Raw genomic sequence first — 72,089 nt, 5'->3', positions numbered from 1 at the left:
ACTTAACAAGTTTTTGGTTACTCTTAGGTGCTTACATTTCCAAATAATTTCTAATGGTATCTCTTTGTTAATTTCCCCCAAACACTCTTCTGTTATTTTTATCAGGGTGACATTAACTTTGTAGGTCAATTTTAAAAGAATTGATTTCTTGACGTTGAATTTTTTAATTCATGAATCTGATTATGCTTCCAATTTGTTATGGCTTTTTTTCTTTTCTTAGTAATGTTTGGTTTTAAGTGCAGTGACTTGTACATCTGTTAGGTTTTTTCCTTAAGCAAATGATACTTTTGATGTTATTATAAATAGTGTGCATTACAAAATGCCTTCTCATTTCTTTTTTTCTGGTACAAGGAAATATAATTACCTTATTATGTTTATGACCTTATATCTAGCAACTTTGCTAATTTTAGTTATCATTGACAATAATCTTTTTCTTGATGCATTTGTAATTTCTATGTACACAATTCTGTGATCTGATTTAATGTTTATTTCTTATTCTGTAATGGTCATAACTTTAATTTATCTGTATTGCATTATTTCACTGGTAAGGACAGTGTTGAATATAAATCATGATAGTGGGGAGCCTTGTTATATTTCTAATCTCCAGGAGAGAGTGGAGGTTTAGTATCTCACAATTGAAAATGGTGTTTAATGTATAGTTTGGTAAATTTTTTTTATCAGATTTAGGCAATTGTCTCTCTTATTAGTTTAAATTTTTTGGTCACGAATATGTATAATTTGATCAAGTGGATTCCTTTTGTTCAAATTTTATTTCATTTTTAGTTGACAACAATTGTACATATTTATCGGGTATAAAGTGATATTTTGATACAGGTATACATTATAGAATTATCAAATGAGAATGATTATTATATCTATCATCTTAAACATTTATTTCTTTGGGATGAAAACTGTTAAGCTTTTATCTATTTTGAAATAGATATTATTGCTAATTATAGTCACATTTCTGTGCAGTAGAACACTACAACTTATTTCTCCTATCTAACTGTAACTTTGTGGCTATTTGCTGATGACTCCCCTTTCCCTATCCACCCCTTCTCCAAAGACTCTAGTCACCATCATTCTACTCACTATTTCCATGAGTTTGACTTTTTTAGATTCTACCTATATGTGAGATCTTATAGTATCTGCCTCATTGTGTCTGCCTTATTTCACTTAACATAATGTCCTCTAGGTTCATCCATGTTGTCACAAATAACAGAATGTTCTGGATTTTTTAAAGATTGAGTAGCATTCCATTGTGTATATATACCACATGTCTTCATTCATTCATCTGTTGAGGGACACTTAGGTTGTTCCGATATTTTGGCTATTGTGAATAATGCTGCTATGAGCATGAAAGTGCAGATATCACTTTCACATGCTGATTTTATTTTCTTTGGGTATAAACCCAGTAGTGGGATTGGTGGATTATGTGATAATTCTATGTTTAGTTTTCTGAGAAACCTCCATATTGCTTTCAAAAATGGTTGTGCTAATTTACAATACTAACAACAGTGTATGAATTTTCTATTCTTTACATCTTTGCCAATATTTATTTTTCTTTTTTAATCTATTAATATGGCATTTATTTTGACCTGCCTATATATGTGGTATACATAACATATATTAATAGGCATTAATGAAAATACACATAGAGACACAGTTATATTTGATTTGCTATATTTAGTTGAGGATATTTGTATTTATATTTATAAGAAACATTGGTCTGCTAATTTTACTCATCAAAATTTTATTGTCAGTTTTCTGATATTAAGGTAATGTATGCTTAATCATATTAAGGTAAATGTTGCTCTCTTAAAATAATATAGGGAATGCTCCCTAGTGTAAACATATTTTTATTGCCTTTTTTCCTTCTCTATTTTTTCTTATTATTATTATTATTATTATTATACTTTAAGTTTTAGGGTACATGTGCACAATGTGCAGGTTAGTTACATATGTATACATGTGCCATGCTGGTGTGCTGCACCCATTAACTTGTCATTTAGCATTAGGTATATCTCCTAATGCTATCCCTCCCCCCTCCCCCCACCCCACAACAGTACCCAGAGTGTGATGTTCCCCTTCCTGTGTCCATGTGTTCTCATTGTTCAATTCCCATCTATGAGTGAGAACATTCGGTGTTTGGTTTTTTGTCCTTGCGATAGTTTACTGAGAATGATGATTTCCAATTTCATCCATGTCCCTACAAAGGACATGAACTCATCATTTTTTATGGCTGCATAGTATTCCATGGTGTATATGTGCCACATTTTCTTAATCCAGTCTATCATTGTTGGACATTTGGGTTGGTTCCAAGTCTTTGCTATTGTGAATAGTGCCACAATAAACATACGTGTGCATGTGTCTTTATAGCAGCATGATTTATAATCCTTTGGGTATATACCCAGTAATGGGATGGCTGGGTCAAATGGTATTTCTAGTTCTAGATCCCTAAAGAATCGCCACACTGACTTCCACAATGGTTGAAGTAGTTTACAGTCCCACCAACAGTGTAAAAGTGTTCCTATTTCTCCACATTCTCTCCAGCACCTGTTGTTTCCTGACTTTTTAATGATCGCCATTCTAACTGGTGTGAGATGGTATCTCATTGTGGTTTTGATTTGCATTTTTTTTTATTGCCTTTTTTCCTTCTCTATTCTTTATCTGTTCATTTATTTCTATCTTTGGCATGCCTAGTAAGCCTTGGTTAAGTGCCAGTAGTTACATATAAAAAAATGCAGAGTTTCCAGTGAGGTTTATCTTCTTCCAGTAAGGGTTCATCCCTCTCACACTAGGCAGATAGAATTATTTAACACCTCTTGCCTTCACCCAGAATTAGATATGAACAACATCCAACATTGACTGTAGCCATCAGCTGACCTCTGAGGTTCTCCCATCTATGGATCCCTGAGACTAATTTTTAGCTCAAAAGTTCTCCAATCTTCTAACCCACAGTTTCTGTGTTTAATCAGACTTTTAGTTGCTACTCTAATAGCTACTCCATTTCACTTGAAGCCAGCACATATGACTAGTATTATTTTAAAAATGAGATAACGGGGAGGCAGAGGTTGCAGGGAGCAGTGGTTGTGCCACTGCACTCCAGCCTGGGCAACAAAGCAAGACTCCATCTATAAATAGATAAATAAATAAATAAATATAAATTTAAAAAAGATAACTAAAATTCTAGTTTGAAAGAAAAAATGGATTGTGAGTTTGCTGAGGTTGAAATTACTACTGTCATCTTCTGGGTAAGAAGGAATTCTGAATATCTGTGTTGTGCCATATGGAAGCCACTAGCCACAGGTACGTATTAAGTACTACAAATGTGATTAATGCAACTGAACAACTGAATTTAAAACTGCCTTTACTTGTAATTACTTTAAATTTAAATTAAATAACCATGAATCACTATGGCTACTGTGTTGGACAATGCAGATTTAAGTTTTTTTTTCAGTAATGCAGGGTTAGAAATCCTTCATCCTCAATCTGTAATACTAAAATCCTGAAAAATTAAAAGCAAATTAAGTTATTTGTAATTTTATTTGATGGCCAAGACTTTAAGTGAAGTGAAATGAATCCATTTATGTCCCTTACTCATCCACCTTTGTGTAATTACTAATATTTTTCTAAAGAAATATCAAAATGTTTGATTATATTTTATCATCCACATTACTGGAAGTTTCCAAAATCTGTAGAAAATATAACAATATATTTTTAAAGTCAAACCATTCTGAATTAGAAAACATATTGGGCTCCAGGGATTTCAGATAAAGGATGGTGTATTTATACCTCCATGAAGACAAATAATCATATCCCCAGTTAAAGCAGAAAAGTGGGAAGAGGGTATGATTGACTACCATCCCCCACCCACAGATAATTTTGAAATGAATGGTAAAAATAATTTTGAGAAAGGACAATTTCCTCCAAGTTGTAAAATAGTTATGTGGATTTTATGTGCCCAAATTATGCCTCTTCTTAGGTTTTCATGTGATTTTCCTTCCAGGAAAATACATGATCAGAGTCACAGTTGCATGCATAGGGAAGAAGGTTGAAGGAGTGTCATTTATGAACAGAGCATTCTCCCTTTGGCTTTTCTAAATAAGTCAGGTACTGTCTCATGCAAACTGCCCTGAAAATGGAAAATTCAAGTAGGTGTCCCAAAACACAAGTGACCTGTGTTAAGTCAAGTTTAGCCTACAGGTATCTGTTTACACGTTTTAATGTCAGTCCAAAGGTTTCTCTATAGATAGTGGACTCTGACCTGCCTGAACATGTAAACAAACTGTAACCTACTCTTGTACCAGTTACCAAGTTTCGGCTAATCAAAGGCAACCAAATGTTCCAACTATGTTCAAATAAGACAACTGCCAAGCTGTAACCAATCTAGCTATTTCTGCACTTCACTTCCATTTCTTGTACATCACTTCTCTTTTTCTGTCCATAAATCCCCTCTGACTACATGGGAGTACAGAGTTGCTCTGAAGCTATTCTAGCTTAAGCAGCTGCCCAATTTACAAATATTATTTGCCTAGTTAAACTTTGTTAAATATAATTTGCCTGTAGGTTTTAATTTTAACAAATGTTGTCTGAAGTGGGATCCAAAGTAGGTATTTTAGTGACCCCCAAAACATCAAATGACCAAATGAGGTAACTGCCATGTTGATTCATGTCCATTACTTTCTCACAGCTACTGGGGATTGTGGTTAAATTCTCTCTTGGATTACAAAGCTCTACAGATTTGTATTTTGAGCTATCTGTGTTTGAACACATTTTTAATCCAAGCTGGGTTTAACAGTACAACAAAAACTGGATTAAATTAAAATTCAGATTAAATTTAATCCTTAACTGACTTGGATGCATTTAGAGGCCTTAAATGCCTGACTTGGTCTTACAGAAACTGACAGTAAACAGAAATACTGGAAAGGGTGTGAAGTTCAGTTTTCATAAATTGCAGAGTTTTTTTTTGTGTGTGTGTGTCCTATCCCCTTTGTTTCTTCTTCGTGCATAGTTAGGTGGGGAAAAATCATTGGCTAAAGTGATCAAGAGGAATCTGAGAGCCAAAGCTAACATTTAACATAAAAATAAGATTCTTAATATCTAAAGAAATGAGTACTCTACCTTCTGGCTATGCCTACCTATACATGTATAATTATTAGGCTCCTAAAACAATAAATGCTTACAAAACTGACAGTTACTAAAAATATTAAATTACAATAAAATGTTCCAAATGAACAACACTACACTTTAAAAAGTACACTTACAAATGATAGCTTCCAAAGTAGTCTCATCCAGGGATACCTATTGATATGCAAGAGCTTCTAAAGAGTGCAATATGTGTATTGCATCATTTAAAAGGCTTTCTAAAAGATAAATAAAAGGCTTAATTGAATGATTAATAAAAATGTTCCATATGCTGATTCTCTTGGAAAAGGCAGAGCAAAATGGCAGAAGAGAAGGCAAAATTAGTTGAACCCTCATAGTATCCAGTTTTAACTACATATTACTAAAGAGGCACTAAAGAGATAGAAAAAAAACCAAAAACAATCTTGACTCTCCAATCACCCCTTCCCCACTTCTCAACAGTAGCAGCATGGTGCAGAGAACATTTCTGTGTGCTTGTGGAGGGAGAACACAGCAAATCTGAGGCATTGAACTCAGTACTGTCCTGTTAGAGAAGAAAGAAAAACTGGATTAAAACTCAGCTGATGTCCACCCATGGAGGGAGCATTTAAACCATGCACAGCCAGAGAGGAATTGCCAATCCTAGTGGACCAAACTTGAGTTAACACAAACCTCAGCACCAAGGGCTGAAGTACACTGTGTCTGTAAGTAAACTTGAAAGGCAGTCTAGGCCATAAGGACTACAACTCTTAGGTTAGTCCTGGGGCTGGACTGGGTCCAAAACAATAAACTGGGGGTGGGGTGGGCACACAACCTACTGAGATACCAGTTAAGGTGGCAAAGGGAATGCTGGTGTTACCTGTCTCATAATTGCAGGTTGTACAAGTTGTGACTTCAAAAATATCCCTTCCTTCCACTTGAAGAGAAGAGAAGAAAGAGAGGGGAGGACTTTGTCTCACACCTTGAACACCAGCTTAGTCATGCTGGATAGGGCACCAGTCACAGGCATGAGGCCCCCATTCCAGGTCCTACCTCCCAGATGACATTTCCAGACACACCTGATCCAAAAAGAAACCCACTGCCTTGAGGAGAAGAACCCAGTCCTGGAAGCATTTATCACCTGCTAACTGAAGAGTCCTTGGGTCCTGAATAACCAGCAGCCATACCCAGGTACTACATCAAGGGCCTTTGGTAAGCCTCTGAAACTTGCTGGCTTCAGGTGGGATTCAGAACATTACCAGCTATGGTGTCTATGGGTTGAAACTCCTTCCACTTGAGAAAAGCTGAGGGAAAGTAAAGGGTTTTTTTGTCTTGCACCTTAGGTACAAGTGCAGCCATAGGAAGGTGGAACACCAAGCAGGCTCTTGGGGTCCCCAATTCCAAGACTTGACTCTTAAATGGCATCTCTGGACCATCCAAGATGGGGGACGCCCTGAAGGGTGAGTCCCAGGCCAGGTAGCATACATCACAAGCTGACTTAAGAGCCTTCAGCTTCAAAGGAAATATGTACATAAAATATACATATCCATGTATATGTAATGTATATTGTATAAATTTGTGTAGTTACTGTTTTAAATTACTAAAATAATTTATAATTAATATTTAGTTTGTCAAATCCAAAAATCCTAAAAAAATAAAAACTTTAGATATGTTTCTACCATCTAATGATCCATTTTAACATGTTTAGAGATACTTCATTCAATTATTGTTTTCAATACATGTTTTCTAGCTATATAATAACTTTTTCCTATACAAGAAGACACATACTATAACAGTAACTAAAAGGTTATTAAAAATATGTTTTCTTCGTGGGACATTTTGAAAAATATATTTTCTGACAAAGGTACTTATTTTACAAGCTATAAAATATTATAAATATGGTAACACTAGATAAAGATAACTAAATCAATTAGATTGCATTAGTAAAAACTAATACAGATTAATGGCAATCAGATCCACTTCCAGTGGAAAACATAAGTTCACCTCTTATAAAATAGTCACTAAAAGGCCTTTGCCCCTAATAACAAAACTTCATATACATTCACTCCTATATTCTAATATCACTAAATATTATGAGACTCTAATACATTATGCCATAATATATATTTTACCATGTAAAAAAGCTTTTCATAATCTATTGACTAAATACAATCCTACCTATGATAATCTAAAACCTAAACTTTGGGTCTTCTAAAAACAACATAAAAAAAGACTACCCTTGCCACGCAGACAATAACAAAATTTTAAGACCTCAAACCTTATGTTTGTAATCTCACAACTCAAAATGGTCCTCCAGACTCTGAAATCTCTACATCCATTACAGATCTTAAAGTAAACCTTTCTCCCTGAAAACAGATAACATCCTAGACATGGACAACTACCCAAAATAACAAATCAAGACTTCTCTGCCATTATAGAAACTCTTAACTTTCTCAGTTTTTTCCTACTTATGCCTTTATAAAAATTAAAACTAAAATAGCAGTCTTATGTACACTCATAGGATATACTTTTATTTGTAAAAATATTCACAGCCAACTTTATACATAGACAAACTTATGCCTTAATAAATAAAAACCAAAGGGCCAGTGTGGACAAAAAAATTAATGGTACCTTCACTATTCCATAATCAGTCAGAAACAAAACATTGGTTAACTCCTCTCTACAAAGGTTATGACTATATAGCAGACTTCTTTAAATTCCATTATAAGAGTTATATTAAATAATAAAATTATACTAAGTTACTGACTAAACACAAAAATTATCCAATTACTAACACTTCTTGGAACACATAAATATATTGAATATTATAAAAATTTGATTATAAAAATTAACAGGCTATTTGCTTAAAAATAGACTAACTCATTCTTTAATCTATTTGATTTTAATTCATTTGGCTCATGGCTCATAAAAATCCTTACTAAAAAAATACTTCAAACTGTTACCATTATTCTAATAGTCATAATAATAATCCCCTGATATGCTAAATTCTCTCAAAAGCTTTAAATTTTTACATGTAGCCTTCCATAAAATGTCAAATAGTCTGTCTTCAACTAAAAAACCAAAAATTCAAATATAATGTAGTCATAAAAGTACTAAAACCTATAAACAATGCATTAAGACCAAAAAAAGTAAAATGACATTAAAGTTCTAAATGTTAGTCACTCTCGCCTAAATTAAAACCACACCCAAAAAAGTTTTTAAACAGAACTAGGAGGCCAATTTTTCTGCTATTTATTTATTTGTCTATTTGTTTTTATTTCTACTTTTATGTTCAAGATGTACATGTGTGGGTTTGTAGTGTGGGTAAATTGGATGTCACTGAGGTTTGGTGTACAAATGGTCCCATCACACAGGTAGTGAGTATAGTACCAGATGGGAAGCCTTTCAACCCATGCACCCCTCTCACTCTCCCTCTTCAAGCAGTTCCCAGTGTTTATTGTTCCCGTCTTTGTGTCCATGTATATTCAATGTTTGCCTCCCACTTATAAGGATATAGAGTATTTGTTTTTTTTGTTCCTGCATTAATTCACTTAGGCTAACAGCATCCAGCTGCATCCATGTTGCTGCAAAAGATATAATTTCTGTATTTTATGGCTGTGTAGTATTCCACTGTGCATATGCACCACATTTTCTTTATCTAGTCCAGCATTGATGGGCATCTGGGTTGATTGCATGTCTTTGCTATCGTGAATAGTGCTGCAATGCATAAAATGCATGCATGTTTTAGAGAGAACAATTTATTTTCCTTTGGGTATATATCCAGTAATGGAATTCCGGGGTTGAATGGTTGTTCAAAGTTCCTTGGGAAATTTCTACACTGCTTTTCAAACTGGCTGAGCTAGTTTATATTTCCACCAACAGTATATAAACATTCCTTTTTGTCCACATCTTCACCAGCATCCCTTGGTTTTGACTTTTTAGTAGGAGCCATTTTAACTGGTGTGAGATGGTATCTCATTGTAGTTTTGATTTGCATTTCTGTAATAATTAATAATGATGAGGAATTTTTCATATATTTGTTGGCTGTATCTATGTCTTCTCTTGAGAAGTATTTATGTCTTTGCCCATTTTATTTTTAAATTATTTATTTTTAATTAAATAAGAATTAGACACATTTATAGGGTACAACATGTTTTCATATATGCATACAATGCAGAATGATGAAATCAAGCAAATTAGCATCTCCATCACCTCACCTACTTTTCTTTTATTGGTGAGAACATTTAAGATCTTTTCTTTTAGCACTTTCAAAACATACAATACTGTTTGCCCTTAGTTTCCCACTCAGGTTTAGAAAAATTCAGTTGACAGGCTCAGGAGTAAGGCATGAAGATAATAAACGATCACTGTTATTACTCTCTAGTACTGGGCTGAATATCAGGAACCTAGAAATGGTCTAGATTCTGATCCTGATGCTACTGAGTGGCAGATTGAGAATTATACAGCCACCAGCTGCATTGAATGAATTTAGGCAAGTCTCTTAGGCGACCAGCCCCTGTAAAACTTTGAGCATGGAGAGGCAGAGTACAGTGAATGCCCTCTGTAGGCAGAAAGGAGGACAGGGAAGAGAAATTGTGTCAAGATGAACAAGTATCTTCTCTTAGATTCACCAGTAGTTCAGTCCCCTCTCTCTATAGAAGAGCAGAGAAAGACCAGGAATACTGCTTTAATGGACTGTCTCCCCAAATGTCAAACCACATTAGGAGCAATAAATAAGTATTCTTGCTTGACAGTGTCATGAACTAAAAATGCTGTCAGTAATCTGGCCATCACCCAGAAGTTAGAAGATTTAAAATGAGAAATATACCATCTTGAGAAAAGCAAAAACAAAAAAAAAAACAAAACTTTTGCACAAGTAATAATGGCAATAATAGCTATTGGCTTTTGAGTGTTTATTACATGCCAGGCTGTGTTCTAATGAAAGTATTTCATTTAACCCTCACATAACCCTATGATATAGGTATATTTATTATCTCCTTTTTACAGATGGGGATAATGATACAAAGACAGCCTAAGGAACTTGCCCCATGATACATAAGATGGGATGAAATTTGTATCTTTTCTGGCTTGTTTCCATCCAAGAGTAAGAAGTGTATTTTGAGGGATTTATGTAGTTCACATGGATGGATTTGTGTGGTTTGTAGACTTACCCTAGAATGCAATTTGAAACTTCTTCTGTCTGTGATCACTTATTTTTTCTTATTATACAAACACTGACTACCATAAGCTCTATTTTAATTCAGAGATTAGTTCTTTTCTTCCATCTAAGACATTCAATCCAATGCCCTGTTTGATTTTACTGAGATATAGTTTCTAGACAAAAGCTTTCTATTTAACTGTCACTATGGCTCATCCAATCAGTTACATGCTGTTTTACCTATAGGCCCCTTTTCTTTACCCCATTGTAGATAGATAATCAGAACAAAAGCGTGAAAAGTTTGAGGCTACCATTACAGTTTGAAAAATTTGTCAGAAGCAGACTCACCCTAGGATGCAATTTGAAATCTCTTCCTACATTCTGTTGTCAAAACATTGACAACAGAATGTTTTTCTTTTCTTTTCTTTTTTTAATTTATTTTTTATTATACTTTAAGTTCTAGGGTACATGTGCACAACATGCAGATTCGTTACATAGGTACTCATGTGCCATGTTGGTTTGCTGCACCCATCAACTCATCATTTACATTAGGTATTTCTCCTAATGCTATCCCTCTCCCAGCTCCCCACCTCTTGACAAGCTCCAGTGTGTGATGATCCCTGCCCTGTGTCCAAGTGTTCTCATTGTTCAGTTCCCACCTATGAGTGAGAACATGTGGTGTTTGGTTTTCTGTCTTTGTGATAGTTTGCTGAGAATGATGGTTTCCAGCTTCATCCATGTCCCTACAAAGCACATGAACTCATCATTTTTTATAGCTGCATAGTAATCCATGGTGTCTACGTGCCACATTTTCTTAATCCAGTCTATCACTGATGGACATTTGGGTTGGTTCCAAGTCTGCTATTGTGAATAGTGCCACCATAAACATACGTGTGCTTGTGTCTTTATAGCAGCATGATTTACAATCCTTTGGGTATATACCCAGTAATGGGATGGCTGGGTCAAATGGTATTTCTAGTTCTAGATGCTTGAGGAATCACCACACTGTCTTCCACAATGGTTGAACTAGTTTACAGTCCCACCAATAGTGCAAAAGTGTTCCTATTTCTCCACATCCTCTCCAGCACCTGTTGTTTCCTGACTTTTTAATGATCGCTGTTCTGACTGGAGTGAGATGGTTTCTCATTGTGGTTTTCATTTGCATTTCTCTAATGACCAGTGATAATGAGAATTTTTTCATGTGTCTGTTGGCTGCATACATGTCTTCTTTTGAGAAGTGTCTGTTCATCTCCTTTGCCCAGTTTTTGATAGGGTTGATTTTTTTTCTTGTAAATTTGTTTAAGTTCTTTGTAGATTCTGGATATTAGCCCTTTGTCAGATGAGCAGATTGTAAAAATTTTCTCCCATTCTTTAGGTTGCCTGTTCACTCTGATGGTAGCTTCTTTTGCTGTGCAGAAGCTCTTTAGTTTAATTAGATCCCATTGGTCAATTTTGGCTTTTGTTGCCATTGCTTTTGGTGTTTTAGTCATGAAGTCCTTGCCCATGCCTATGTCCTGAATGGTATTGCCTAGGTTTTCTAATAGGCTTGTTATGGTTTTGAGTCTAACATTTAAGTCTTTGATCCATCTTGAATTAATTTTTGTATAAGGTGTAAGGAAGGGATCCAGTGTCAGCTTTCTACATATGGCTAGCCAGTTTTCCCAACACGCTTTATTAAATAGGAAATCTTTTCCCCATTTCTTGTTTTTGTCAGATTTATCAAAGATCAGATGGTTACAGGTGTGTGGTGTTATTTCTGAGGGCTCTGTTCTGTTCCATTCATCTATATATCTGTTTTGGTACCAGTACCATGCTGTTGTGGTTACTGTAGGCTTGTAATATAGTTTGAAGTCAGGTAGCCTGATGCCTCCAGCTTTGTTCTTTTTGCTTAGGATTGTCTTGGCAATGCAGGCTCTTTTTTGGTTCCATATGAATTTTAAAGTAGTTTTTTCCAATTCTGTGAAGAAAGTCATTGGTAGCTTGATGGGGATGGCATTGAATCAATAAATTACCTTGGGCAGTATGGCCATTTTCACAATATTGATTCTTCCTATCCATGAGCATGGAATGTTCTTCCATTTGTTTGTGTCCTCTTTTATTTCATTGAGCAGTGGTTTGTAGTTCTCCTTGAAGAGGTCCTTCACATCCCTTGTAAATTGTATTCCTAGGTATTTAATTCTCTTTGTAGCAATTGTGAATGGGAGTTCACTCATGATTTGGCTCTCTGTTTGTCTGTTATTGGTGTATAGGAATGCTTGTGATTTTTGCCCATTGATTTTGTGTCCTCAGACTTTGCTGAAGTTGCTTATCAGCTTAAGAAGATTTTGGGCTGAGACAATGGGGTTTTCTAAATATACAATCATGTCATCTGCAAACAGGGACAATTTGACTTCCTCTTTTCCTAACTGAATACACTTTATTTCTTTCTCTTTCCTGATTGCCCTGGCCAGAACTTCCAATACTATGCTGAATAGCAGTAGTGAGAGAGGGCATTCTTGTCTTGTGCCAGTTTTCAAATATGGTGATTTGGTTTTTGTTGAATTGTTTAATTTCCTTATAGATTTTGGATAACAGGCTTTGTTACACGCATCTTTTGTGAATATATTCTCCTATTCTCTGGTTGTCTGTTTATACTTAGTTTTGTTTTTTTTGTTTTTTTTTTCCTCTGCAGAAGCTCCTTAATTTATTCCACTTATCAATTTTGGTTTTTGTTACAATTGCTTTCGGGGTCTTAGTCATAATTTCTTCACCAAAATTGATGTCCAACATGGTATTTCCTAAGTTTTCTTATTTTTTTTTAGGTCTACATTTAAGTCTTTAGTCCATCTTGAGTTATTTTTTGTATAGGGTGAAAAGAAGGGTACCAGTTCTAATCTGCTGCATATGGCTAGCCAGTTATTCCAGCATCATTTATTCAACAGGAAATATTTTCCACATTGTTTGTTATTGTTGACTTTGTTGAAGAACATGTGGTTGTACGTGTGTGGCTTTATTTCTGGGTTATATAATACGTTCCATTGGTCTACGTGTCTGTTTTTGTGCGAGTACCATATTATTTTGGTTACTATAGCCTTGTAGCATATTTTAAAGTCAGTTAATATGATGCCTCTAGCTTTGTTCTTTTGCTTAGAGTTCCTTTGGCTATTCATGCCCTTTTTTTGTTCCATATGAATTTTAGAATAATTTTTTTAATTACTGGAAAAATGACATTTTAATTACGGGAAAAATGACATTGGTGGTTTAATAAGAAAAGTAGTGAATCTTTAAATTGTAAGGTCATTTTAATGATATTGATTCTTTTTATCCATGAGAATGGAATGTCTTTCCTTTTGTTTTCATTACCGCTAATTTCTTTCAGCAGTGTTTTGTAATTTTCATTGTAGAGACTTTTCACTTCCTTGGTAAGCTGTATTTCTAGGTATTTTATTTTTTGTGGCTTTTGTAAATGGCATTGTATTCTTGATTTGGCTCTCAGCTTGGAATTTATTGTTATATAGAAAAGCTACTAATATTTGTACACTAATTTTTTATCCTTAAATTTTACTGAAATTGTTAGTCAGTTCTACGAGCCCTCTGACAGAGTCTATGAGGTTTTCTAGGTATAGAATCATATTGTCTGTGAAGAGAGTTAGTTTTACTTCCTGTCTTCTTATTTGGATGCTTTTTATTTCTTTCTCTTGCCTGATTGCTCTGGCTAGGACTTTCAATACTATATTGATTAAGAGTGGTGTGAGTGGGAATCCTTGTCTTGTTCTAGTTCTCAAGAGTGATGGTTCCAGCTTTTGCCTGTTCAGTATAATGTTGGCCATGGATTTTCATATATGGCTTTAATATTTTAAGAAGCCACTATGTTAAACTAAATTCATGCTCTAGGCCTTTACAAAGCAGACAAACCAAAAAGAGTCACTCATACTAATTACAACATAATCAAACTAAAAGTTAAAAGAAAAAAATATCAAAACAGAATAAGTTTTTTTTTCTCTCTCTCTTAAAAATACTGGAGGGAAGGTGGAACAATATGACAACATAGAAGGCTCCAATAATCATCCCCCCTGACAGGACACCAATTTAACAACTATCTGTTAGAAAAAAAAACAGTCTTGAATAAACAATACCATCCCTCCCCCATCTCTTGCCACTACCTCTGCAGCTACTGTGTGCTGCAGAAAGCATTTCCGAGAGCTGGGGGAGAGAACACACAGCAATTGTGAGGCATTGAACTCAGTGCTGTCCTGTTACAGCAGAAAGGAAAGCCAGAACAGACTCAGCTGATACCTGCCCACAAATGGAGCATTTAAACCAGCCCTAGACAGAGAGAATTGTCAATCCAGGAGATGGAACTTGAGTTCCCGCAAGCCTCTCCCCCATGGGCTAACATGCTCTAGAGTATCTAAATACTCTTAAAAGGCAGCCTAGCTCACAAGGACTCCAACTTTTCGGTGAGTCCTAGTGCTGAACTGGGCCCAGAGTCAGTAGACAGGGTGGGTGGGGAACGTGACCTATTGAGACATCAGCTGGTGATGGCTAAGGGAGTGCTGGCACCTCCCCTCCCCAAAACCTCAGGCTGCACAGCTCACAGTTCCAAAAGAGATCCTTTCCTTCCACTTGAGGCAAGGAGAGAGAAGAGTCAAAAAGACTTTGTCTTGCATTTTGGATACCCAGTCACCCACAGCAAGATAGGGCACCAGTCAGAGTCATGAGGCCCTGGTTCTAGTCCCTAGCTCCCTGATGATATTTCTAGACAACTCTGGCCCAGAAAGGCTGAGTTGAAGAGAAGGACCCAGTCCTAGCAGCATCCATCACCTGATGAATAAATAGTCCTTAAGCCCTGAATAATCAACGGTGATACTAAGATACTAAATTGCAAACTTTGAGTGAGACTCTGAGACTTGCAGGCTTCGGGTACCAACTTGGCCACAGAGGTGCAAAGTTCAGGACGAGAGGGGAGCCCACTTCCCTGAATAGTGAGTTATAGGCCAGGCAGCATTAAATACAAGCTGCCTGAGGCCCTTAAGCCTTAATGGACCATCAGTGGTAGTCTTGTAGAACTTCCCAGGGGTCTGTCATGGTGGTGGCCATGGAGTGAGACTCTTCTGCCTTTGGAAAGGGTAGGGAGAGTGGGAAGGACTGCATCTTGTAGTTTGAGTGCCATCTCAGCCACAGTACCACAAAACACCAGGTATACTTCTAAAGATTTTGACTCTAGTCCCTGGCTCCTGACAGGACCTTTGGACTCACCTATGGCCTAGAGGACCTCACCATCCTGGAGGGAGGGACACAAGCCCGGCTGGCGTTGCCACCTGCTGAGTGCAGAGCCTTAGGGTTTTGAGCAAACATATGGTATTGTTTATTCAAGACTGTTTTTTTCTAACAGATAGTTGTTAAACAAAGCATAGTTACAGAAGCCCATGGGTGGGATCAGGTGCTGTGTTGGCTTCAGGTTTGAACCAGTGCAGTCATAGTGGTGGAGGCCACAGGGTTGCTTGTGTCACCCACCTGCAGCTTCAGGTGGCTCAAAAGAGAGAGACTTTGTTTGTTTGAGAGAAAGTTTGAAGAAAGAACAAGAGCATCTGTCTGGTAATGCAGAGAATTCTCCAAAATTTTGTCCGAGAACATCACGATGGTAACTCAATGAATCTGCAAGAACTACAGCATTACTGAGATTTCATTATCACCTAAAGCAGATACAGCTTAGACAACACCCAAATTCTTTCAAATAACTGAAAAACCTACCAAGAAGGACTGGTACATACAAGCTCAGACTGCAAGGACTACAATAAATACCTAATTCATCAATGCCCAGATACAGATGAACAAGTATCAAGAAAATCCAAGAAAACATAACCTCACCAGATACACTAAATAAGGCACCAGAGACCAATCCTAAAGAAACAGAAATATGTAACCTTTAAGACAGAGAATTCAAAATAGCTCTGTTTAGGAAGCTCAAAGAAATTCAAGATAACACAGAAAAAGAATTCAGAATTCTATCAGATAAAGCTAACAAAAAGATTGAAATAATTTTTTAAAAATCAAGAAGACATCTTGGAGTTTAACAATCCAATTGGCATGCTGAAAAATGCATCAAAGTCTTTTAATAACATAACTGATCAAACTAAAGAAGAATTAGTGAGCTTAAAGATATGCTATTTAAAAATACACAGTCAGAGGAGACAAAAATAAAAATAAAAAGCAATGAAGCACTGCTATAAGATCTAAAAAACAACCCCAAAATGGAAAGTCTAAGAGTTACTGGCCTTAAAGAGGAGGTAGAGAAAGAGATAGGATAGAAAGTTTATTCAAAGGAATAAAAACAGAGAACTTCTCAAACCTAGAGAAAGATATTAGTATCTAAGTTTATGGAACATCAAGCAGATTTAATCCAAAGAAGACTACCTCAAGGCATTTAATGATAAAACTCTCGAAGGTTAAGGATTTTTTTAAAAAAAGTATTCTAAAAGCAGCAACAGAAAAGAAAGAAATTATATACCATGGAGCTCCAGTATGTATGGCAGCAGACTTTTCAGTGCATACCTTGCATTCCAGAAGAGAGTGGCATGGCATATTTAAACCGCTGAAGGAAAGAAGATTTTACCCTAGAATAGTGTATCTGGGAAAAAAAATTAATAAAAATAAAAATAAAAATAAATCCTTCAAAAATGGAGAAATAAAGACTTTCTCAGACAAATGGTGAGGGATTTTGTCAACACAAAGCCTGTCCTACAAGAAATGCTAGAGGGAGTACTTTAATCAGAAAGAAAAAGAAATAAATAAGCAATAAGTAAGCACCTCAAGATACAAATTTCACTGGTAACAGTAAGTACACAGGAAAACACAGAATATTACAACACTCTAATTGTTGTGTATAAACTACTCTTTTTTTATGCTATCCCTCCCCCCTCCCCCACCCCACAACAGTACCCAGAGTGTGATGTTCCCCTTCCTGTGTCCATGTGTTCTCATTGTTCAGTTCCCACCTATGAGTGAGAATATGCGGTGTTTGGTTTTTTGTTCTTGCGATAGTTTACTGAGAATGATGATTTCCAATTTCATCCATGTCCCTACAAAGGACATGAACTCATCATTTTTTATGGCTGCATAGTATTCCATGGTGTATATGTGCCACATTTTCTTAATCCAGTCTATCATTGTTGGACATTTGGGTTGGTTCCAAGTCTTTGCTATTGTGAATAGTGCCACAATAAACATACGTGTGCATGTGTCTTTACAGCAGCATGATTTATAATCCTTTGGGTATATACCCAGTAATGGGATGGCTGGACAAATGGTATTTCTAGTTCTAGATCCTTGAGGAATCGCCACACTGACTTCCACAATGGTTGAACTAGTTTACAGTCCATCCAACAGTGTAAACGTGTTCCTATTTCTCCACATCCTCTCCAGAACCCGTTGTTTCATGACTTTTTAATGATTGCCATTCTAACTGGTGTGAAATGGTATCTCACTGTGGTTTTGATTTGCATTTCTCTGATGGCCAGTGATGGTGAGCATTTTTTCATGTGTTTTTTGGCTGCATAAATGTCTTCTTTTGAGAAGTGTCTGTTCATGTCCTTTGCCCACTTTTTCATGGGGCTGTTTGTTTTTTCTTGTAAATTTGTTTGAGTTCTTTGTAGATTCTGGATATTAGCCCTTTGTCAGATGAGTAGGTTGTGAAAATTTTCTCCCATTTTGTAGGTTGCCTGTTCACTCTGATGATAGTTTCTTTTGCTGTGCAGAAGCTCTTTAGTTTAATTAGATCCCATTTGTCAATTTTGGCTTTTGTTGCCATTGCTTTTGGTGTTTTAGTCATGAAGTCCTTGCCCATGCCTATGTCCTGAATGGTATTGCCTAGGTTTTCTTCTAGAGTTTTTATGGTTTTAGGTCTAACGTTTAAGTCTTTAATCCATCTTGAATTGATTTTTGTATAAGGTGTGAGGAAGGGATCCAGTTTCAGCTTTCTACATATGGCTAGCCAGTTTTCCCAGCACCATTTATTAAATAGGGAATCCTTTCCCCATTTCTTGTTTTTCTCAGGTTTGTCAAAGATCAGATAGTTGTAGATATGCGGCATTATTTCTGAGGGCTCTGTTCTGTTCCATTGATCTATATCTCTGTTTTGGTACCAGTACCATGCTGTTTTGGTTACTGTAGCCTTGTAGTATAGTTTGAAGTCAGGTAGTGTGATGCCTCCAGCTTTGTTCTTTTGGCTTAGGATTGACTTGGCGATGCGGGCTCTTTTTTGGTTCCATATGAACTTTAAAGTAGTTTTTTCCAATTCTGTGAAGGAAGTCATTGGTAGCTTGATGGGGATGGCATTGAATCTGTAAATTACCTTGGGCAGTATGGCCATTTTCACGATATTGATTCTTCCTACCCATGAGCATGGAATGTTCTTCTATTTGTTTGTATCCTCTTTTATTTAATTGAGCAGTGGTTTGTAGTTCTCCTTGAAGAGGTCCTTCACATCCCTTGTAAGTTGGATTCCTAGGTATTTTATTCTCTTTGAAGCAATTGTGAATGGGAGTTCACTCATGATTTGGCTCTCTGTTTGTCTGTTGTTGGTGTATAAGAATGCTTGTGATTTTTGTACATTGATTTTGTATCCTGAGACTTTGCTGAAGTTGCTTATCAGCTTAAGGAGATTTTGGGCTGAGACAATGGGGTTTTCTAGATATACAATCATGTTGTCTGCAAACAGGGACAATTTGACTTCCTCTTTTCCTGATTGAATACCCTTTATTTCCTTCTCCTGCCTAATTGCCCTGGCCAGAACTTCCAATACTATGTTGAATAGGAGTGGTGAGAGAGGGCATCCCTGTCTTGTGCCAGTTTTCAAAGGGAATGTTTCCAGTTTTTGCCCATTCAGTATGATATTGGCTGTGGGTTTGTCATAGATAGCTCTTATTATTTTGAGATACGTCCCATCAATACCTAATTTATTGAGAGTTTTTAGCATGAAGGGTTGTTGAGTTTTGTCAAAGTCCTTTTCTGCATCTATTGAGATAATCATGTGGTTTTTGTCTTTGGTTCTGTTTATATGCTGGATTACATTTATTGATTTGCATATATTGAACCAGCCTTGCATCCCAGGGATGAAGCCCACTTGATCATGCGGGATAAGCTTTTTGATGTGCTGCTGTATTTGGTTTGCCAGTATTTCATTGAGGATTTTTGCATCAATGTTCATCAAGGATATTGGTCTAAAATTCTCTTTTTTGGTTGTGTCTCTGCCTGGCTTTGGTATCAGGATGATGCTGGCCTCATCAAATGAGTTAGGGAGGATTCCCTCTTTTTCTATTGATTGGAATAGTTTCAGAAGGAATGGTACCAGTTCCTCCTTTTACCTCTGGTAGAATTCGGCTGTGAATGCATCTGGTCCTGGACTCTTTTTGGTTGGTAAGCTATTGATTATTGCCACAATTTCAGCTCCTGTTATTGGTCTATTCAGAGATTCAACTTCTTCCTGGTTTAGTCTTGGGAGAGTGTATGTGTCGAGGAATTTATCCATTTCTTCTAGATTTTCTAGTTTATTTGCATAGAGGTGTTTGTAGTATTCTCTGATGGTAGTTTGTATTTCTGTGGGATCAGTGGTGATATCCCCTTTATCATTTTTTATTGCATCTATTTGGTTCTTCTCTCTTTTTTTCTTTATTAGTCTTGCTAGCGGTCTATCAATTTTGTTGATCCTTTCAAAAAACCAGCTCCTGGATTCGTTAATTTTTTGAATGGTTTTTTGTGTCTTCTATTTCCTTCAGTTCTGCTCTGATTTTAGTTATTTCTTGCCTTCTGCTAGCTTTTGAATGTGTTTGCTCTTGCTTTACTAGTTCTTTTAATTGTGATGTTAGGGTGTCAATTTTGGATCTTTCCTGCTTTCTCTTGTGGGTATTTAGTGCTATAAATTTCCCTCTACACACTGCTTTGAGTGCGTCCCAGAGATTCTGGTATGTTGTGTCTTTGTTCTCGCTGGTTTCAAAGAACATCTTTATTTCTGCCTTCATTTCGTTATGTACCCAGTAGTCATTCAGGAGCAGGTTGTTCAGCTTCCATGTAGTTGAGCGGTTTTGAGTGAGATTCTTAATCTTGAGTTCTAGTTTGATTGTGCTGTGGTCTGAGAGATAGTTTGTTATAATTTCTGTTCTTTTACATTTGCTGAGGAGAGCTTTACTTCCAACTATGTGGTCAATTTTGCAATAGGTGTGGTGTGGTGCTGAAAAAAATGTATATTCTGTTGATTTTGGGTGGAGAGTTCTGTAGATGTCTATTAGGTCCGCTTGGTGCAGAGCTGAGTTCAATTCCTGGGTATCCTTGTTGACTTTCTGTCTCGTTGATCTGTCTAATGTTGACAGTGGAGTGTTAAAGTCTCCCATTATTATTGTGTGGGAGTCTAAGTCTCTTTGTAGGTCACTCAGGACTTGCTTTATGAATCTGGGTGCTCCTGTATTGGGTGCATGTATATTTAGGATAGTTAGCTCTTCTTGTTGAATTGATCCCTTTACCATTAATTAATGGCCTTCTTTGTCTCTTTTGATCTTTGTTGGTTTAAAGTCTGTTTTATCAGAGACTAGGATTGCAACCCCTGTCTTTTTTTGTTTTCCATTTGCTTGATAGATCTCCCTCCATCCTTTTATTTTGAGCCTATGTGTGTCTCTGTCCATGAGATGGGTTTCCTGAATACAGCACACTGATGGGTCTTGACTCTTTATCCCATTTGCCAGTCTGTGTCTTTTAATTGGAGCATTTAGTCCATTTACATTTAAAGTTAATATTGTTATGTGTGAATTTGATCCTGTCATTATGATGTTAGCTGGTTATTTTGCTCGTTAGTTGATGCAATTTCTTCCTAGTCTTGATGGTCTTTGCATCTTGGCATGATTTTGCAGTGGCTGGTACTGGTTGTTCCTTTCCATGTTTAGTGCTTCCTTCAGGAGCTCTTGTAAGGCAGACCTGGTGGTGACAAAATCTCTCAGCATTGCTTGTCTGTGAAGTATGTTATTTCTCCTTCACTTATGAAGCTTAGTTTGGCTGGATATGAAATTCTGGGTTGAAAATTCTTTTCTTTAAGAATGTTGAATATTGGCCCCCACTCTCTACTGGCTTGTAGAGTTTCTGCCAAGAGATCCGTTGCTAGTCTGGTGCGCTTCCCTTTGAGAGTAACCCGACCTTTCTCTCTGGCTGCCCTTAACATTTTTTCCTTCATTTCAACTTTGGTGAATCTGACAATTATGTGTCTTGGTGTTGCTCTCCTCGAGGAGTATCTTTGTGGCGTTCTCTGTATTTCCTGAATCTGAATGTTGGCCTGACTTGCTAGATTGGGGAAGTTCTCCTGGATAATATCCTGCAGAGTGTTTTCCAATTTGGTTCCATTCTCCCTGTCACTTTCAGGTACACCAGTCAGACGCAGATTTCGTCTTTTCACATAGTCCCATATTTCTTGGAGGCTTTGCTTGTTTCTTTTTATTGTTTTTTCTCTAAACTTCCCTTCTCGCTTCATTTCATCCATTTCATCTTCCATCGCTGATACCCTTTCTTCCAGTTGATCGCATCGGCTCCTGAGGCTTCTGCATTCTTCACGTAGTCCTCGAGCCTTGGTTTTCAGCTCCATCAGCTCCTTTAAGCACTTCTCTGTATTGGTTATTCTAGTTATACATTCTTCTAAATTTTTTTCAAAGTTTTCAACTTCTTTGCCTTTGGTTTGAATGTCCTCCTGTAGCTCGGAGTAATTTGATCATCTGAAGCCTTCTTCTCTCAGCTCGTCAAAGTCATTCTCCATCCAGCTTTGTTCTGTTGCTGGTGAGGAACTGTGTTCCTTTGGAGGAGGGGAGGCACTCTGCTTTTTAGAGTTTCCAGTTTTTCTGCTCTGTTTTTTCCCCATCTTTGTGGTTTTATCTACTTTTGGTCTTTGATGATGGTGATGTACAGATGGGTTTTTGGTGTGGATGTCCTTTCTGTTTGTTAGTTTTCCTTCTAACAGAGAGGACCGTCAGCTGCAGGTCTGTTGGAGTACCCGGCCGTGTGAGGTGTCAGTCTGCCCCTGCTGGGGGGTGCCTCCCAGTTAGGCTGCTCAGGGGTCAGGGATCAGGGACCCACTTGAGGAGGCAGTCTGCGCATTCTCAGATCTCCAGCTGTGTGCTGGGAGAGCCACTGCTCTCTTCAAAGCTGTTAGACAGGGACATTTAAGTCTGCAGAGGTTACTGCTGTCTTTTTGTTTGTCTGTGCCCTGCCCCAAGGTGGAGCATACAGAGGCAGGCAGGCCTCCTTGAGCTGTGGTGGGCTCCACCCAGTTGGAGCTTCCTGGCTGCTTTGTTTACCTAAGCAAGCCTGGGCAATGGTGGGCGCCCCTCCCCCAGCCTCACTGCCGCCTTGCAGTTTGATCTCAGACTGCTGTGCTAGCAGTCAGCAAGACTCCGTGGGCATAGGACCCTCTGAGCCAGGTGCGGGATATAATCTCCTGGTGCGCTGTTTTTTAAGCCCATCGGAAAAGCGCAATATTTGGGTGGGAGTGACCCAATTTTCCAGGTGCCATCTGTCACCACTTTCTTTGACTAGGAAAGGGAACTCCCTGATCCCTTGTGCTTCCCGAGTGAGGCAATGCCTCACCCTGCTTCGGCTCGTGCACGGTGCACGCACCCACTGACCTGCTCCCACTGTCTGGCACTCCCTAGTGAGATGAACCTGGTACCTCAGATGGAAATGCAGAAATCACCCGTCTTCTGCGTCGCTTACACTGGGAGCTGTAGACCGGAGCTGTTCCTATTTGGCCATCTTGGCTCCTCCCCCCGATTTCTCTTTTTTTTTTTTTTTTGAGACAGACTCTCACTCTGTTGCCCAGTCTGGAGTGCAGTGGAGTGATTTCGGCTCACTGCAAGCTCTGCCTCCTGGGTTCATGCCATTCTCCTGCCTTTGCCTCCTGAGTAGCTGGGACTACAGGTGCCTGCCACCATGCCCAGCTAATTTTTTGTATGTTTTAGTAGAGATGGGGTTTCACCGTGTTAGCCAGGATGGTTTCGATCTCCTGACCTCGTGATCCATCTGCCTTGGCCTCCAAAGTGCTGGGATTACAGGCATGAGCCACCGTGCCCAGCCATAAACTACTCTTATCTTATGTAGAAAGGCTGAATGATGAGCCAATCAAAAATAATAACTACAACAACTTTTTCAAGAAATAGGCAGTGCTGTAAGATATAAATAGATACTACAAAGAGTTAAAAAGCAGGTGGAGGAAGTTGAGGTGTAGAACTTTTATTAGTTCATTTTTGCTTGTTTGTTTGTTTATCTAAACAGTGTTACATTTTTATCAGGTTAAAATAGTGGGTATTGAGACAGTATTTGCAAGTCCATGTGGGAATCTCAAGTCAAAATACATAAAATGGATACAAAAAAAATAGAAAGCAAGAAACTAAACTGTATCAACAGAGAAAATCACCTTCACGAGAAGGAAGACAGGAAGGAAAGAAGACCACAAAGCAACCAGAAAACAAATGAGAAAATGGAAGGAGTAAGTCCTTACTTATCAATAATAACATTGAATGTAAATGGAATAAACCATCCAATCAAAACACATAGAGTGGCTGAATGGAGGAAAAAGCAAGATCTATTGACCGGTGCCTGCAAGAAACACACTTCACCTATAGAGACACACATAGACTGAATGTAAAAAAATGGAAAAATATATTCCATGCCATTGGAACCCAAAAAAGAGCAGGTGTAGCCATACTAATATCAGACTAAATAGATTTTAAGACAAAAACTATAAGAAGAAAAAAAACTGTAAGAAGAAACAAATAAGTCAACTTTGATGACCCCATTTAATGATAATGGAGACAATTCAGACAGATGATATGAGAATTTTTAATATATACGCATCCAACACTGGAGCACCCAGATATGTAAAGCAAATATGATTTGAGATATATAGAAAGGTAAACTTTAATACAATAATAGCTGGAGATTTCAACACTTTACTTTCAACATTGGATAGGTCCACTTGACAGACAATAAACAAAGAGGCTGGGTACAGTGGCTCACACTTGTAATCCCAGCACTTTGGGAGGCCAGAGTGAACAGATTACTTGAGCTCAGGAGTTTGAGACCAGCCTGGCAACATACTGAGACAATGTTTCTACCCCCCCCAAAAAAAAAGAAGAAAAGAAAAAGAGGGAAGGGAAGGGAAGGGAAAGGAAGGGGGAGGGAGAGGGAGGGGAGGGCAGGGGAGGGGAGGGGAGGGGAGACATCTGACATAATCTGCACTACACATCAAATGGATATAATAGATATTTACAGAAGGTTTTATATAATCACTCTAGAACACATACTCTTTTCCTCAGCACATGGATTATTCTCAATAATAGACCATATTTTAAGTCACACGACAAGTCTTAAAACATTCAAAAATAACTGAAATAATATAAACCAACTTCTATGGCCACAGTAAAGTAAAACTGGAAGTCAATAACAGAGGAATCTTGGAAAATATACAAATATATGAAAATTAAACAGTGTGCTCCTGAATGACCAGTGGGTCAATGAAGAAATTTAGAAGAAAATTGACAATTTCTTGAAATAAATGATAATAGAAACACAACATAACAAAACCTATGAGATACAGCAAAAGCAGTACTAAGAGGAAGTTTATAGCTGTAAGTGCCTACATCAAAAAAAAGAGGAAAACCTTCCTATAAATAACCATAACAATGCATCTTAAAGAACAAGAAAAGCAAGAGCAAATGAAAGCCAAAACTAGAAGACAAGAAATAATAAAGATCAAAGCAGAAATAAATTAAATTGAAAAGAAAATAATATAGAAGATGAATTAGCAAAACGTTGATTTTGGAAAGTTAAACAAAACTGAAAAACCTCTAGCAAGATTAATTTTAAAAAGAGAAGACCCAAATAAATGAAATCAGAGATGAAAAAAGAGACCTAACAACTGATACTGCAGAAATTTAAAGGATCATTAGTGGTTACTATGAGCAACTATAAGTCAATAAATTGAAAAACTTAGAAGAAGTGGACAAATTCCTAGACATATACAATCTATCAAGATTGAAACATGGAGAAATCTAAAGCCTGACATGCCAATAACAAGTAATGAGATCAAAGTTGTATTAAAAATCTTCCTGTAAAGAGAAGCCCTGGCCCGAAAGCTTCACCACTGCATCCCACCAAACATTTAAAAAACAACTAATACCAATTCTACTCAAACTATGCCAAAAAAAAAAAAAAAAAATAGAGCAGGAGGGAATACTTCCAAGCTCATTCTACAAAGCCAGTGTAACCCTGACAATAAAACCAGGCAAAAACATATCAAAAAGAAAAAACTATAGGCCAATTTTGCTGATGAATATTAATGCAAAAATTCTCAACAAAATGCTAGCAAGCTGAATTCAGCAATATTTTAAAAGGACCATTCATCGTGATCAAGTGGGATTTATCCCTGGGATGGAAAGATAGTTTAACTTATGCAAGTCAATTAATGTGATACATCCTGTCAACAGAATGAAAACTATGTGATCATTTCAATTGATGCTGGAAAATCATTTGATAAAGTTCAACATCCTTTCATGATAAAAACCCTCAAAAAATGGGGAATAAAGGAAATAAAACTCAACATAGTAAAACTCATATATGATGGAACTATTAATTACGGTAGCTTATTATCTTACTTAAAGAGGAAAAATTGATAGGTTTTTCTCTAAGATCTAGGGTTTAAAAACAATGCCCATTTTTATTTTCACCACTGTTATTCAACATAATATTGGAAGTCCTAGCTAGAGTAATCAGACAAATGAAAGAAATAAAGGGCATTTGAATGGAAAAGGACAAATTCAAATTACCCTTGTTGCAGATGGTATAATCTTATAGTTGGAAATACCAAAAGATTCCACCAAAAAAAGCTATTAGAACTGATTTAGAAATTTAGTAAAGTTGCATGATACAAAATCAACATACAAAAATAAGTAGTATTTTTATATGTCAACAGTGAACAACCTGAAAAAAAATTAAAAAGTAACCTCATTTACAATAGTCACAAACAAAATTAAAGATCTAGGAATTAACTTAATAGTATGAGAGAAAGATCTCTATAAAAAAACTGTAAAACTCTAATTTAAAAAATTGAAGAGAACAGGGAAAAAATGAAAAGATATTTCATGTTCATGGAATGGAAGAATCAATATTGTTAAAATATTCTTGCTACCCAAAGAAATCTACAGATTCAATGCTATCACTACCAAAAAAAATGTCATTCTTCACAGAAATAGACAAAAAAACTATCCTAAAGTTTATAAGGAATTACAAAAGACCTAGAATAGCAAAAGCTATTCTAAACAAAAATAATAAAATCAGAAGAACCACATTACCTGACTTCAAATTTTACTACAAGGTTAGAGTAATCCAAACAACATGGTACCGGCATAAAAAAAGGACACATAAACCAATAGAACAGAATAGAGAATCCAGAGACAAATTTACACAACTACAGTGAAGTCACTTTTGACAAATGTGCTAAGAACATACACTGGGGAAGAGACAGTTTTTTCAATAAATGGTGCTAGGAAAACTGGATATCCATATGCAGAAGAATGAAACTAGACCTCTATCTATAATCATATACAAATATCAAATCTAAATGGATTAAAGACTTAAATCTAAGACCTCGAACTATGAAAATACTACAAGAGAACAATGAGGAAAATCTCCAACACATTGGTCTGGGCAAAGATTTCTTGAGCTATACCCCACAAGCACAGACAACCAAAGCAAAAATGGACAATTTAGATCACATCAAGTTAAAACACTTTTGCATAATAAATAAAACAATCAACAAAGTGAAGACACAGCCCACAGAATGGGAGAAAATATTTGCAAACTACCCACCTGACACAAGATTAGTAACCAGAATATATAAGGAGCTCAAACATTTCTGTAGAAAAATATTTAATAATCTGATCAAAAAATGGGCAAAACACTCGAATAGATATTTCTCAAAAGAAGATGTATGAATGGCAAATAGGCATATAAAAATGTGCTTAACATTGATCATCAGAGAAATGTGAATTAAAACTACAATGAGATATCATCTCACTTCAGTGAAAATGGCTTATATCCAAATGACAGGCAATAACAAATAAAGAGAATGTGGAGAAAAGGGAGCCCTCATACACTGTTGGTGGGAAGGTAAATTACTACAACCACTATGAGAGAACAGTTTAGAGGTTTCTTGGAAACTAAAAATAGAGCTACCATATGATCCAGCAATCCCATTGCTGGGTGTATACCCTAAAGAAAGGGAATCAGTGTGTCAAAGAGATAACTGCATTCCTATGTTTGTCACAGTACTGCTCACAATAGCCGAGATTTGGAATCAACCTAAGTGTCCGTCAACAGATGAATGGATAAAGAAAATGTGGCATATATACACAAAGAAGTTCTATTCAGCCATAAAAAAAGAATGAGATCCAGTCATTTGCAACAACTTAGATGCAACTGGAGATCACTATGTTAAGTGAAATAAGCCAGACACAGAAAGACGAACATTGCTTTTTTTCACTTATTTGTGGGTTCTAAAAATCAAAGAAATTTAACTCATTTCATACCCCCCATTCTCCCACTACCCTTCCCATCCTCTGGTAACTCTACTGTCTATTAGAGAAGTTACTCTCTCATAGTTACAAAAGGCTGGGAAGGGTAGTGGGAGGGTGGGGGGTATCTGGGGTGCTTAATGAATGCAAAAAAATAGTTAAAATAAAAGACCTACTATTTGATAGAAAACCAGAGTGATTATAGTCATTAATAATTGAATTGTACATTTTAAAATAACTAAAAGAGCATAATTATATTGTAACTCAAAGGATAAATGCTTGAGGGGATGGATATTCTATTTTTCGTGATGTGATTTTTACACATTACATGCCTGTATCAACACATCTCATATACTCCATAAATAAGTACACCTACTATGTACCCACAGAAATTAAAAATTAAAGAAAAAAATTAAATGAATTCAAAAACAAAGAGAGTCTCTCTACTGTAAACCTTACAAAAAATAATGTGAAATCCTTACTCCTATATTAGAACAGAATAGAAAACCCATAGATAAAGCCACATACCTATGGCCAACAGATCTTTGGCAAAGTTAACAAAGATATACACTGTGGAAAGGACACCCTATTCAATAAATGGTGCTGGGAAAATTAGCTCGCCATAAACAGAAGAATGAAATTGGGCCCCTAATTCTTACTACATATCAAAATTAACTTAAGATGGATTAAAGACAAATATGAGACCTAAAACCATAAAAATCATAGAAGAAAACCTAGGAAAAATTCTGACATTGGCCTAGGCAAATAATTCATAACTAAGACCTCTAAAACAAATGCAACAATATCCTGTGACAATTGGAACTTTGCCCAGTTTTTAATGGGGTTATTTGTTTTGTCTTATTGACAAAACAACTTGTTTGAGTTCCTTATAAATTCTGGATATTAGCTCTTTTTTGAATGCACAGTTTGCAAATATTTTACTCTATTTTGTAGGTTGTCTGTTTACTCTGTTAATTATTTCTTTGCTGTGCAGAAGCTTTTTAGTTTAATTAAGTCCCATTTGTCTTAAGATGTTTTAGCAAAAATAAGAATCTAGATGTAAATCTTACACTATTCACAAAAGTTAACTCCAAATTGTTTATAGAACTAAATGTGAAACACAAAACTATAAAACTCTGAGAAGATAACATAGGAGAAAATATAGAAGACCTTGGCAATGGTTTTTCAAATACAACAACAAGTGCACAATCCATGAAAGAACAAATCAATAATCCGAACTTTGTTAAAACAAAAAATTTTTACTCTGTAAAAGACACTATCAAGGGAGGGAGAAGTCCAGCTAAAAGAGGAATAATAGTTCCAAAAGATACAAGAATATATCTTTATAAGAATAAAACACTGTCATCCAAAATACCCAAAGAACTCTTAAAGCTCAGCAACAAAAAAGTGGACACCCTCAATAGAAACATGGGCAAAAGATTTGAACAGACACCCCACCCACGAAGATAAACAGATGTCAAATAAGCATGAAAACTGTTCAACATTACACATAATTAGGGGCCTGCAAACGAAGACAACAATGACACATACCTTTATAATAATGAACATCTAAGGCATTGATAAAACCAAATGTTGGCAAGGATTTGAAGCAATGGGAACTATTAGTTATTGCTGATATGAATGCAAAATGTCACAGACACTCTGGAAGAGAGTTTGGTGGCTTTTACAAAACTAAAATATGCTTACCATATGATCCAGCAGTTGTGCTCCTTGATATTTGCCAAATGAGTTGAAAACATATGTCCACACAAAACTTGCACAAGGACATTTATAGCATCTTTATTCATTATTGCCAAAATTGGAAGCAACCAAGATATCCTTCACTAGATGAATAGATAAACTGTGGTACATCAATGCAAGGGAATATTATTATATTACTATTTGGTGGTAAGAAGAAATGAGCTTTCAAGCCATGAGAAGACATGGAGAAACCTTCTGCATATTAATAAGTGATGGAAACCTGCTTGAAAAGGCTACATACTGTGTGATTCCAACTATATAACAATCTCTTATAGTAAAGGCAAAACCATGGCAACACTAAAGTGAACTGTGGTTCACTTGTTACCAAGGACTTGCATGGAAGGGAGAGAATACGCAGAGCACGGAGGGTTTTTAGGACAGCAAATCTATTCTGTATGATGCTACGATGGTGGATATGTGGCATTATACATCAGTCAAATTTATAGAATGTACAACACAAACAGTAAACCCTATGTGAACTTCGAATTTTGGTTGATGATTATGTCTTATTGTTGGTTCACTGACTGTAACTAATGAACCCCACTGATGGGGGTTGTTGATTGTGGGAAAGACTATTTGTAGGTGCGGTGAAGGGGTTTGTGGGAACTGTTGCTCGGAGCCTAAAATTGCTATAAAAATAAATTCTATTAATTAAAAAAAAACCCCGCTGTAATTCACAACCTTATCCAAGCTGAGGCGGGTGTCAATCTCTGACTGTAGAGGACTTAATTAATGCTAATACACTCTTGATCATTTGGACTTAGGTGGGAATTCTATGGGATAGGGTATTTCACTGAACCACCAAGCAGGAAAACTGGGATTCTAATACAAAATCTTTTACTGGTGCATTGATAATGCTCTAACTCCCTGAGTCACCAATTGCTCATTCCTGAAAAACAAAGCAAAATTAAATTAGTAGATCTCAGAGATCCCGTCTGTCTTTAAATTATCTATGTTCCTTTTATTCTATAAAAAGAAAGGTCAAGGCAGGAGCCTCAGCTCAGGAGAAGAAACAAGGAGCAGAGCATGGACAACTGTTTCTCAAGGAATAAAATTATTGCTCTAAAGAGAGAAAGTGAACTTATTCTATCCAAATAAACTAGCTTATACCTACGTGAGTGAGGCAGCAAATTACTACTTCCCTTTGCCCTGGATAAAGCGTTCACCAGGACCTGGACTCACTCACCTTTTAAAGGTTATAAAACCAAACACGTCTGACCCACATTTTACTCAACTGGTGCTAGAATTATTAACTAAATTAATGTTTATTTTGAAAGTCACTGATTAGATTAATCCACAAGTATTGAATTTTAGTCAACCTTGGTGGCCCGGTTTAACTGGATGTTTTGCTTAAAAGGAAGGCAGCAAGATGCAGGGGTTATGGTTTCCAGCCCCAGCTTGGTCACTTGCATTCTGTGTGTCCTTAGCTAAAGTACTGAATCTCCATGGTCTAACTTTCTCCTCTCTAAACTGGGAATAATTTTACAGTGGGCAAAGATAATTGAGAGAATAAAAAGAGATGTGATGAGTGTGAAAATTCTCTGTAAATTTGTCATAATGTCTATAAACATAATCGATAAAACATTGTATAACTGGGTCTTAATATTTTCTTAATGAAAGAGCTGGAAATAACTGTACTGGTCAATTTAGAATAAAGGTAATCTTTTCAGAGCATGCCTTTGTATACACACTTTGTTATTAGTGATCTAGTAATGTTCATAAATCCAGTCGTATTTAGATCTTCATGACCATTGACTATCAGTTCCCATTTCAGGTCTGCCCATTGCAGTGGTTCTGTGCCCTGGGTCCATTCAGTGATTTCCCTGTGTTCCATCTTCTGTTGAATCCACAACTGTTGTTCTGTGTATAATTTCTCTTCCTTGCTGTGTATGATTACATTCTATTATTTGTAACAATAACAGACCAAAAACAATAGAAGCAGCCATGTCTGGAGGTGACTGGAAGGTGGAGAAGCCATAGATTTTCAAGCCCTGTGCCATAAATTATGTGAGATTGGCCCTTTGCTTAATAGTGCTGAACAACTTTCACTTGTGAGGTGATGCAGAGGGGAGAACTCTAATTTTTATTTCTTCTTTTGAGCGTCTCCGGTCCTCTTATCCTTATAAACAAATAACGGACTTCTATTTAATGTGAAGCCTGTTGCTTTCTGAACAGAGTCAAGGTGGCGTATCTCCAGAGTAACTAATGTCTGGGGTTTGTTTTGTTTTTCTAAAATTGTTCTTGAGCCAGCTGTGGTGTAAGTGGTAATGTACTCCAATGGGTATCAGAAGATCTCTGCTCAAATCCCGGTTTTACCGGCAATGAGCTGTGTGGCACTGACAGGTGTCCTGTTCTCCCAGAGTTTCTTTCCCAATTTGAAAAATAAAAAATGATAATCTTTATATTCCAGTCTCTTTTAATGATGAATATACATTTATATATATACTTTTATATATTTAATATAATATTTAATAGTATAAATATGTATTTGTTATTATTATGTAATAATGTATGTAACACTCCCTGCTAATTCAGTTTGTCTCTTTGACATGTAAAGTAAATAATCACCTATTATTATAATAATGTAATAATAACATAAATATTATTATGTAATAACATATATATTTATGTATATTGTTTATATACATTTAAATATATATAAATATACATTTATTAGCTAATAATTTGATATATGTATGGTAATTCAACATGTATGAGTTATATTCACTATTTCATGTTTAGGCAGCTGTATTTTAAGTGAAGTATACTAAATATTTGAAAGGCTTTTGTTATCAAGGGCTAAGTCTCCTATTTTTTGATATAGCATTATAATGTATATTTTTTATATACAAAATATAGAATACACTGATTTCCCTCAAGGTCATAAATTCCCAACTGGTCATTAATCTTCGAATATTGAATTTTGAGTATATTCTAACATAGAATCATTTACTTCAGTGTTTCTCCATCATCACAGCACATTGGAACAACCAGGGACTTTTAATTAAAAATACCTGGGCTCCAATCCAATACAATTAAACCAGAATCTCCTAGATTGGAACTGGAAAGAAGGAGTAGGACAAAAGAACATTTTATTTCTATCCATGGGCCAAAGTCCACTCAGAAAAAAAGTATAAATTGGATCTAGGTGATTGTTTACTTTACATGTCAAAGAGACACACACTAAATTAGGAGGGAGTGTTATAAAAGCTTTGGAGTGCAAGCTCACAGCTGTCTTAATAAGAAGAGAAGGCTTCAATGGAACCTTTTGTGGTCCTGGTGCTGTGTCTCTCTTTTATGCTTCTCTTTTCACTCTGGAGACAGAGCTCTGGGAGAAGGAAGCTCCCTCCTGGCCCCACTCCTCTTCCTTTTATTGGAAATATGCTACAGATAGATGTTAAGGACATCTGCAAATCTTTCAGCAATGTAAGTATGCCTTATGTTCCTCCAGCCAATTGCAAAGGGTAAGTTATTTGACTGCTATTTTTAGACAAAATATATTCCTGGAAGCACACTATTATAATAGATCATTGTAAAGCAAAATACTCCCTCTGAACTTCTTTGATGTTTCTTTTGTCTTCCTATTTTTTTTTTTTGAGATGGAGTCTCGCTCTATTGCCCAGGCTGGAGTGCAGTGGCACTGTCTCCACTCACTGCAAGCTCTGCCTCCCAGGTTCACACCATTCTCCTGCCTCAGCCTCCCCCGAGTAACTGGGACTACACGTGCCCTCCACCACACCCGGCTAATTTTTTGTATGTTTTAGTAGAGACAGGGTTTCACCGTGTTAGCCAGAATGGTCTCAGTCTCCTGACCTCATGATCTGCCTGCCTTGGCCTCCCAAAGTGCTGGGATTACAGGTGTGAGCCACCGTACCTGGCCTCTTTTGTCTTTCTAAGTCTGTCATTGTCAGAAATAGCGGAGTGAGTTGATGCATTTTGTGAATACAGAAACATTGGGGTCATTGTATTATATAATCATTTAATACAGTGGCAAAAGTTTAAAGTGCTGTTTCTCCTCTTTGTTTCACAGTGTTTTGCTATGATTTTTGACTGAAGGTGAAGGGAAGTGTGTGTGATTAGAAATTTCATCCAATAAGTTCTCTACTATAGTAGTCATGTGTTTTATTCAGAATGGTCATGAAAATTGAACTTCTCTGAAGATTCATTTGATGGCTGATGTGAAATAAATATCTGTGGGTTCAGGGCAAACATAAGTGCATGAAAGAAAGAAGTAATCAGTCAGGGCCCAATTGGTGGTTAATAGAATTCTTTTGGATTCTGAAGAAAGCCACCGTCTGTGGCCAAGGTTGCTGGAGAATGGAAGAAATTGTTCTTCCAGGAGGTGCTGAATGTCCTGATTCTAACTTTGTGGTGCTTCATCGTTCCATATTGGTAATACCAGCAGTTACAAACTGGACTGGGCATTAGAATCACCTGGGGTGACACTGAAAATACAGATTTCTAGGGTTCATCACAGGACTGCTGTATCAGAATCCTCATGTTAAGAGCTTTACAAGTGACCCTGAAGTCCTTAGCTGGGTAGTGGCCTCAAGGTGGACATGGGGGATTGATAAATTGCTCAAGCATCAGTTTAAATTAGCAGAGATTCCAGTTTGGAGCTTCTACATATTACCTGTGGGACTCTGAGAATGAATCTGCAATTCTCTGGCCTCAGTTTCTTCATTTTTAAAACAGGGCAAATGAATGTGCTGAATGTGTTGAAGTGAGGATGAACTGTGTGATTTGTGTACCAATTGCCTGGGTCATTGCGTGGCACATCACAGGCCATCTATAAGTGGCAGCTATAACAATCATCATCACATTTATGTACAAAATTCAGAAATATCGAATCTATGTGTGGCAAATATGAACATTAAAAAATACAATGAAAATGTCAGTCTGAATCATACATAATATTTGGAGCAAATAGCGACTTATTTTGCTGCTATTTGCATTTCCTTTCCCAGTTCTCAAAAGTCTATGGTCCTGTGTTCACCGTGTATTTTGGCATGAATCCCATAGTGGTGTTGCATGGATATGAGGCAGTGAAGGAAGCCCTGATTGATAATGGAGAGGAGTTTTCTGGAAGAGGCAGTTCCCCAATATCTCAAAGAATTACTAAAGGACTTGGTAGGTGCACATATTTCTGTGTCAGCTTTGGTAATTGGGGTGAGGGGGATGGAAAACAGAGCCCTAAAAAGCTTCTCAGCAGAGCTTAGCCTATCTGCATGGCTGCCGAGTGTTGCAGCACTTTCTTCCTTGGCTGTGAATTCTCCCAGTTTCTGCCCCTTTTTTTTTATTAGGAATCGTTTCCAGCAACGGAAAGAGATGGAAGGAGATCCGGCGTTTCTCCCTCACAACCTTGCGGAATTTTGGGATGGGGAAGAGGAGCATTGAGGACCGTGTTCAAGAGGAAGCTCACTGCCTTGTGGAGGAGTTGAGAAAAACCAAGGGTGGGTGACTCTACTCTGCGTCACTGACCTTAACAGTTACCTGTCTTCACTAGTGACGTCCTTGGAAACATTTCAGGGGTGGCCAGGTCTTCATTGTGCATCCTGGTTGTCAGCCCTCAGGTGGTGGAGGGAGATTTGAAGCACAGAGACAAAGGAGGTTTTGTGTATCTGTGCTTTGCCTGTATAAATGTGTTGGTTCATAGGGTGTAGGAATAAAAGGTCATTTAATCCTATTTTCTGCTCAATTTTGTTTCCTTGTTTTCGAATCAGAAATCATAAATAAGGGTCTTGAGTTCATTTTTGAAGGGTTAAAGAAGGTTTCCCCCATAGCATAAATCTGCATTACCTCCACCAGAACATTTCACCAGAGAACACTTGGAAAGTGGACATGGTGAAAGTGACCTCATTACACTTCATGAAATATGAACTAAGTTATGTGTGCTTTCATTTAATTCGAGTTTTTTCATATGGTCATACTCACATGTCTGGAAATTCCTTCCAGGTCCATGCCTACAGCTCTGGCCAGCAATGACACTATGTGTGGTTTTACTTGCTTAGGTATATCTCAGTACAGTTTTCATCAGTTCTTATTTCTCAGGAAACACAGTACTATTTGAAAACTGTCAGGATTAATTATTTCTTGTTAACCACTACTTACTGTAGCAATTAATATATTTTAAGTAAATATAATCTATAGTATAACTCAGCAAATACACAAATACTAATTTGTAAATAATCTGTTTAACTAGATTTTAACTATTATGAAAAACTCTTTATCCTGTCTTCTTTAAATGTAATTTGGGTATGTTTTCTGTTTTGTCATCTTTTTCCCCCTGTATTGGTTCTTAGCTTTGAAATTTGTGCTAATCATTTTTCTCCCACTGCCAATTTACTCACCTATGAAGTGCTTGTTATAATCAATCTGATTATCAGCTGGGATATAAAATTACCTTTTTAAATTCAGTCTCCCAAATGCAGTAAAAAAAAAAAAAACCTGGATATCAGATTGTACCTGAGAAACACACACACACACACACACTCTCTCTCTCTCTCTCTCTCTCTCACCAAGGCTTCCCAAATTACCTTTCACCCCTTTGGCTAAAACAACAGTTTTTCTGAAACTTTAGAGCCCTGTAATGTTTAAAGGAGTCTGGCATAGAAGCAGCTAACTCAGCAGGTTTCTTGTTGTTCAATGTTCCAACTTTATTCGCAACCCTTTCATTTCGTGTCACTCTTATTTAGGACCTATAGATGTGAATTTGGGCACCCTTTCCATTTATGTTCACTAGTCACTTGGTTACAGCAATTTCATTTTAGAGATTCCTTCACCGAATAAAAGCCTTTTTAATAATTTCTTTACCTGTAAAATTACAGATTTGGCCTAACTTATGGTCAAATTTAAAACTTTATTAAAACATACTTATCTTGATGACTATACTGAATAATATCCCAGAATCCACAAGAGTAGTTTTGCCCAAATGAATTAAATTTGGAAGATGATTGGAAATGATAAACATTATTTCCAAAGGGAGGAAATTCATTTTTTACAAATTGAAAAAATAAATAAAAAGATTCCATTTATCAATTTACTTTTTGGTTAGCTTTACTGGGATTTAGATTTGAAATAAAAAGTTAACATTTTACTTATTTAGATAAACAAATCTGTTATACTTAATGCTCATTTATATTAGTTTTTCTTCTCATATCATATGGATGTACTTGCTTTTCACATTTGTTCCCTCAAACACATGCATTCACCCACAATCTCCCTAACTTTATTCCCATTGGTTCAGCACATTATACTTTCAGCTATTCATTATACATAAGACATTTCTAGGTCCCCAACTTTTCTCTTCCTATCTCTGTGTTTTATTGTCCAGAGGCTTTGCAAACAGACATGATTCTGCTCTAAAAACTTGAATTATTAGGATTTCGAAAAAGTCTTATTTTTCCTTCCAAAATAAAAGACACTTGGGGTTAAAAGAGTTTAAATAAAGGCAGTGGATGTGAATAACCACATGCGAAATGACATTGTTTAGCTAGCCTGTAATGCTCAACTCATATTTAAGGTAAAAGTAATGTGTTTATTTCATCCATGCTGATTTTTTTTGGACACATGGGGAATTTGTAAGATATTGTTTAAAATTTCTAAATTTCCTTTATGTCTTAACAAATGCAAATCTTTTAAATATTTATTTTTTAATAATTTTTAAAAAAAATTTTAAATCTTTAGCCTCACCCTGTGATCCCACTTTCATCCTGGGCTGTGCTCCCTGCAATGTGATCTGCTCCGTTGTTTTCCAGAAACGATTTGATTATAAAGATCAGAATTTTCTCACCCTGATGAAAAGATTCAATGAAAACTTCAGGATTCTGAACTCCCCATGGATCCAGGTAAGGCCAAGATTTTATTTTCCTTGGAAACCATTTATGCTCTTTTTTTATGATAAGTCCAAAATTCTATATGGACCAAGCCATGAAGTGCATGTTTGAACACCACAGTCCTGCTCAGAAATTTATGAAGTGAACATCTGGGAAAGATGACCAAGCCTTTTATTTTACACACAGAAAATGAATGTCCAAATAAAGGGGTGGCTTTCAAGCCCAATGGCTTCCTGACCAGTGGTTTATCCACTAAATCCCAAAGCCTGTTTCAAAAAGCCCAAAAGCATGTCCATATCACCCCATGGACATCCGGGCCCTTTCTGAAGGCTTCCATTACTCAGTAGGCTTATCCTCCAATCAATGCTTACTGACCATTTCATCACATTACTTGGCAGAAAATATTCTAATTTAGGGAAAGATTATCTCCATCAAGGAGGGAGAATATTTGTGATCATAGAAGGTGCCAGGAAACACTGAGTAGGGCAGGTGTGTTTGATGCTGCTGCTGAGAACCTGGCTGATGAGGCAGCTAGGTTAGGAATGACAAAAATGATTGGTTTTATGGTATATGAACCATAAACAAACATCCAAATTTTACCCTGTGCTGAATTGGCATGCCCTACACTCTGCCTAAATAATAACTGTGTGATCTTAGAGAAATCACTTAACTGCTCAGGTGCATGGCTGGGTTTTAAGATATCTTTGAGCCGCTCCCACTTCTAAAATACTGATTCCATTTTTGAAGCTACTTGACAGAAATAAAAACAGTGGGTTCTAGCTTTGTACTCTCTATCAGGTTGTCCAAAACCAGTTAACCTCTAGTGTCATCAACTAAATATAAATCATAGTAATTCATGCCATCTTATATTTCAAGGTTGTAGGGAAGCCTTGGTTTAAAAATGAGAAAATTGATATTAAAATGCTTTTATACAATAAAAATGATGTATGAGTGAAGAAAATAATTACCACCTTTGATTTCCTGTTCAAAATTTTCAGCCTCCAATCTTTAGGTACAGAAAATTGCTATACGTGCACAATAAAAATTTCCCCATCAGAAGCGCAAGGGGTCAGGGAATTCCCTTTCCTAGCCAAGCAAAGCTGTGAACAGATGGCACCTGGAAAATTGGGTCACTCCCACCCTAATACTGTGCTTTTCCAGTGGTCTTAGCAAATGGCACACCAGGAGATTATATCCTGCACCTGGCTTGGAGGGTCCCATGCCCACGAAGCCTCACTCATTGCCAGCACAGCAGTCTGAGATCCAACTGCAAGGCAGCAGCGAGGCTGGGGGAGGGGTGTCCACCATTGCTGAGGCTTGAGTAGGTAAACAAAACCACCAGGAAGCTTGATCTGGGTGGAGCCTACTGCAGCTCAAGGAGGCCTGCCTGCCTCTGTAGAATCCACCTCTCGGGGCAGGGCATAGCTGAACAAAAGGCAGCAGAAACCTCTGCACACTTAAATGTCCCTGTCTGACAGCTTTGAAGAGAGTAGTGGTTCTCCCAGCATGGAGTATGAGATCTGAGAATGGACAGACTGTCTCCTCAAGTGGGTCCCTGACCCCTGCATAGCCTAACTGGGAGGCACCCCCCAGTAGGGGCAGACTGACACCTCACAGGGCTGGGTACCCCTCTGAGACAAAACTTCCAGAGGAACGATTGGGCAGCAACATTTGCTGTTCAGCAATATTCGCTGTTCTGCAGCCTCTGCTGCTGATACCCAGGCAAACAGTGTCTGGAGTGGACCTCCAGCAGACTCCAGCAGACTTGCGGATGAGGATCCTGACTGTTAGAAGGAAATCTAACAAACAGAAAGGACATCCACACCAAAACCCCATCTGTACATCACCGTCATCAAAGACCAAAGGTAGATAAAAGCACAAAGATGGGGGAAAAACAGAACAGAAAAACTGAAAATTCTAAAAATCAGAGTGCCTCTCCTCCTCCAAAGGAACGCAGCTCCTCACCAGCAATGGAACAAAGCTGGATGGGGAATGACTTTGACGAGCTGAGAGAAGAAGGCTTCAGATGATCAAATTTCTCCAACCTAAAGGAGGAAGCTCAAACCCATCGCAAAGAAGTTAAAAACCTTGAAAAAAGATTAGATGAATGGCTAACTAGAATAACCAATGCAGAGAAGTCCTTAAAGGACCTGATGGAGCTGAAAACCATGGCAGGAGAACTATGTGACACATGCACAAGCTTCAGTAGTTGATTCGATCAAATGGAAGAAAGGGTATCAGTGATTGAAGATCAAACAAATGAAATGAAGCGAGAAGAGAAGTTTGGAGAAAAAAGAATAAAAAGAAATGAACAAAGCCTCCAAGAAATATGGGACTATGTGAAAAGACCAAATCTACGTCTGATTGGTGTATCTGAAAGTGACGGGGAGAATGGAACCGAGTTTGGAAAACACTCTGCAGGGTATTATCCAGGAGAACTTCCCCAACCTAGGAAGGCAGGCTAACATTCAAATTCAGGAAATACAGAGAACGCCACAAAGATACTCCTCGAGAAGAGCAACTCCAAGACACATAATTGTCAGATTCACCAAAGTTGAAATGAAGGAAAAAATGTTAAGGGTAGCCAATGAGAAAGGTCGGGTTACCCACAAAGGGAAGCCCATCAGACTAACAGCGGATCTCTCGGCAGAAACTCTACAAGCCAGAAGAGAGTGGGGGCCAATATTCAACATTCTTAAAGAAAAGAATTTTCAACCCAGAATTTCATATCCAGCCAAACTAAGCTTCATAAGTGAAGGAGAAATAAAATCCTTTACAGACAAGCAAATGCTGAGAGATTTTGTCACTACCAGGCCTGCCCTAAAAGAGCTCCTGAAGGAAGCACTAAACATGGAAAGGAGCAACCAGTACCAGCCACTGCAAAAACGTCAGATTGTAAAGACCATCAAGGCTAGGAAGAAACTGCATCAACTAACGAGCAAAATAACCAGCTAACATCATAATGATAGGATCAAATTCAAGCATAACAATATTAACCTTAAATGTAAATGGGTTAAACGCTCCAATTAAAAGACACAGACTGGGAAACTGGATAAAGAGTCAAGACCCATCAGTGTGCTGTATTGAGGAAACCCATCTCATGTGCAGAGACGCACATAGGCTCAAAATAAAGGGAAGGAGGAAGATCTACCAAGCAAATGGAAAACAAAAAAAGGCAGGGGTTGCAATCCTAATCTCTGATAAAACAGACTTTAAACCAACAAAGATCAAAAGAGACAAAGAAGGCCATTACATAATGGTAAAGGGATCAATTCAATAAGAAGAGCTAACTATCCTAAATATATATGCACCCAATACAGGAGCACCCAGACTCATCAAGCAAGTCCTTAGACACCTATAAAGAGACTTAGACTCCCACACAATAATAATGGGAGACTTTAACACCCCACTGTCAACATTAGACAGATCAACGAGACAGAAAGTTAACAAGGATATCCAGGAATTGAACTCAGCTCTGCACCAAGCGGACCTAATAGACATCTACAGAACTCTCCACCCCAATCAACAGAATATACATTCTTCTCAGCACCACACCGCACTTATTCCAAAATTGACCACATAGTTGGAAGTAAAGCACTCCTCAGCAGATGTAAAAGAACAGAAATTACAACAAATTGTCTCTTAGACCACAGCACAATCAAACTAGAACTCAGGATTAAGAAACTCACACAAAACCACTGAACTACATGGACACTGAACAACCTGCTCCTGAATGACTACTGGGTACATAAAGAAATGAAGGCAGAAATAAAGATGTTCTTTGAAACCAATGAGAACAAAGACACAACATACCAGAATCTCTGGGACACATTTAATGCAGTGTGTAGAGGGAAATTTATAGCACTAAATACCCACAAGAGAAAGCAGGAAAGATCTAAAATTGACACCCTAACATCACAATTGAAAGAACTAGAGAAGCAAGAACAAACACATTCAAAAGCTAGCAGAAGGCAAGAAATAACTAAGATCAGAGCAGAACTGAAGGAAATAGAGACACAAAAAACCCTTCAAAAAATCAATGAATCCGGGAGCTGGTTTTTTGAAGATCAACAAAATCGATAGACCATTAGCAAGACTAATAAAGAAGAAAAGAGAGAAAACTCAAATAGATACAATAAAAAATGATAAAGGGGATATCACAACCGATCCCACAGAAATACAAATTACCATCAGAGCATACTATAAACACCTCTACACAAGTAAATTAGAAAATCTAGAAGAAATGGATAAATTTCTCCACACATACACCCTCCCAAGACTAAACCAGGAAGAAGTTGAATCTCTGAATAGACCAATAACAGGAGCTGAAATTGAAGCAATAATTAATAGCTTACCAACCAAAAAAAGTCCAGGACCAGGTGGATTCACAGCCAAATTCTATCAGAGGTACAAGGCGGAGCTGGTACCATTACTTCTGAAATTATTCCAATCAATAGAAAAAGAGGGAATCCTCCCTAACTCATTTTATGAGGCCAGCATCATCCTGATAACAAAGCCTGGCAGAGACACAACAAAAAACGAGAATTTTAGACCAATATCCCTGATGAACATCGATGCAAAAATCCTCAATAAAATACGGCAAACTGAATCCAGCAGCACAGAAAAAGCTTATCCACCACGATCAAGTGGGCTTCATCCCTGGGATGCAAGGCTGGTTCAATATATGCAAATCAGTAAATGTAATCCAGCATATAAACAGAACCAAGACAAAAACCACATGATTATCTCAATAGATGCAGAAAAGGCCTTTGAAAAAATTCAACAGCACTTCAGGCTAAAAACTCTCAATAAATTAGATATTGATGGGATGTATCTAAAAATAATAAGAGCTATTTATGACAAACCCACAGCCAATATCATACTGAATGGGCAAAAACTGGAAGCATTCCCTTTGAAAACTGGCACAAGACAGGGATGCCCTCTCTCACCACTCCTATTCAACATAGTGTTGGAGGTTCTGGCCAAGGCAATCAGGCAGGGGAAAGAAATAAAACGTATTCAGTTAGAAAAAGAGGAACTCAAATTGTCCCTGTTTGCAGATGACATGACTGTATATCTAGAAAACCCCATCATCTCAGCCCAAAATCTCCTTAAGCTGATAAGCAACTTCAGCAATGTCTCGGGATACAAAATCAATGTGCAAAAATCACAAACATTCCTCTATACCAATAACAGACAAACAGAGAGCCAAATCATGAGTGAACTCCCATTCACAATTGCTTCAAAGAGAATAAAATACCTAGGAATCCAACTTACAAGGGATGTGAAGGACCTCTTCAAGGAGAACTACAAACCACTGCTCAACAAAATAAAAGAGGCTACAAACAAATGGAAGAACATTCCATGCTCATGGGTAGGAAAAATCAATATCGTGAAAATGGCCATACTGCCCAAGGTAATTTATAGATTCAATGCCATCCCCATCAAGCTACCAATGACTTTCTTCACAGAATTGGAAAAAACTACTTTAAATTTCATATGGAATGAAAAAAGAGCCCGCATTGTCAAGTCAATCCTAAGTCAAAAGAACAAAGCTGGAGGCATCAGGCTACCTGACTTCAAACTATTCTACAAGGCTGCATTAACCAAAACAGCTTGGTACTGGTACCAAAACAGAGATATAGACCAATGGAACAAAACAGAGCCCTCAGAAATAATACCACAGATCTACAACTATCTGATCTTTGACAAACCTGAGAAAAACAAGAAATGGGGAAAGGATTCCCTATTCAACAAATGTTGCTGGGAAAACTGGCTAGCCATATGTAGAAAGCTGAAACTGGATCCCTTCCTTACACCTTATAAAAAAATTAATTCAAGATGGATCAAAGACTTAAATGTTAGACCTAAAACCATAAAAACTCTAGAAGAAAACCTAGGCAATACCATTCAGGACATAGGCATGGGCAAGGACTTCATGTCTAAAACACCAAAAGCAATGGCAACGAAAGCCAGAATTGACAAATGGGACCTAATAAAACTAAAGAGCTTCTGCAAAGCAAAAGAAACTACCATCAGAGTGAATAGGCATCCTACAGAATGGGAGAAAAATTTTGCAATCTACTCATCTGACAAAGGGCTAATATCCAGAATCTACAAAGAACTCAAACAAATTTACAAGAAAAAAACCAAACAACCCCATCAACAAGTGGGCAAAGGATACGAACAGACACTTCTCAAAAGAAGACATTTATGCAGCCAAAAGACACATGCAAAAATACTCATCATCACTGGCCATCAGAGAAATGCAAATCAAAACCACAATGAGATACCATCTCACACCAGTTAGAATGGCAATCATTAAAAAGTCAGGAAACAACAGGTTCTGGAGAGGATGTGGAGAAATAGGAGCACTTTTACACTGTTGGTGGGACTGTAAACTAGTTCAACCATTGTGAAAGACAGTGTGGCGATTCCTCAGGGATCTAGAATTAGAAATACCATTTGACCCAGCCATCCCATTACTGGGTATATACCCAAAGGATTATAAGTCATGCTGCTTTAAAGACACATGCACACGTATGTTTATTGTGGCACTATTCACAATAGCAAAGACTTGGAACCAACCCAAATGTGCAACAATGATAGACTGGATTAAGAAAATGTGGCACATAGACACCATGGAATACTATGCAGCCATTAAAAAGGATGAGTTCATGTTCTTTGTAGGGACATGGATGAAGCTAGAAACCATCGTTCTCAGCATACTATCACAAGGACAAAAAACCAAACACTGCATATTCTCATTCATAGGTGGGAATTGAACAATGAGAACACTTGAACACAGGAAGGGGAACATCACACACACTGGGGTCTGTTGTGTGGTGGGGGGAGGGGGAAGGGATAGCATTAGGAGATATACCTAATGTATATGACGAGTTATTGGGTGCAGTACACCAACCTGGCACATGTATACATATGTGACAAACCTGCACTTTGTGCACATATACCCTAGAACTTAAAGTATAATAAAAAATGTATATATGTATAAAAATTTCCCATGAAAATGGACATGATATCTTATTCATATTTATAGTTATAATTTCAATCAGGGCTTGGTGTAAGATACATATATCTTATGACATGTTTATATTTAATATTCTTTTCTCTTTTAGGTCTGCAATAATTTCCCTCTACTCATTGATTGTTTCCCAGGAACTCACAACAAAGTGCTTAAAAATGTTGCTCTTACACAAAGTTACATTAGGGAGAAAGTAAAAGAACACCAAGCATCACTGGATGTTAACAATCCTCGGGACTTTATCGATTGCTTCCTGATCAAAATGGAGCAGGTAAGATATTAGCAACAGATCAGTATTTTGATTTCTTGTCCATTTTGTGATTCATCGAATCCTTCTGTAATTTACTAAGGATGTTTAAATGATCAGGCCAGTAATGCTTGACAAGCATCTTAATTACTTATTGTATTTATGGGCCTGCACTAAACATCATGGAAAATACAAAATTGTCCAATGGCTAGAATGCATAGACCCTCTTCTTGAAATAAAAATAATCTACATGAGTAGAATAATATAGACACTGCAGTCAAATGGAAACAATTATAAATAAGTAGAAAATACAAAATATCCTACCACAAACTGAAGATGGATATCAATATTGCACATAGATTATGTGACAATGGAAAAGAATGGCTTATCATAAATGGGCTTCCTGTATGCCCTGCACATTGACATAGCCCTTAATATATTTGCCGTGTGGAACAGAAGAAAGGTTTCAGATGGAATGAGTAGTCTGTGGAGAGGTGAGTGGTGGGAAAGAGTTGGTGGATGGAAGAGAGAAGGTTTAATTTAGTGTAACCTAAAATGAATTTGCACAAAGGAGTTGGAGGTTGATGTTTATCAGGTAACCTGTGAGAGTGAATCCTGTTTTCATTGAACTATTTATTGAAAAAGTATATTTTTTCCTATTGAATTGTCTTGACAACCTCATTAAAAACCAGTTGAGTATAAATGTGAGGATTTGTTTGTGGGCTCTCAATTCTACTCCATTGGTCTGTCTGTCCTTATGTCAGTAGTACCTCATTTTGAAGTCTTAATTACTGTAGTTTTGTGTCAAGTTTTCAAATCAAAAAGTATGAGTCCTCAAAGCTTTTTTCAAGACTATTTGGGCTTTTTTTGTGTTCATTCAGTCGCAACAAAAATTTAAGAATAAACTTGTCAATTTCTGCAAACAAGCCCATAGGAATTTTAAGATTGCATTAACTCTATAGATTAATTCAGAAAATTATGACATTTTAAATATTGAGATGAAATTCATGTACCATATATCACCCAATTTAAAGTGTACACTTTAATGGTATTTTGTTTAATTACAATACTGTGCAACTGAGGTAGGAGGTGGGAGTCAACTCCAGAGGTGGGTCTTGGACATGGGACCAGATTGATGGCTAGCTAAAACAGGGCCAGGATGAAAGCAGCTTTCAATCATTCCTGCCCACCAGTATGCCGTGTCAATTTACTATTCCCATGGCAACACCCAGGAGTTACCTCCCCTTTCCATGGCACCCAATGATCCAAAAGATAGGACCCCTTCCTTGCACAAACTGTCCCTTAATATGCATGCAATTAAAAGTGGGTATAAAAATGACCACAAAACTGCCCTGAGCTGCTACTCTCTGCCTATATCATAGCCCTGCTCTGCAGGAGCCCTCGCAGAGCTGTACCACTGCCTGTTCAACAAAGCTGTTTTCTTCTACCTCTGAGTTGCCTTTGAATTCTTTTCTGGGCAAAGCCAGGAACCCTCCCAGGCTAAGCTCCACATTGGGACTTGCCTGCCCTGCATCACAACTACCATTCCTCTCTACTTTCAAAACTTTTTTTATCACTCCACAGAAACATACTATATCATTAAATAGTTACACCTCATTCCCAACTCCATCATGTAGTAAACATTAATCAACTATCTTTATGGATTTGCCTATAATGAGTATAACATATAAAAAGACCCATGGCATATGTGATCTTTTTTCCTGGCTTCTTTCACTTAGCATAATGATATGGAGGGTCAACTAAGTTTTAGCATGTGATAGTACTTTGTTGTTTTGTGTGGTTCAATAATATTCCATTTTCATGTACACATATGACAATTTGCTTATCATTCATCTGTTGATGATCATTTGTGTTATTTTCACCTTTTGGCTCTTATAAATAATGTTGCTATGAACATTTGTATACAAGTTACTTCATGAATATATTTTCATTTTTCCAGGGTATAGTCCTAGGAGTGTTATTTCTGGGTCATATGGTAATTTTATGTTTAACTTTTTGAGAAACAACTAAACATTTCTACAGTAAATGCACCATTTTAAAATCCCATCAGCAATGTTTGAGGGTTCCTCTTTTCCGTATTATAGCCAATATTTGTAATTTTCTGTTTTTTGTGTCAGTGCAAAGTGGTATTTCATTGTGGTTTTGACTTGACCAATGATATTAATTAGCTTTTTACCATTTTTACATGTTCTTTAGAGAAATGTTATTCAAGGCCCTTGTTCAGTTTTATTTTATTTTATTTATTTATTTTGGAGACAAGGCCTCTCTTTGTTGCTCAGGTTGGAGTACAGTGCTGTCATCCTGGCTCACTGCAACCTCTGACTCTTGGGCTCAAGTGATTCTCCTACCTCAGCCTCCCAAGTAGCTAGGAGCACAGGCACAAGCCCCCAAACCCAGCTAATTTTTGTATTTTTTTTGTACAAACTTGGTTTCACCATGTTTCCTAGGCTGGTCTCAAACTCCTGAGCTCAAGCAGTCCACCCATGTTGTCCCTCCCAAAGCACTGGGATTGCAGTTGTGAGGCACCACACCTGGCCCTTTGCTTATTTCTATACTGGGTTGCTTGTCATTTGTTGTTGAACTGTAGGTAATTGTTTATGGATTCTGGGCATTAAACCTTACTAAATACGTATGAAATGCAAATATTTTCTCCCATTCTACAGGTTGTCATTTCACATTTTTAATTTTGTCCTTTGATGAACAAACATTTTAATTTGGTGAGGCCCAGTTTATCTCTCTTTAGTTGCTTTGGTGTCAAATCTATGCATCCACTTCCAATTCTGAAGGCATTAAGATTTAACCCGATGTTTTATTCTAAGAATTGTATAGTTTTAGTTCACATTTAAGTTTTTCGTTCACTTTCAGTTATATTTTGCATAAGAGTGAGATAGGGCTTCAACTTCATTCTTTTGTATGTGGCTACCCAGTTGTCCCAGCACTGTTTGTTGAAGAAACGCTTCCTTTATTTATTTATTTATTTTGAAACTCTTCCTTTAGATTAAATGATCTTGGTACATTTGTTGAAAATGAACTGGGCATAGATGATTAGGTTTATGTTTGGATTTCAATTTTATTCCACTGGTCTTTATTTCTTTCCTTTTGCCAGTACCATGCTGTTTTGACTACTATAGTTTTGTTTTGAAGTCTGGAAATTTGGAAATTGAGTCCTCTCCCTGTAGTTGCATATAAATTCAGGATGGGCTTTTCCATTTTTGCACAAATAAAAATTTTAAAAAGGACATTGGAATTGTGACAGTGATTACATTCAGTCTTTAGATTACTTTTGGAAGCATTGCCATCTTAACAATTTTAAGTCTTTCATTATTATTATTATACTTTAAGTTTTAGGGTACATGTGCACAATGTGCACATTTGTTACATATGTATACGTGTGCCATTTCAATCCTTTAAAATGACATGGTTTGCCATTTATTTAGGTACTCCTTATTTTTCTAAGCAACATTTCATAGTTTTCAGTTTTTTATCTTCTTGATTATAGGTTCTCAGGGCTTTTGGCCCTTTTGATGCTATTGCAAATGTAACTATTTCCTTGATTTTATTTTCATATTGCTCATTGCTGATATAAACAGACACAACTGATATCTGGACCAATCTTACATCCTAAAATTAAGCTGAAAACATTTATCAGCTCTAGTTGTTTTTTGTGGGTTATATGGACTTTTCTTTATATATAATTGTGTTATCTTAAAATAGAAATAGTTTTACGTCTTCCTTTCTTACCTAAATGCCTTTTATTTCTCTTTCTTGTCTAATTGTTTTGGCTAGGACCTTAAGTGCTATGCTGAATAGCAGTAGTGAAATTGGATATACTTGGATCTTTTCCCCCTGATTTTGGGGTATAAGCTTTTAGATTTTCACAATTTGATATAAAATACCTTTGGAATTTTTATAAATACATTTTATTATAAGAAATTTCCCTTCTATTCATATCTTTGAGTGATTTTATCAGGAAGAGTATTGAATTTTGTCTTATGCTTTCTCAGCTTCTATTCAGATGGTCTATTTTGTTAGATTTTTCCTTTATTTCTAATATGGTGGTGTATTACATTGATTGATTTTCTTATTGAAGCACTCTTGCACTCCTCATATAGATCCCATTTAGTTATGGCACATAATCCTTAATTTTTTTAAAAAAATCCATAATATACAAGTTGCTACATTATTTCTCTTTCTTGTCTAATTGTTTTGGCCGGGACCTTAAGAACGATGCTAAATAGCAGTAGTAAAAGTAGATATACTTGGGTTTTTTTACCCCCTGATTTTAGGGCATAAGCTTTTAGATTTTCACAATTTGATATAAAACATCTTTGGAATTTTTATAAATACATTTTATTATGATAAGGAATTTTCCCTTCTATTCATATTTTTGAGTGATTTTTTATATTATACTTTAGGTTCTGGGATACATGTGCAGAATGTGCAGGTTTGTTACATAGGTATACATGTGCTATGGTGGTTTGCTGAACCCATCAACCTGTCATCTAGGTTTTAAGCCCCGCATGAATTAGGTATTTGTCCCAGTGCTCTCCCTCCCCTTGCTCCCCACCCCCCAACAGGCCCTGGTGTGTCATGTTTCCCTCCCTGTGTCCATGTGTTCTCATTTTTCAACTCCCACTTTTGAGTGAGAACATGCAGTGTTTGGTTTTCTGTTCCTGTGTTAGTTTGCTGAGAACGACGTTTCCAGCTTCATCCATGTCCCTGAAAACGACATGAATTCATTCTTTTTTATGGCTGCATAGTACTCCATGGTGCATATGTGCCATATTTTCTTTATCTAGTCTATCACTGATGGGCATTTGGGTTGGTTTCAAGTCTTTGCTATTGTAAATAGTGCTGCAATAAACACACTTGTACATGTGTCTTTAGAGTAGAATGATTTATAATCCTTTGAGTATATACCCAGTAATGGGATTGCTGGGTCAAATGGTATTTCTGGTTTTAGATTCTTGAGGAATTGCCACACTCTCTTCCACAATGACTGAAGTAATTTACACTCCCACCAACAGTGTAAAAGTGTTTCTATTTCTCTGCATCCTCGCCAGCATCTGTTGTTTCCTGACTTTTTAATGATCACCATTCTAACTGGTGTGAGATGGTATCTCATTGTTAATTTTATGTGTGGATATTGTAAATGGGATTACTTTTTAAAATTATTTTTTAAATTGTTCGCTGTAGGAATATAGAAATACTACCGATTTTTGTATGTTATTTTGTATCTTGCAACTTTACGGAATTTGTTTATTATTTCTCATAGTTTTTTAGTGGAGTCTTTAGGTTTTTTTAAATATAAGATTATATTCTCTGCAAATGAGTATAATTTGACTTCTTCCATTCTAATTGGGATCCCCTTTATATCTTTCTCTGATTGCTCTAGCTAGGTATTCCAGTACAATGTTGAATAACAGTGGTGAAAGTAAGCATCCTTGTTGTTTTCCAGACCTTAGAGGAAAGGCTTTTAGTTTTTCCCTATTTAGTATGTTACTAGCTGTTGGTCTTTTGTAGATAGCTTTTACTATGGTGAGGTATGTTCCTTCTATACCCTGTTTTTTTTAGGGCTCTTACCATGAAGGGATGTTGAATTTTATCGAATAATTTTTCAGTATCAATTGAAATGACCATATGCTTTCGAATTAATTGGCATATGTTAAAGCACCCTTGCATACAGGGATAAATCCCACTTGGTTGTGATGAGTGAGCTCTTTAATGTATTCATTAATTTGGTTTGCAGCTATTTTCTTGAGGATTTTTGCATGAATATTCCTCAGAGACATTGGCCTATAACTTTTTTTTTTCATGTGTCTTTGGTTTTGTTATCAGAGTAATACTGGCCTTATAGAATTAATTTGGAAGTATTCCCTCCTTTACTATTTTGTGGAATAGTTTGAGTAGGATTGGTATTAGTTCTTTAAATATTTGCTAGAATTCATCATTGAAGTCATTGGGTCTTGAGCTTTTCTCTACTAGGATGCTTTCTCTTGAGTTCAATCTGATTATTTGCTATAATTTTGTTCAGGTTTTGGATTTCTTCATGGTTCAATTTCAGTAGGTTGTATGTATCTAGGAATTTGTTCATTACTTCTAAGTTTTCCAATTTATTGGTATATAGTTGTTCATGGTAGCCACCAATGATCCTTTGAATACCTGTGATATCAGTTGTAATGTCTTCTTTTTCATCTCTGACTTATTTGGATCATGTCACATTTTTCCTTAGTCTGGCTAAAGGTTTGTCAGCTTTCTTTAATGCTTCTAAAGAACAACTTTTTGCTTTGTTAATATTTTGTATTGTTTTCTTTATTTCAATTTATTTCTGCTCTGAGTTTATTATTTCTTTTCTCCTACTAATTTTGGGTTTGGTTTGCTCCAGCTTTCATAGTTTTTTAAAGTATATTGTTAGGTTGTTTATTTGATGTTTTTCTTCTATTTTGATAGTTGACACTTACAGCTATTAACTTTATTCTTAGTACCACTTTTGCTGAATCCCATAGGTTTTGATATGCTGTGTTTTCTCATCATTTGTTTCAAGAAATTTTTCAATTTTCTTCTTAATTTCTTCATTGTCCCACTGTTCACTCAGGAGCATATTGTTTAATTTTCATGTATTTGAACTTATACAAAATTGACTCAAGCTGGATTAATGACTTAAATGTAAGCTCCAAAACTATAAAAACCCTAGCAGAAAATCTGGGCAATACAATTCAGGACATCTTTGGGAGTTTTATTATTAAATGCCTGGAAGTAGTCTTCATTGGGTTTAATCTGCTTGGTGTTCTATCAGCTTCTTGTACTTAGATAGTGATACCTTTCTCTAGTTTTGGAAAGTTCTCTGTTATTTTCCCTTAAATAAATTTTCTACTCCCTTCTCTTTCTCTACCTCCTCTTTAAGACCAATAACTCTTAGATTTGCATTTTGAGACTATTTTCTAGATCCTGTAGGTGTGCTTCATTGTTTTTTATTCTTTTTTCTTTTGTCTCTTCTAACAGTATTTTCAAATAGCTTGTGTTAAAGCTCACTAATTCTTTCTTCTGCTGGATCAATTCTATTCTATTATTCTACTAAAGACTCCAATGCATTCTTCAGTATGCCAATTGCATGTTTCAGCTCCACAATCTCTGCTTGACTCTTGTAAATTATTTCAGCCTCTTTGTTATGTTTATCTGATAGAATTGTGAATTTCTTCTCTGTGTTAGTTTGAATATCTTTAGGTTTCCTCAAAACAACTATCTTATATTCTCTGGCTGAAAGATCACACATCTCTGTTTCTCCAGGATTGGTCCCTGGTGCCTTATTTAGTTCATGTGGTGAGGTCATGTTTTCCTGGATTTTCTTTATACTTGTAGATATTCATCGGGGGCTGGGCATTCTAGAGTTAGGTATTTTTGTCGTCTTTGTAGTCTGGGATTTTTTTTGTACACATCCTTCTTGTTAGGCTTTCCAGATATTAAAAAGGACTTAACCTATTTTCGATTTGCCCCTAGAATACTGCACCGGCAGTGAACTGCACTTTTTTTAATAAATGGGAAATGAGTTAAGTGTTGTGATCTAAGCTGTATCTGCTTTAGGGGCACTCCAAGCCCAATAATGCAGTGGTTCTTGAAGACTTGTAGAGGTACTGCCTTGATGGTCTTGGACAAGATCCAAGAGAATTCTCTGGATTACCAGACGGAAACTCTTGTTCCCTTCCCTTAATTTCTCCCAAATAAACAAAGTCTCTCTCTCTGTTCTGAGTCAATTGAAACTGGGGATGGAATGACACAAGCATTCATGTATCCACCACCACTGTGACTGCACTGGGTGAGACTTAAAACAAGCAGAGCACTGGGTCTTGCCCAAAGCTTGCTGCAACCATTCCCTGGCTACTGCCTATGTTTCCAAGGATCTGGGGCCCTACAATCAGTTGGTGGTGAATCCAGCCAGGCCTGTGTCCTTCCCTTCAGTGAAGAAAATTCCTCCAGTACCCAGGCATGTCCAGAGGTACCACCCAGAAGCCAGGGACTAGAGTCAAAAACCTTAGAAGTCTATTTGGTGTTCTATTGTACTGCAGCTGAGCTGACACTCAAACCACAAAATGCAGTCCTTCTCACTCTTCCCTTTCCTTTCCAAAGGCAGTGGAATCTCACCCCTTGAGCAGTGCTACCACAGGCCCATGCAGAATACAGACCCTGTACAAGAGCCAAGTCCTGGTTTTGGAGAGTCCAGGAGTGCACTTGGTGCTCTGCCCTCCTGTGATCAAGCTAGTACCTAGTTGCAAGACAAAGTCGACTTTATATTTCACTCTGATTTCTCAAGTAGAAGGAGTCTTTCCTGATAGCCAGCTAGCTGGGAATGTATTGAGTCTTACCTGAAGCCGGTAAGCCTCAGAGACTTACCCAAAGCCCTCAACATAGTACCTGGGTATTGCTGCTAGCTATTCAAGCCCCCCACTCCTCAAGCAGAAGAAAGCAGTTTCTTTTGGAAGTGAAAACTGTGCAGCTTGGGATTAGGAGAGGGGGGATGTCAGCACTCCCTTACCCATCCCCAGCTGCTGTCTCAGTAGGTTGCACCTCCCACCCCAGTCTACTGTCTCTGGGCCCAGTTCAGCACCAGGACTCACATAAAAGTTACAGTACTTGTAGCCAAGACTGCCTTTCAGGTTTATTTACCATCCCAGAGCCCTATAGTCCACAGTGATGAGGCTTGTAGAAACTCGGTTCCAACCACTGGTATCAGAGATTCACCTCTGGCCAGGGCTGGTTTAAATGCTCCCTCTGTGAGTGGGCATCAGCTGATTTTGGGCCTGTTTTCCTTTCTGCCTTAACAGAACTGCACTAATTTTATGCTCTATAATTGCTGTGCTCTCCCTCCCTCAGTACTCAGAAATACTCTCTGAACCATGCCACTGCTGCCAGGGGAAGAGAGGATGTCAGTAATTCAATAGTATTTTTTCTATCTCTTCAGTTCCTCTTTCAGTGATATATATTTAAATCAAGGTGCATGCTCATCTGATTTTGGTTCTTATGAAGGTACATTTTATGTAGATAGCTGTTAAACTGATGTCTTTGCTTGGGGAATAATCAATGAAGCATTCAATTCTGTCATCTTGCTCCACTCTCCCATTTGTATATCTTCTTTTGAGAAATTTCTGTTCATGTTGTTTGCCCACTTTCTAATGGGATTATTCGGATTTTTTTCTTGCTGTTTTGAGTTTCTTGTAGACTCTGGAAAATACTCCTTTGTTGAAGGTATATTTTGCAAATATTTTCTCTCATTCTGTAGGTTGTATGTTTACTCTGCTTGTCATTTCTTTTACTGTGCAGAAGCTCTTTAGTTTAATTAGGTCCCATTGTCAACTGTTTTTGTTGAAATTGCTTTTAAACACTGAGTCATAAATCCTTAGCCTACACCAATGCTCAGAAGAGTTTTTTATAGGTTTTTTCTAGAATTTTTATGATTTCAAGTCTCATATTTAAGTCTTTAGTCCATCTTGAGTTAATTTTTGTATGTGGTGAGATATAAGAATCATATTTCATTCTTCTACATGATCCCCTGGGTAATATCAGCCAAGCACAAATCCCACAGCTACCAGCGTAGGTGGCTCTTTCCTGCAAGAACCACCTCCTAGCTGGAAGCCAATAGGCACGGCCTATTACAACATCTGCTGGCAAAATAACATAGCATTTGGGAAGGAGAAAACTTTTATCATTTGGGAAGGAGAAAACTTTTATCATTTGGGAAGGAGAAAACTTTTATCGTATCTCAGCTAACACCATACCCACATCACCCCAGCTAATCGGAAGGTCTTCAGTGTGTTCACAAACCCAATACATTGCTAGTACAGCTGGCATTTGAGAAAATTACCACACTAAACCTATTTATAACCAAGTAAATCTTACAAAGTCTATGTCACTCTCTTGCCACCTCCATCAGAGGTGGTGCTTGCACCTGCTGCTAGGAGACCAGAGGACAGTTAGGCCCAGTTAAGCCCCATTCAACATTGCCCTCCTTTGTAGCAAAGAGTGGAACCCAAGCACTGTACATCTCTCAGACCTTTCCACAGCCTGAGGCATCAGAGATTTCCAGTTGGCTGACAAAGATGTCAATGTTCAATTATCTTCAGAAGGAAGAGCCAATATTACAGGTGAATAATCATAAGCCAAATGGACTGTTAAAGAGAGAGCAATGGAGCTTATTGGTCAATTCATAAGAAGAATCTACAACTCACAAACACGCACACACACATACACACAAATAAAGTAAAAAGAAGCTGGCAGAGGTGAAACCCTGAGAGACTTACTAATCCATGGAAAGGGCAGGTAGGAGTGTTCTCAGCCTCCCTACCCAATTTGGCAGACTGCTGGGATCTGAACTCAAGGTGACCTTCCTTGCCTTCATGAGCACAAGTACTGGAGTAGGCTGTGGTTTTGAGACTTCTCAAGGATATTACCTTGTTCACACAAGGTCCCTTTCCTTTTCCTTGGATCTGAGCTGTTTTTAACTATTTTGGTAGAATTCACTAGTGAAGTAATCTTGAGCTGGAACTTTTTTTGAGGGGGGTGGAGTTCTTGATTACTAATTCAAATACTTTTCTTATTGTAGGTGTATTCACACTTTCAATTTATGAGAACTTTATTCGATTAGTCCCTTGGCCTTGGCATTTGCATTGCCCCTACTCTTCTTTATCCAATATAGGTAGTTAATGCCTCAAGTTTTTGTATTAATAATTGCCATTTCTCTTCACTTTGTATTTTCCTATTTATTCCTGAACTTATTCCTAAGAATAAGCTGCCTGTTGCCTATCTGGATTACAACTTTGTTAAACCTGTCTTGTCTTTGTGAACTCATTCTCTTTCACTATATTTCATTCTTGGTTTCGTTGACATATTTGTTTTACACATTTCAGCTTTGTAATGAATATGTAGCTGATACTGAGTCTTTGTAAATTTTTGACAGAAGAAAATTGCAAACTCTTGATTCAAGAGTGTAACGCTTTTCATGATATAGCCCTAATTTACCTATATCTATAAACTAAAATTGTGTTCACTTACAAATAATAAAAAAACATAAAAATGAATGTGTTAGGCTGTTCTTGCATTGCTATAAAGAAATATCTGAGGCCAGATAATTTATAAGAACATGAGGCCCAATTGGCTCACAGTTCTGCAGGCTGTACAAGCATGACGCTCGCATCTGCTCAGCTTTTGGAGAGTCCTCAGGGAGTATTTGCTCATAGCAGAAGGCAAAGCAGGAACAGGCACGTCACATGGCAAGAGGAGAAGCAAGTTGGGGAAACAGTTTTAAAAAACCAGATCTTATGTGAACTCACTTATTATCAGGATAACATCAAGGGAAATAATGCTCATGAGAAATCTACCCCCATGACCCAATCACCTCTCACCAGATTCCACCTATAACAATGGGGATTAAGTTTCAACAAAAGATTTGGGTGAGATAAATATTTATTATCCAAACTATATCAAGAGCTTAATCAAATAGTTGGCTTATATATCTCAAATACAAGAAGTCTTATAGTGGGCTAGACTAGAAATAATATGGTAGCCCTGAAGCATGAGAGAGTCAAGTGCCTTTTTTTTTTTTTTTTTTTTTTTTTTTACCATATTTAGTATAGAAGTCTTCATTACTATGATCAAATGCTCATGTCCCAAGATGATGTCAATCCTACCTCCCCCTTCACATTTGTGTTTTGAGTAATGAGGAGAAAAGAGAAGAAGATTCATGTTCTGGTTTGAATGTGTCCTCTACAGTTCATGTGCTAAAAGTGAATGCCCAATGCAACAGTGTTTGTGGGTGCAGCCTAACAAAACATGACTAGGTCATCAGTGTTCTGACCTCATAAATATACTCATGTTGTTATTGCAAGAGTGGGGTAGTTCTTGATAGCTTGTTATAAATGTGAGTGTGCCCCCCCAATTGCTCTCACTCTTACCCTTTCTTGCCCTTCTACTTTTTGCCATGCAATGACATAGGATGAAGGCCATTGCCAGAAGCCAGTGCCATGCTCTTGGACTTCCCAGCCTTCAGAATCATCAGAAATAAATTTCTTTTCTTTATGAATTACCAAGTCTATAGTATTCTGTTTTATAACACAAATTGAACTAAGACAGGGCATCAGTATACTTCTGCTTTTATTTCTGGGTAAAGAAATATTCTGTGTGACTAACCTAAGCAGCGAATGATTTCATGAATGGAACTTGTAGGTCAGTCAGGAAATAAAGTTTCAGTCAACTGATCTGCAGTTTCTGCCATACCACACAGTTGCTTTTTCTAATACTGTACTGTCCAGTATCTCTTTTGGCTAACTTTAAAAAATAGTATGTTTTTTAAAATTTAGTGTATTTAGATATACTGGCACATAATTTGTCAGATAATTGCATGAAATCACTTCTAGGAAAAGGACAACCAAAAGTCAGAATTCAATATTGAAAACTTGGTTGGCACTGTAGCTGATCTATTTGTTGCTGGAACAGAGACAACAAGCACCACTCTGAGATATGGACTCCTGCTCCTGCTGAAGCACCCAGAGGTCACAGGTAGGACCACAGATGATGAACAAAGTGAATTTCAGAACAATGCTGAGAAGATGGTGCCAGTATCCTCCACCTTGTTTCTCTCAGAGAAGCCTCATTCTTTAAATTTGTGTCATCAGCTGTAATCTGTCTAAATTTGATGACACGATTTAAAATGACATCTTTGCACAATGGAGGAGGATGACAGAGATCAGTAAAAACAGTATGGCAGTAGCAAAATAAATAAAGCCCTGATGAAGTGTCTGGATTTCAGCAGAGGTAATTTGTGGTAAGGAGAGCCAGCATAAATTGCCCTAGTATCGAATGTTGGTTTTATTATGAAAAGTCCACTTTGAACAGTAGGTTCACTTCTCATTTTAAAAATTCCATGCTCTAATGCTGGGGTGGGGAGATGAAAACAATCTTTATTGAAGCATAAGTGGAAATTCTAGAATTGTACTGAGGCATCCTGACATAAATTCCAGTCTGGGAAGTAATCTAAAAGTCTCTTACAAAGGTGTTTCTATTTAAGCAGAGGCCATTCCTAAAGGAATTTTATTATTCTAGGAGTGTGTTTCATAAAAATGCTATTTGACCAAATAGGGATATTTGGAAGGGGGTTTAATAATTGCATCTTTCACATACAACTTTTCTTTAGAATTTACAATTTACCTTTAGAGTAAACTCTACATTTCCTTAGAATTTACATTTAAATAGTTCCTGCTTTGCAGCAGATAACATACCTTTTTCCCTGTGTCAGGATCCCACAGAAATTTCAATAACTAAATTACAAATTAAAATTAGCCTGCTGAAGTGAAAAGAGAGGAGAATAGAAAATAGCCAATAAGTCTTTGGCAAATTTCTAAAACATGGAGAGACAATGGAGGGCTGACAATTGACACAGCACAGAGGATGGAGTTGTAAGTATTAGCAGAGGAAGATTTATCAAGAGGAGAAGCTAATCTGTGTCACTGTGATTCTCATAAGGTTCAGTATTTGGAGGCACCAAGAGCCAAAGACAGTAGGGAATGAGACTGAAAAGGGAGGCTCTCCTGCCCAAGTTTCCTCCATAACTCCTTTTATCAGGTACCTGATTTTTTCCCACTGGGAAAGGGAAGCATACTCTCCAGAGAAACTGAGCCTAAGAACCCCTGTACTCGGGGACACTTTACAGGGCCAGGAAACTGTGAGATGTGAAGACAGAAAAAAAAAGGTTTGGGAAAGATCTATTCCTCAGATTCAAAGACTCAGCATTTTTCTTCATCTTGCTTCCTGACATTCAGCAGCCAGCTAGATACTCTCCAGAGAAGAAACAAGTATGGAGAAAAGACCTCTGTATTTTGCCAACTTAATAGAAAGTTATCTATAAGTGTCCAGCAGAGTGAATGAAATTAAAACATCCATCACAGGACACAAAGTCATGGAATTTCAGAGCACCAGAAGTAAAGGGAAAATTAAAATCTTTCAGAGAGTTATATCAGGTCATATATAAAATATCAGCATTCAAACAGCATCAGAATTCTCAAGCATATTATCTTGTGTATTCACAGAAAAAAAGTATTTGGGACCTACGTGCTTGCTACAAATTTCACCCTCTTTACTAACTTTCTCCAATACTGGGGGTTGTGCTCCATCTCATGTCTGAAACTAAGTCAGAAGAAATAATGGGTGCCAGGAATCAGGAGACCTCATGTAAGAGAATGAGAGTGTCAGAGAGGCTGCTGTGCTCCTAGGAAACAACCACTTCAGAAGGGACCAGGTGAATAATACATGTAGAGGAGACTTCAAGAACCAAAGAGATGTGATTGATAGTCTGAGATTTCCCTATAATTGGGAAATTATTACTAGGAGTTTCAAACATGTGCAAATACTCTAACTTGAAGAATAGAAAAATTGTGATTTAACTAAAGAACCAAGGAAGAATGTGTATGTGTGTATATATGTGTGTGTGTGTGTGTGTGCTTCTGTGAGTATATTTAGAATGATGTAAACAATGAATAGTGATATAACCAGAAACTGTGGTCTAAATATATTCTGGTAAGTAGAAGGAGGAGAATTGTGTGTGTGTACGTGTGTGGGTGTGTCTGTGTGTACACATATAACTTTGTGGGCGTGTGTCTATATATGGAATAGAGATGGAGATGAAAATTCTCATCTCTCATACCAGAAAATCATTAAATATTGTCTAAAAATTGTTAAGTAAAAAATAGAAAGAAATGGTGGTTATTTAGAAATACAAATATAAATTTCAGAAGAAACTGCTAGCATGCTCAAAGTGGCCACAATTGGAAATGGAAGAATGAAGACAGTACCATTGCTAATTGCATCACTGCCCCTGCTCCACCACCACCACACACAAATATATTTATAAAACCATTACAATTTAACATTATACCCCATATATTATTTTGATAATACATATAATATTTGATTCTTGTTTTTATGTTTGCAAGCACTGTAATTTATTGACTTATTATGTTCTGTTTATTTTTTAAATAATGTATTACTTAAATTTGTATTAGTTGTCATATATGCTAATTTATAGAAATGTACTTATGCACTATAATGACTAGTTTGTAGGAGAGTGGTATGTATCTATATTATGGTAATTCTTTTTATATGGCTGGTTGTACTTCTGGACATGTAACTCATGTTTGTAATGTTGCTGGGATTTTTATATCATGTTTAATGTGGCCCTGAATTGCTATGACAAATGTTCCATATATCTGCGTTTCCATCAGTTCTTTCTTGTGTCTTGTCAGCTAAAGTCCAGGAAGAGATTGATCATGTAATTGGCAGACACAGGAGCCCCTGCATGCAGGATAGGAGCCACATGCCTTACACTGATGCTGTAGTGCACGAGATCCAGAGATACAGTGACCTTGTCCCCACCGGTGTGCCCCATGCAGTGACCACTGATACTAAGTTCAGAAACTACCTCATCCCCAAGGTAAGCTTGTTTCTCTTACACTATATTTCTGTACTTCTGAAATTTCCAAAGTGCTAGTTTGGTTCCAACCCTCTAACAACACAAGATGAGAGAAGTGCAAAACTCATACATGTGGCAGCTTGATGGACTTTCTGCTATTTTATTTGGGGCTATAAAGATTTATAAAGCTAGGTCTCATTAATAGGCTGCTCTTAGGTGTTACACTTTCAAATAATTGTTGAAAATATCAGTGTGTCAATTTCCCAAAACACTCTTCTGAGATTTTTATCAAAGTGACATTCATTGTGTAGTTCGATATGGAAAGACTTAACATGTTCATGCATTGAATTTTTAAATTCATGAATATGGTTATGCTCCCAACTTATTGAGCTTTATTCTATTTTCTCAGTAAAGTCTTATTTTCAATGCAGTGGTTTACAACTCTTTTATTAGGTTTTTCCTAGATAATTAATATTTTGTTGTTGTTATAATTTTTTAATTTTTTAATTTCTTTGTAATTGGTATAAGTAATTGTATTCAATTATACTATTCTGATGACCTTATATCTAACAACTTTCCTAAATTTACTGATCATTGCTGATAATTTATCTGTAGATATACTTGGAATTTCTATGTACATTATTTTGCTATCTGGGTTAATATGTATTTTATATCTTATTTTCCAATGATTTTGTCTTCAATTTATCTTTATTGCATTATTGTGCTGGCTAGGATTTCCAGGATAGCACTGAACAGAATTGGTGGTAGAGGACATCCTTATTTCATTTCTGATCTGCTGGGGGTAGAGTATAAGAATATTAATATTTCACTACTGAGAATGATGTTTTAAGTATTTTTTTAAATAATTGACTTTTATTTAACTTCATTTATAAAAGAATTTTCATGACTATAGTTTGAAATGATACTCTACATTTGTTATGAAACAGATAGTTGATATTTTCATAAATCCCCAGCCCCCAGAAGGCTCATGTCATTCCAAGTGATCAGACTCCAGTACCTTCCCCAAATAAGGCTAGCAAACTGGGGATGGCAGGGAGCAGAGCCCAGAGCACCTTGGTAGTTTTGCACAGATTTTTAAAAAGCCAGTAACTTCCTTCTGGCCGTTCTAAAAGACAAACACTTTGGAGAAAAGTTGTGCAGTAAGGGAAACTATCAAAAATCATTCTCATAGAACAGTAAGGCAGTGAGGCAAACACGATCTCCCTCATGATTTTAAAGTCTGTAATAGAAATTAACAGTGTAATCTGCAGCCCAATTATGGACTTTAAGATCCCCAAAAATTGCTGCTGTTTTAAGTATTTTAGTAGATATTCTTTATCAGAAATCTTTAAGATTTTAGTAGATATTCTTTATCAGATTAGGGAAGTTTTTTCTCTTCTCTCATTTTTATATAAATTTTTGTCATGAATGTGTGTGCAATTTTATCAAATTGATTCTCTGCATCTATTTATATGATTGTATATACTGGCCTCACATCCATCACTAAATATACATAAGTATACACAAACATCTGGATTTGTTCTGTTACTTATTGTTCAGGACTTCTGTATTCATATTCATAAGATATTTTGGTCTGCAATTTTTCTTCCTCAAAATTTTCTTTTCAGAGTTTTGATAACAATATAATGCTGGCTGCATAAAACTAGGTGAGAAATGTTCCCTAATGTGGGTCTGTTTTTATTGCTTTCCCTTCCTTCCACTTTTCTTCGTGTGACTGCTTAGTTGTATCCTTGAAATGCCTAAAAACCTATGTCTCAGTACCAGATATTATATATGAAAAAATGCAGAATTTCAGAGAACATTTATCTTTTTCCAGAATGTATTCATTCCCCTCTCATAGGCAGTTATAATGACAACACCTCCTGTCCTGATTCAGAATTGAATATGACATGAACACAGTCAAAAATTGACTGTAGGTATGGGCTTACCTCTCTGAAGTTCTTCCGTCACTGGGGCCAATTATTGTCTTTGTAATCTGGAGGCCAATTTTGGTCTTTGCAGCTTTACAATGCTGTCTATCACATGGTTTCTGTATTCATCCAGATGTTTTAGTTGCTATGCTATAAACTACACAATTCCTGGGTCAAATGGTATTTCTAGTTCTAGATCCTTGAGGAATCGCCACACTGACTTCTACAATGGTTGAACTAGTTTACAGTCCCACCAACAGTGTAAAAGTGTTCCTATTTCCCCACATCCTCTCCAGCACCTGTTGTTTCCTGACTTTTTAATGATTGCCATTCTAACTGGTGTGAGATGGTATCTCACTGTGGTTTTGATTTGCATTTCTCTGATGGCCAGTGATGGTGAGCATTTTTTCATGTGTTTTTTGGCTGCATAAATGTCTTCTTTTGAGAAGTGTCTGTTCATGTCCTTTGCCCACTTTTTGATGGGGTTGTTTGTTTTTTTTCTTATAAATTTGTTTGAGTTCATTGTAGATTCTGGATATTAGCCCTTTGTCAGATGAGTAGGTTGTGAAAATTTTCTCCCATTTTGTAGGTTGCCTGTTCACTCTGATGGTAGTTTCTTTCGCTGTGCAGAAGCACTTTAGTTTAATTAGATCCCATTTGTCAATTTTGTCTTTTGTTGCCATTGCTTTTGGTGTTTTAGACATGAAGTCCTTGCCCATGCCTATGTCCTGAATGGTAACGCCTAGGTTTTCTTCTAGGGTTTTTATGGTTTTAGGTCTAACGTTTAAGTCTTTAATCCATCTTGAATTGAGTTTTGTATAAGGTGTGAGGAAGGGATCCAGTTTCAGCTTTCTACATAGGGCTAGCCAGTTTTCCCAGCACCATTTATTAAATAGGGAATCCTTTCCCCATTGCTTGTTTTTCTCAGGTTTGTCAAAGATGAGATAGTTGTAGATATGCGGCATTATTTCTGAGGGCTCTGTTCTGTCCCATTGATCTATATCTCTGTTTTGGTACCAGTACCATGCTGTTTTGGTTACTGTAGCCTTGTAGTATAGTTTGAAGTCAGGTAGTGTGATGCCTCCAGCTTTGTTCTTTTGGCTTAGGATTGACTTGGCGATGCGGGCTCTTTTTTGGTTCCATATGAACTTTAAAGTAGTTTTTTCCAATTCTGTGAAGAAAGTCATTGGTAGCTTGATGGGGATGGCATTGAATCTGTAAATTACCTTGGGCAGTATGGCCATTTTCACGATATTGATTCTTCCTACCCATGAGCATGGAATGTTCTTCCATTTGTTTGTATCCTCTTTTATTTCCTTGAGCAGCGGTTTGTAGTTCTCCTTGAAGAGGTCCTTCACATCCCTTGTAAGTTGGATTCCTAGGTATTTTATTCTCTTTGACCCAGCCATCCCATTACTGGGTATATACCCAAAGGACTATAAATCATGCTGCTATGAAGACACATGCACACGTATGTTTATTGCGGCATTATTCACAATAGCAAAGACTTGGAACCAACCCAAATGTCCAACAATGATAGACTGGATTAAGAAAATGTGGCACATATACACCATGGAATACTATCCAGCCATAAAAAATGATGAGTTCATGTCCTTTGTAGGGACATGGATGAAATTGGAAACCATCATTCTCAGTAAACTATCGCAAGAACAAAAAACCAAACACCGCATATTCTCACTCATAGGTGGGAATTGAACAATGAGATCACATGGACACAGGAAGGGGAACATCACACTCTGGGGACTGTGGTGGGGTGGGGGGAGGGGGGAGGGATAGCATTGGGAGATATACCTAATGCTATATGACGAGTCAGTGGGTGCAGCACACCAGCATGGCACATGTATACGTATGTAACTAACCTGCACAATATGCACATGTACCCTAAAACTTAAAGTATAATAATAAAAAATAAATAAATAAATAAAAGGTTAAAAGAAAAAAAAACTACACAATTCCACTTACTATTTTTCAATTAAAAATAATAAAAGTTATATCTTCATGAAGGAAACCAATGAGACTGATAAGGTTTCAATTACTAATGTCATCCTCTGGAGAAGACAGAATTGATAACTTATCAAGATGTGATGGGGTTTTCCCTAATTGTCACTGATTTTTTACAAGGATTAGGACTTCAATCCACAGTTTTTATCAAAGCACACAACCAGAAGAGGTTTTTCTTTCTCAATACAAGGGTCTATCTACACGTCAATACTGCAGTATGTAATGCCCCAAAACAAAGATTTTTCTTTTACACAATAATAGTCACACTCAGTAGCTATTGTTCAAATAATAATACAGCCTAAATTTAAATTTTCACAATTTTTCTAGAATATTTTTATGGCTTTTTTCTCCTGCAGTTTACTATCCCGGCAAGGAACAAGCATATAGTTCATTTATGTTGACCTTTTCACCTCCTGTAATCAAGGAAAGTTCCTTTCCTGGTTTGTTTCTTTTCAATCAGTTGACTTTTTTTGAGACCAGCAGTCATTTAAAATGTTCCTCAGGCTGGTTTTGTATGACTGTTTTCTAGAGGCAGATTCCAGCTACAATTTTGGCAAGAAAACTAATAGGTGCTTTAAATATCCTGCTGAATCACATTGATGAGGTGGGAGCATAAAATGTCACATATGTCATTATTGGTCATGCTAAGTTCCCCACATAATAAGGTTGTATCCTCCAGATCTTACCATTGTAGGGGTTCTGCTTTTTATATGCAACTAGTAAAAATCTATGGGAGTGCATTAAAACTATCTGAAACTCCTGCTTCCAGAATCACACACCCAACGGTTCTAGCTTTAATTGATGATCCTTACCTGACCTGATGATCCTGACTTGAATTGTTGCAAAGTGATAATCTTTGTAATTTCATCATCTTTTCAGTGTTTTAAGCTAAAATTAATCTGTAGCATGGCAATAATAAACACACAATAGTTTTTACTTATTGCACCTGTGATTATCATCCCAGATGACATCATATTAAAATAGATTACGTGTTTATTTACAAAAGTTCTATGAACAGATACTCTGGACATTTCAAGTGTCAACAGAGACTTCCATTTTAAACCATAATCTACATAATCAAAATACAAGATGTGTCAAATTTGAAGTGATGAAATAGAGCAGCAAATGAGGCCAGAAAAGGGCATCCAAACTTGATGATCTGGAGAACACATTCAGAAGGTTGCACACAAGTATCCAAGATGTAAGACTTCAAATGTGATTGGAAAGCTCTTTAGCAAGCTTCCACCACTGGCCTTAAGCTCATCCATGTAAATTACTGTGTCTGGCTGGACCTGAGTTTCCTCATCTATAGATCAACGTTATGAGGCTACGTGATGTCCACTACTTCTCTTCACTTCTGGACTTCTTTATAAATCAGATTATCTGTTTTGTTACTTCCAGGGCACAACCATAATGGCATTACTGACTTCCGTGCTACACGATGACAAAGAATTTCCTAATCCAAATATCTTTGACCCTGGCCACTTTCTAGATAAGAATGGCAACTTTAAGAAAAGTGACTACTTCATGCCTTTCTCAGCAGGTAATAGAAACTCGTTTCCATTTGTATTTAAAGGAAAGAGAGAACTTTTTGGAATTAGTTGGAATTTACATGGCACCTCCTCTGGGGCTGGTAGAATTGCTATTTGTCCATGATCAAGAGCATCACTCTTAACACCCATGCACTCCACCCTCACAATACACCGTCATTATTGGGCCAGATAGTGGTGCTTGCAGGAGTTAACTCTGTTGTTCCCAATTGAGAAAACTAACATCTTGGTTTGACTGAACTCTGCCACTAGATACATCACTAAGGCACCCAAGAGCTCCTCCTAGAAGGTAAAATTCATCTGATCTTTCCTTACCTGCCTTGACAAATGTATCTAAGTCCACAACTGCATTGAGTGTCTTCTACATGGTGTCTATCACCTCCCAGGCTGAGCTCCAAGGGCACAACTTTCAATGAGAACAGAGGCTCACTCTTGAGTTAGGGAAGAAGAGTAAACAGGTCATTGTAATTTAGTCAGACCAGGACTGTGAGAGAGGAAAGCACAGGCCCCTGGGTAGCGGCTAGAGGGGGACTCTACATGCTTCTTGCTCTCTCATATAACACAGTGAGGCATAAAATGGAGTAAGCAACTCAGAGGATGTTTCATGTGCTTCAAAGGAGGTGATAAAATTTAACGGAAGCTAAGAGGTTACATAAGCTAAGAGGTTATTTTGCAGTGATTCCAGAGCACCCTGTCTTCTTCCAATCATGATCATATATCCTGGATACTTGCTTTTCACACCTGTGTTTTGTGTGCTAAGTCTCTGGCCATGGAATCTCCTTCCTTTATTCTTTGATCTTTCATGTCTGCTTTATATTTGGCACTGTAGATACCAACATGACAAGGACAGAGACCTTCCTTCAAGAATTCACATTTTACCACAATAGATAAATAAATACAGAATTACGATTCCTGGTAATCTGTACTTTAATGAAAACATGAGTATGCTGTTGAGGAAAACCAGAGAGCATAGGATTTGATTACTTGAGGGGATTGTAAAGAGTGTGAAGATGAAATGAAATTGAACCTATGTCCTGAATGTATCCTAATAAAGACGTATCCTAGCCAAAATGAACACCAGGATATGAAACTTGAAACTTCATGGTGTGTTCAAGATTGATGAAGAGAGTGTATGACTAGAGCTGAGAACAGATTATGTGAAAAGTGGAAGGAAAAATCATGGAATATCAGGCTTGGAACAGGAAACAAGAATGTGCATGTATTTCTATAATGACAGATGGAAACTCAAAATGGCAAAAGAGCTGTTTTAATGTGGGAATAAATAAAGAAACGACTGTTATGGAGCTGATAATCAATGAATATTTGTTGAATGAAGGGTGCCTACTGAGATTAGATGTTAGACAGATAGCAAATATGTCTCTTTTTGTACATTTGTTTGTCCCACCATCCATTAATCCATCCATCATTTCATCCATCCATTCATCCACATGTTCATTCATCTACCCAATCATTAATCAATTATTTACTGCATATTCTGTTTGTGCAAGTCACAAACGACTGTTTGTCACAGTCACAGTTAAACACAAGGAGTAACTACTTTCTTTCTTTGTTGTCTTCAGGAAAACGAATTTGTGCAGGAGAAGGACTTGCCCGCATGGAGCTATTTTTATTTCTAACCACAATTTTACAGAACTTTAACCTGAAATCTGTTGATGATTTAAAGAACCTCAATACTACTGCAGTTACCAAAGGGATTGTTTCTCTGCCACCCTCGTACCAGATCTGCTTCATCCCTGTCTGAAGAATGCTAGCCCATCTGGCTGCCGATCTGCTATCACCTGCAACTCTTTTTTTATCAAGGACATTCCCACTATTATGTCTTCTCTGACCTCTCATCAAATCTTCCCATTCACTCAATATCCCATAAGCATCCAACCTCCATTAAGGAGAGTTGTTCAGGTCACTGCACAAATATATCTGCAATTATTCATACTGTGTAACACTTGTATTAATTGCCACATATGCTAATACTTTTCTAATGCTGACTTTTTAATATGTTATCACTGTAAAACACAGAAAAGTGATTAATGAATGATAATTTAGATCCATTTCTTTTGTGAATGTGCTAAATAAAAAGTGTTATTAATTGCTGATTCAGTTCTCAGACTTTCCCTCTTTTGTGCATAATGCAAGAAATAAAGAAAAGAGTGCCAGGAGGCCAGGCTTGTCCTCATAATAATAAGCAGATAGTGACAAAGGAGAAGAGGGTGAGGAAGGTCTCTGGATGTTTGTCATCTAGAGTTACTGAAGGCTTGGCTTTATAACAGAGAAAGTCTGTCCAAGGGAAGAAACAACCTTCAGGGAAATATTGAGAAAATCAGTTCAGTTGTGTATTATTTGGAGATAAAATGAGGCTAATTACTTCAGGGCCATAGAATCAAATTACCAATGCATTTATGTTAAGTGTAAAACAAGAAATATAAATTAGAAAAATAATGTAATCTGTTGAGACTTTCCAAGGATTTTGTTCTTGTTTGGAGACAGAAGAATAAAACCCAGAACATATGATTAGCAATATGAAAGTATATATTCATACTTGACTCTAAGTTGAAAACATAAAGCAAAAAAAATTCAAATATTTATTAGTGTTCACAATAATACCAAAACAGAGGCATGAATTTAGACACTTAATCTCCATTTCTACTTCACTGATCCACTCATCTTTAACCCCATAGGCAAAAAAATGGAGCAGGGACATGAGGGCACTCAAGCACAAAGCCTCTATAAACAGTCAGAACCAGTACAGCAGGTTCAGTGGTCCTCTTATCAGAATAAGATTACTGAAATCAGTCTCTTGTCCAATGAAAGCTGTAGCTATGGCTTGTGGAACAGTGGGAAGGGGTGAGCATCTGGTGGAGGCCTGTGCTTGTATAGTTGCTAGAGAAAAATTAAAACCTTTTGCCAGTTAGAACACAGTTTATTCTTTAAGTGTAGAGGTGAATGACCTAACTCTTGCCTGCCATGACCTTAGGTCCTATTTATAAGTTGGTATCTTATTGCCACAAAAAGTCCACCCCATCAGTCTTACGACCTCTATTTTAACACTAATGTTGATGAGTTGTTTTGTGTAAACCACAAAAGAGAGGGGGTCTAAAGAGGTGTGTCTGACCTCCCATCCTCTCGTGGCCAGGAATACAGTTTTTAAGGTTTTTGCTGAGGTTCCCTTGTCCAAGCAGGCTTAGGATTTATTTTTAGTTTACAATAATTACAAAATTTCAAAGAATCTACCCACAGAATACATCTAAGTTACATAGTTGAGAAGAACATAGTTACAATGGAGAAGACAGCCACAAACTATCTAAACCTAGTAATCAAATGACATCATTCTGATGAAACACATTGAAATTGTCTATCACTCAAAAATGAAAAGTATCCTCTGTGATATTCCTAGCAGAGATTCCTCTGCTGAATTTAGTCATCAAAAAACATCAGACAGGCCTAAATTGAGGGACATTTTATAAGTATTCAGCCTATACTCTCAAAGAGTGGCAATGTCTTGGAAGTCAAATAATAACTGAAGAACTGCTCCACACTGAAGTTGATGAAAGAGACATGACAGCTAGTTGTGGCATGCGATTCTGGATTCTGAACTAAATTATGAGAGGGACAAAAAGCATATATTTTGGGACTTTTGGTAAAACACCAACAGGAAGAAGAATTAGAAAGTTCCAATGCATTAACATTAATTTTCTGATCCTGATGGTTTTACTATAGTTTTATAAGAGAAGCACAGGCACATTGTTTTGAGTAAATACATACTAAAATACTTCAAGTATCTGGAATCAGGTTAGTATTTACTTTCAAAAGGTTCCATGTGAAACAATTATTTGTATGAACAAGCAGTTCTTCTATATACCAGTGATTGTTTTTTTAAAAAATAAAGCCAACAGTGCACTTATGTATGCAAAATAAACTAGGCTTTCACAAATGAAGGATCACTGTTGACAATGCAAACTTGAATTGCTCAGCATCATTAAGCTTTATGGAAATACAAACTAAAACTTCAATTAGATATTATTATATAATTCATCAGAATGGTTCAAATGAAAAAAGGACACATTATGTTGTCTGTTGATGAGAAAGCGAAACAATCACAGTCTCATGGAAAAATTAGTAAAATAGTTCAACCATTTGGATAGTCCTTTGGCAGAATTTATCTAAAGTAAATACATGCATATCTAGCAATTGTGGTTGTAGGTATGTACTGAACAGAAATGCAACAATACCTTGTGATAGCAAAAAGACATGTATAGGAATGTATATTATAGTGCTATTCACAATAGCCCCACACTGGAAGCAAGGCAAATGTTTTAAGCAATATCATAAAACAATTGTAAAATGCTCATAAAGTGAAACACTAAGAAAAAGATAACAGCTATTGCTGCCTGCAACAACTTGATTGAATGTCACGACACATTAAATGAAAGTACTGGACAGTAAATAAGTACTATTGGATGATTTCATTGATATAAATTCACAAATAAATAAAACTATCATTTTGTTTCTTTTTTAAAAAATGTGTGTTTTTTTTCTCAAGATGGCAGATTAGAGGCTTTAACATACCTCAGCCACTTGGAAATAGAAAAATAGTATATAAAGATCAATTGTGTGAGCTTTAATTCAAGAAAAAATGTGGGAATTCGCTGAAATAGTGAAACACACTTCAGATCCCAAGTGAAGGAGGTGGGAATGCAGGCCCCATGATGGTGTTCAGCTTATCAAAACGGGTGAAGCCCCCAGTATGTGAGAGGGCCAGAGAGTCTCCCTCTCTGAATCTCCTTTCTGCTAGAGATCCAGGCCCCAAACGCTGGAACTAACTTGGAGAGAGGCTGGAAGGTGATGAAAGGGAAAGACATCAGGAAAATCTGCAGGTGTTTTCCCAGACCTGGAACTGAGAAGACAATGCCATTTTAAATCTGCACTCCTGCAAAGTCAGTCATTGTTTGGTGACCTGGCAGCAGCAGTCACTGCAGGCATGTTAGTCTCAGGCCAGAGACTGAAGCACTTGCTCTGGAGCAGGGAAAGGGCACCCACAGTCAGAATTGAGCAGTGAGTGTGGTGAGCACCCCAACAGTAAGCACTGAAGTTGAGCTCTCTCCCATCACAGGACTGGAGTGGAAGGAGAGTTGCTGAAATCAAGGTTTCTCTTGGGCATCACGCCTTGCAGTCTGGGACAGCTTTATGACCTGGAACTGGGCTGCCTGTGTCATTGCTGGATGCCCCAACCTGCTCCCTTGTTCAGTCATGAGAGAGTGTCCCACCAGTCCTGAGAAACAGGAGACAAGCAAACCACACTCCTGCTTACCTGTATTGGGAGCCTGAGCCAAGCTACCCTTTCCTTACTAAGATCTTGGCAAGGTGGTAGGTGCGCCCTCCCCTCCATTCCTGGTTATTTTTCCAAGCATTTGGAGCACCCACTCAGCTGGATTAGCAGGCTGAGCTTCCCCTTCCTTCCCATGAAGAGACCTTGGTGCAGAGGCACACTCTTTGCTCCATGCCTACATATATCACCAAGCTTTGGGTGTACCTGCTCACTGGAATAGGAGCTTGAGCCACCACTTCTTCCCACACAAAGACCTTAGTGCAGTAGCGCTTCCTCTGCTGCACACCCAGACATAACTGCAGGCATTCTGCAAACCCATCCTCAATGATTAGGAGTTTGAACAGCCTCTACCTTCCCATGCAAAGACATTGTTGCGGTGATTTCTGTGCTCATTCCCTAGTCATGTCACATGCAGCTTGAGGTGCACATACTCCCTGGGATTAGGAGCTTGACTTGCCCCTCTTATCCCCTACAAAGATGTTTTGGCAGCAGTAGTTTTTTTGCTACATCCCCAGGCATATTTCCAGGCATTTGGTACACCTGCTTCCCTGGATAAGGATCCTGAAGTACCCTTCCCTTCAGGTGAAGAGATATTGGTGCAGCCATAGTCTCTGCTTGATGGCCAGAAATATCTCCAGGCACTTGAAGCACCCACTATTCTAAATTAGAAGTTTAGGCCACCCCACCCATGCAGAGGACTTGGGGCAGCCAGGATTTCCTGACAATATGAGTTAGCACACCTCCAGATACCTGACTATGGCCCACTAGACCTGCTTTCAAAGCTGATACTTGTTCCTGACACTAGGAGACCTGTAGGCAGGCCTGTCTCATCTAGCTCCACCTGTCTTGGTCCTCCATTTGAGGGCTAAGCTGGGAGCTCACACAAGTGTGCTTGCCAGTGATCAGCCCATTGCTTGAGGTAACAGAGAGCTTCTACAAGTGAACAAGGATCAAGTATATACACATATGCATTAACCTTAGCCAGCTCTTACCTATAAGTACCACCAGCTGTTCCAGAGTTAGAAATGCATAACACAATAGA

At 37.2% G+C, this 72,089-nt stretch overlaps 1 protein-coding gene across 1 annotated transcript; it reads left to right on the top strand.

Annotated features, from left to right (window-relative positions):
• Window positions 1–32,529: 32,529 nt before the first annotated feature.
• Window positions 32,530–67,817, top strand: CYP2C8 (cytochrome P450 family 2 subfamily C member 8). Its single transcript, XM_004049829.5, has 9 exons — window positions 32,530–33,030; window positions 34,572–34,734; window positions 34,908–35,057; window positions 37,291–37,451; window positions 44,576–44,752; window positions 57,154–57,295; window positions 60,034–60,221; window positions 65,555–65,696; window positions 67,284–67,817. Exons 1-9 carry the CDS (start codon window positions 32,863–32,865, stop codon window positions 67,463–67,465), a joined length of 1,473 nt encoding a protein of 490 aa, XP_004049877.3. The 5' UTR covers window positions 32,530–32,862; the 3' UTR covers window positions 67,466–67,817.
• Window positions 67,818–72,089: the final 4,272 nt, after the last annotated feature.

The sequence above is a fragment of the Gorilla gorilla genome, chromosome 8 (assembly GCF_029281585.2).
Source record: "Gorilla gorilla gorilla isolate KB3781 chromosome 8, NHGRI_mGorGor1-v2.1_pri, whole genome shotgun sequence".
Lineage (NCBI taxonomy): Eukaryota > Metazoa > Chordata > Mammalia > Primates > Hominidae > Gorilla > Gorilla gorilla.
The sequence above is the reverse complement of the archived record's forward strand: the minus strand, read 5'-3'. Positions and strand labels throughout refer to the sequence as shown.

Excerpts from the sequence above, each read along its gene's own strand:
- CYP2C8 (XM_004049829.5), top strand. The coding sequence starts at position 32,863 with ATGGAACCTTTTGTGGTCCTGGTGCTGTGTCTCTCTTTTATGCTTCTC. Across the intron at positions 34,735-34,907 it reads AAGAATTACTAAAGGACTTG|GAATCGTTTCCAGCAACGGA; the intron begins GTAGGTGCACAT and ends TTTTTTTATTAG. Across the intron at positions 57,296-60,033 it reads GAAGCACCCAGAGGTCACAG|CTAAAGTCCAGGAAGAGATT; the intron begins GTAGGACCACAG and ends GTGTCTTGTCAG.